Source organism: Fundulus heteroclitus, chromosome 21 (assembly GCF_011125445.2).
Source record: "Fundulus heteroclitus isolate FHET01 chromosome 21, MU-UCD_Fhet_4.1, whole genome shotgun sequence".
Lineage (NCBI taxonomy): Eukaryota > Metazoa > Chordata > Actinopteri > Cyprinodontiformes > Fundulidae > Fundulus > Fundulus heteroclitus.
Genome location: NC_046381.1, coordinates 33,746,880 through 33,818,968, shown reverse-complemented (window position 1 = coordinate 33,818,968; position 72,089 = coordinate 33,746,880). Strand labels below are relative to the sequence as shown.

The window sequence follows — 72,089 nt, the reverse complement described above, 5'->3', positions numbered from 1 at the left end:
TAGAGTCGCTTCAATGTTTCTGCGTTAGCATACGGTAAATTGAGTCAATTACACCAACAAGGAGCCTAATTTCAATGTCCAATTAAAAATGTTGGGAATTTCTCAACAGTAGCACAAAGCCATAACCAGTGTCCTGACCTACTTTTAGTGATTGCTTCTGCGATCCAAAATCCCAGTAGACTCAAAATAATCTGCTTTGTTACAGCATCAATCTGTTGAGTACCTATCATAGCTACAAATATGTGTCATTAACCATACAGCTGCAAGCCACCTCACTTTTGCTGACATTCCTTTGACTGATGATATGCCTTATCTCGCAACAGGTTGTGCAATGCATCTTTTTATTTTTATTTTTTTACACGCAGTTCAACTCTTGCTGCAGATGAATGTCTGCAATCTTCAGTGCACTCCATAATTCAGTGACTGATGCAGACAAATAAGCAGGGCAGTGACAGTGAATATTTGCTTTAGTGAGCCCTTGTCTCTTTTCACCCGGCATCTGGAGAGCTTTGCCTCATTGTCTATAAAAAGTCACTTTGTATGGTTTGTGCATATCTGCAGGCGGCACACCTTGCTCTACACATATCATTTGGTTTAGTGGCAACAGACCCAGAGGACAGAAATCACAGTCTCAGAAATGCACACACACACACACACACACACACACACACACACACACACACACACACACACACACACACACAGATACATATTTGCCTCCCGAGGTCCCCTCTCCCTTCTTTCATCTTTTATTCAGGAGCGCTGAGGAGGAGTGAAAGAATTGGACAATCCAGCGTGAGTGACGAGCAGGAGAGCAAGCCAGTGTGTGTGTTTGTGTCTGTGGGTGGCGGGGGTGGCGAAGAGGCATTTGCGTACTCATCTTTTCATTTTTCCTCCTCTCTGTCTGTCACCAGCAGGGGGGCTCTCTAATCATGTTTTTAGTAGTATTTACTAATGTTTCATTCATTAAGCTTCAGCATCCACAGGAGAGACATCATCCATCCTCTAAAGTGGAGGTTATTATCACCTTAAATCATCTTGCAGGGTACCTGTTTGCTTGGCTGTCAAGGGCCGTCGGAGGCCAGCCCCAGTTAGCCCCCGAGGGAAAGAGCTGTCACTCTGCCCCCCTCTGTTTCTCTCCCTCTGCCACTCTTATTCCCTCATATTACTCTTCACCATTTGTAGCTAGTCTTTTTTTCCTTTTTTTCTGTATATGCTTATATTTATTTACCTACTTTTAGTCCATTGGCTCTTTTGAATTAAAATTATAGCTGTTTCTCCAACTGGCTTTTCTGCTGGATAAATTAAACGCTATGCAATACCGCATTTTTAGAGATGTGCTGATCAGAGATTTTTGGCCAATAAGGATATTTTTTTCTAAGAAGCAATAGAAGATATTTTATATTATATATATATATATATATATATATATATATATATATATATATATATATATATATATATATATATATATAAATTTTTTTTCTCTAGTTTTCATAGAGGTAGAAGCGACATTGCATGGTGTGTAGTAGAAAGGAAAAAACATAAAGTTTTAATATTATTTGGAGGCAAAGAAAAAATAAAAATTTTACATTTTACACAGTTTTTAGCATATTTTAATCCACTTAGCAAAAGCTAGTGCCGTTAGCATGGCTAGCTAGCCTTACAAAAGTAGCGCTGTTTCCGTGTCCATTTGCTAGAGAATGAAGATCCTAACGTCAGCTTTGATTCCTCTGAAAGGCTGCTGCCCACGTTTCTTCATATTTCATGAAAGACAGGCCGAAAAGCTCAAAAACAAGTCCTGCTTTCTCGTAGTTTAAACGAACAGCGGACATATCTTGACATGTTGTAGATAATACCTTTTTCTTTTGAATATCCTTTTACGTCTCTGTGCTCACCACGAGTTCACTTTAAACACCTTGTGGAAACTGAAAACGACAACAGCCTCTAAGCAGAAGCGTGTTTTTATCACAGCCACCCGGCAGCTCTTTGTATGCCGTTGTTCGGTGATCGTAGAAAAACAACTAATCTCTGAATTGCACACTCGTCAGGGGCATGTCGGTCTTAAATTCAGCCTACTGTGATCACCACCTGGTTTCTCTTGTCTACTAAAAACATACAACTAGCTTTAAAGCGACTCAATATGCTTAATTAAAAGACCAAGCCACTGTTCTTTTCTTCCTCAGATCCAACCACTACCCTTGTATGCCTAAAAACATGCTTTCTCTTCACTGGCTACTGGCTCTCCTCTCCGTAGCTCCATTCACTTTTCTTGTCCTCCCTTTCCACCGTTCCTCTGTTCATCTCGCTCTTCCTCTCCCCTGCAATCTTTCACTTTTTGCTGCTCGGTGCAGCAATTATCGCCCCACCTCACTTTGCGGTGACCTCTGAGATGATTAAGTGAGATCACCTGTGCAGTAGCTGTGTGAGAAGCATGCTGTGAGACAGTGTGTGTGTGGGTGTGTGGAGGATACAGTAGCTCGAGTTGCCTTTAGCCGCGGGGCAGGTTAGCCCTACAGTGGCCACAAAAGCTGGTTGCTTGCTTAAAGTTTCCAACGTGATTTCTGGACCGCTATATAGACGCGGCACTTATTATCTCGGGCATAAAGGAATGGAGTAGAAATTCTGTATTTACCGGAGGAAAAAAAAAAGCTATGAAGTGGGTTAGAACTGTCTGCTCCGCTTAGGCATCGTTCATCACATAATTTGGATGTACAAAGATACGTTCTGCTGCGGTTCAAATGTTGTATCGTGTTAAAAGCAAGAAAGGGCCTTTCAAAACTTTCGTATAAATACTTCCTCGACAAGATCAAAACTATCTACCCGGAGACCGAATCAGAAGTCCTTCCACTCTCCCCAATTTAAAGGCCCAATGCCGCTACACAGGCGATTTTTGGTTCCCTGCTTTTGTTGCAATATGCTTCTCATTAGGTGTCCGTTGCTCATCACTTCCTCCGGGTGGAACTTACACTAATGAGGACACTACATCTAACAAACATCCTCCTCCCTCTGTCCTTAATTACAGCGGCCTGCGTCTCCCCGGGCCACCGCGGCACCCAGACTTTTTTTTTTTTTTTTCCTTTTGCAACCCCACCCCAACCGAAACACAAGAAGCACAAACCCGTTTCATCCCCGAAAGCCGAAACAGAAGACACGCGTTCCTGTCCGCTGTGCTGGCGCGCCATGTTTGGAGGGCGTAGCACTGAGGCCAAATATGCGCGTCTTTGTGTAGGGAAGTGAGTGTTTGTTCATTACACGGTGAGTTGTGCCATTATTTGATATTAGCCGAAACAAGCTGCAAGCTCGCGGGTGGATTGGCGATTAAGCATGCGGTTACGAGACCAATGCGCGAAGTGCTGTGAACTCTCTTCTTAACAAGAAATATTAGGACTGATGCGCTTAACGTTCACATACTGATGTTACCACTCAGGAAGGACCTATTTCTGTTATTTACAACAAACATTTTTTTCTTCTCAAAAGCTGTCTTTTTGGGAGGAAAAGGTTTGCTGTTTTGTATTAACATTGTGCCACAGCTACAGTCAGGGGGGGAAAAAAGCTACAATGACAGATGCTGTTGGTTCCATAAGGTTTAGGAGGGGGCTTACCAGCCGGATACTGCTAATTAAATTTAGTTTTGTGGATTTTCTGACCAGGGGCTGCAGAGTGGAGCTGTGGGTAGCAATGATGCAATGCACCAAGAAGGCCAAGGGTTCAAGTCCTACCCCTGCCCTGGGTCTGGGCGAGTTTGGATGTTCTCCATGTGCATGCGTGGGTTCTCTCTGGGTACTCCGACTTCCTCCCACAGTTTAAAAACATGACTGTTAGGTTAATTCTCTAAATTCTCCTTAGGTGTGAGTGTGTGTGTGAATGGTAGTTTGTCCTGTCTGTCTCTGAGTTGCGATAGACTGGCGACCCGTCTGGGGTGTACCCCGCCTCTCGCCCCATTCACAGCTGGAGATAGGCACCAGCACCCCTCGCGACCCCACAAGGGACAGACATGTTAGAAAATGGATGGATTTTCTATCTATAACTAACGGTGGCCACCAGTGACGGCTTGTCAATCTGGAGCATATCTTGTCATAAGAAGAACAGCATGGGAGAGATGTCCCGGAGAGGGCCTGGTCTGCCCTAACTAGACAAAACTAGACACCTTTATATCCCGTGTCATCTATGCTAGATGCCACATCGCAGTTTCTCAGGGGAAGGTCCTCGGAACAAATGCTCAAAGTCCTCAATAAAGAGAAGCAGCGTTTTGCCAAAAATGTGTCTAATGATGTGCGACTCTGAAAAAGTCAAACAGAAAGCGACTGACATAAACAATGACGGATGGTGTAATAAAAACGGTTTGTGGACAGCTGTAACTGACAACACTTCTTTGTTGTTCAGAAAAGTCTAGATGTCTCTTGACCTATATCGACCAATAGCTCCTGCAGGTACCAAGGTCCAGGACGCAGCTCAGAAGGGGTAGAGCCTTTTCTTTTGTTGTCCCTCAGCGGTGGAACAACCGCTCCTTCAATGCCTACTTTTAAAAGTCACCTTTAGACCCATTTTTATTCTTTGGCTTTTAACATCAGCCATACTTGGTTGTTTTAAAGTGGTTTTTTTTGTGTGCGTTTAATCTTTTACCACTTTTATGTCATTTTTATATATATGTTTTTCTTTTCATGTATGTTTATAATTTGCAGATATGTGCAGCACTTTGCTTCAGCTGCGGTTGTTTTAAAGCGCTTTATAAGTACAGTTTATATAGTATATGTATGGCACCATACGACGTAGCAGTTATTATGACAAATCTAGATATTTCTTTCAAAACTGGTGCGGCATTTTCTATTCGTGCCATGCTGCTTAATGATTTATTACACTGTTTGCGGCAGGAAAGCCCTTGAAAGGATGAAATGGACCTAATCCTCAGTAATACACATAAATTATGACCAGAGGATCTCCGACTGGAGCGTTAACTGTGGCCAAAATCAGGCCCTCTAATTGGTCATTTTGAGCATCAGAAGACCATAAGTATCGTTCCACACGGACACGCTTTAGGCCCTCACATTTCCCCACGAGCACCTAGGGTTATTATGTGCAAATTTGTAACAATTTCTAAAAGACTGCCCCATGGTCATAGCTCGTGGCTTCTCCTCCATCTCTGGCTCAACAAGATGTGAGGAAACTAATTAGGGCAAAGTGGAAATCCAAGTATGCCTCAAACTTTTAGAATCATTTTCATTTTCCTCCATTTCCTATCAGCGTTCATTTCTGAATTTGGTTCATCTGTCAATATGTGATCTGTATAAACTCTGTTTTTGACTTTATTGAGATGAAGAAACCTTTTTTTCTCTCCATTATTTCCCTTTATTTACTTTCTCTGACTCACTCCGCAGTGTGTAACGGCAGCATATTATAAATGGAACAGGATTTTAAATTAGAAATTAATTTGGATAATTTGTCTCCAACCTCTCCCGCCTGCTGACGCTCCTGCCAGAAATATGTTAATATATCGTATTAAGTAATATCTAGCCCCAGATACACATGCTTATAGAGAGAATGAACACGAATAACAAGAGGAGAAAAAAAATGGAGTACTCCTTTAGTTGAATCGTTAAGCTGATGACACAATACAGGCGATTGTCCACTGTCGCTTCATGCTCAGGAGTAAATGCTCCGAGTCAATGCCTTGATGCTATCTGCTCAGTTTCCTCAGATAAAAAACAACAACTTTTTGACCAACTTGAATCATAAATTGCATTGTTTGATAGCAAGGATGAATTGGAATGCTTGAACTTGTCTTGTAATCTATATTAGGTTTAAAGATAGCAAGGATGATACATTCCGCCTTTAGCAGAAATGGCAGATGCTGGGGAAGGGCTGATCAAGAACATTCTATTTTTACAGGCTTATGATCTAATTGATTGCATCACCAGGTATGATGAAATAGAGGCATTTATTTATATTTGTTTTGTATAGTATTATTAATTCTCCTTAAACTAACCTATTGAGCTGCACGGTTGTGTTATGTATTGCAAACCATGTAGATGTGTAGATGATTTATCAAATTCGATTAATAATCTTGTTCCTGTTTATGTTTAGATTGCAGTCTTTAATTTAGAATGGAGAATTACTAGAGACAAGAATGCCTCCCTTTTTTTTGCTAACAAAACTGACAGAAAATTAAAATGGCTGTTGGTGACCTCTACCCACCACCTCCATTGAAACCTCTTCTTCATCACCTCACAAGCATTAGAGAAAAGACTTATAGGTAAGCGCACTCTTTATTGATACAAACGAGCATAACACGTTCACAATAATCTATTCGCAACTAGCATCACATTTGCAGCAATTTCAAATAACGGTAATCAACAGAATAACAGAATACCATTGCTAATTTTTGGATACCCACAGTTATAACAAGCTAATGTGTTACCACCCAACCCTTTCCTACACGAAATCAAAGCATGCAAGCAAATGAATGGATGTGGACATTATTGCTCGGATGGGAACTGCTGTCCCCTTTGGATGGATTGCTGGTTAAGGTCCACCTACAGGAATCGGTCATCAATTTAAGAATCTTGTTTTCATCGTATACTGTTTTTGTCGGAGTTCATGCACACAAACTGTATTTCTCCCCTTCTTTTTTTTCCAGCCCCTTCTACTTGATATGTATCATTAAATCAAATTAAGCTGGTGCCTGTGTTTTAGCCAAAAGCCTATCATTGTATTTCTTTGCTCTAGTGAACCGAATCATTTCTCCCACTATACAAAGTAAGAAATAATAATAATAATAATAATAAAAAAAAAAAGATAATGCACTTTTTCTGCTGCTGAGAATGCTGGGAATTGAACGGGGAGGAAAAAATAAAATGTTATGCCACTGATGGGGGATGAGTGTGCCGGGTCGGGTGGGACCGGTGTGTATGTGTGTGCATATTTAAGCGACCACAACCTAAGATCAACTTCACATTAAGAGCTGCCCTGTGGGTAGTTTAAAAATGAGAGCACACGCAGGCTAGCAAGAAATATGCATGGCTGTGTGAGACGGCGGGAATACAAAGGTGATAGACGCACATGTCATGCTGTGTGTTTTCACCAAACACTGATATGGGGTTTCTTGCCCCCCCCTCCATCTCTCTCTCACTCTCTGGCCATGCAAGGATGATGCTCTTTATGACTTCTCACGGAAGCAGCATATTACAAAGCCTCATAGACTGTGAATAAACACTGTGGCGTTATTCAAACCTGATGTCAAACCCACCGAGGCTGTGCGGTGAGTTGCTGTCATCTCGAATGTTTGAGGAGGTTTAAAAAAGGCCCATGAAACGTTTTTTTTTAAGGGGCACCCAGAGGATGGCTGCCGAAGAGGTAACCTACAAGTTTCTTTGAATTAATTTAACTGTTAAGCATATTTTTCATAACAATTATGGTGTGAGATATTTTCTAAAGGGGAATGTAAAAAGATAGCTGTTAATGAATGAATACATAAAGAAAGAAAATACTAACGAAAAATAGAGGTAAGCCAACAGAAATACGACACACTGCGCATTTCACCAATGTTTCATCGGATTTCACTAATTAATGTCTTTCTTCTTCCCTTCGTTTCTCTTCAGTCTTTTCTCCCTCCTTTCTCTTCCTCTTCTCTTCCCTCTCTCTTTGTGTGATAGATCTGCAGCACCCCTCCACCCCCCAGTTAATTGAAACCCAGGAGACTCTTCTTGCATAAAATCAGATTTATCTATCCATAAAAGGATTTCGTTAAAAATAGTCTAAATCCAGTGGCTCACAACTAAAAGCCTGCAGCTACTTAGGCGAGCCTGGCTCCAACCCCTTTCGCCCTCGCTCAGTCGCCGCGGTAAAACAAGTGCTGCCTATTGCTAACTAGCTGGGGACCCATTAATTAATTGCAGAAAAACAGAGACATTATGTCTGTGGGGCACATTTTTCCTTCCAACCCCAGAAGAAAGAGACTGTATGTGTGCGTGCGTGTGTGTGCATGTGTGTTTGCGTCTGTGTTGCCCCCATGCACAGCATTTCTGAACTGTCTCCAATGTCCCCCGTGCAGTTTATAATAAGTGGGAACTGATGATAGACCGTAGTGATCATGAAAAACCAGTGGTTCAACCAAGACACAATGATTCTGGAAGACCACAGAAATTAACAATAAGTAGAGCAAAAAGATGCTCTTTGTTGTCAGTGTATTGAACTGATTATCTTAAGTAAACTTTAGGGTATAAATAATTAAACCAGCCAAGTGACGTATTTTGACCATAAAAAGGAAACAATAAAAACATATATTTATCTTCATATAAAACAATATACAAATATGCATTTGTCCTGATACTGTTTACTATTTAAGCAGACATAAGCATTGGTGTGCCATCTGCCGGCAGTACTGTCAGAAAGCAAGATGGCGACAATTGACTCAACTACTGTAAGAGCCAGCAGACCGTCCTGCAATGCTTCACAGTAACTAGCTTGACTCCATTGCATCTCCGTGTTTACTTGTTTTGAGCGTGCACAATATCGTACTTGCAGTCACGTATATACACAAAAGTGTAAAAATAAGCCAATATATGACGTATTTAATCGGAATATAACCTTTGTATGCAGCTAGAATGAGCTACTCCTGTGGAAACTCCTAAAGTCACAGTACATGATTAGGCCCCCTTAAGTGGTAAGAGCTGCCAGTTCAAACAGGATGATCTTGGAGATTAAACATCAAGACTGAAGAGAAACCTTGAGTCTCTATCAGTTTGCACAAGTTGTCAACAAATTGCAGAGGGAATCTGTCAACGTAAGAGGGCAAGAAAGGAGTCTGCCCAAAAACAGACCCAATCTGACCTCAATCATAATCGATTAAACACATTTCAAATTTTTTAGCAAAATCTAACAACTTAATGAAATTACAGAGTGGTTAAAAAGGGGAAAAAAGGAGGAAAGACAGTAAGATATATCAGTCTAAAACAAACAACAAAAGGCCTCCCAAAAAAAGGGCACAAAAATAGAACAACTGGACTTCCATTCTGAAGCTGAAGACGTTTCGCTTTTCCAACCAGGAAGCTTTCTCAATTCAAAATGTCTGAAATAGTGTGGAGTTGCAACCTTTATAGACCTGCTGGCGAGGCCTTGTTAGAGCTTAGATTGGCATGTAGATCAACCTGGAACTGATCTCTCCCCAGAAGAAATGTTGTGGTCACATGCATGGAGGTGTGAATTGGAGTGAAACTTGGGGGTTTTGTCCTTAGGATGGACCAGCCTCTGTCTGAAGGCCCTGTTTGGTTTGAAATGAACTGATATCTTGTGTTAAGAGAAAATCCGCCTGACTTTTTCAGAGACTCCAGCAACATATTGGATGACAATGTCCCTATGCTGTTTCTTCTCCCCGTTCTGTTGTGCAGCGTGTCTTTTAGATTTCCTTGCTGATTTGACAAAGGCCCAGTTAGGGTATCTGCAGGTTTGAAGAGCATCTTTGACGTATTTCTGTTCCTTGCTCTTCCCTTCTGTTCCAGTGGGGACATGTTTGGCTCAATGGTGTAAGGTTTTGATGACAGAAAGTTTGTGTTCCAGTGGGTGGTGAGAATCAAAAAGAAGATATTGGTCTGCGTAAATAGGTTTCCTGTAGACTTCAATGTTGAGGCTTCCATCTCTTTCCATACTGACCAAGCAGTCCAGAAAAGCTAGCTTGTTGTCAATGGCATCCTCTCTGGTAAACTTGACATTGTTGTCCACTGAGTTGATGTGTCTGGTGAAAGCTTCCACTTCTTTTAACTGGATTTTGACCCGTGTCATCCACATATCTGAACAAGTGGCTTTGGGGTGTTCCTCTGAAAGAGTCCAAGGCTCTCTTTTCAATTTCTTCCATGCAAAGATTGGCCACAATCGGTAACAATGGAGTTCTCATAGCAAAACCATGCTTCTATCTGTAAAAATGATCATTGAACTTGAAGTAGGTTGTAGAATGACAAAGGTCCAGTAGGGTACAAATTCGCTCCGGAGTGAAATTAGTCCTGTTGTTCAGGTTATCATCTTGTTGAAGATGTTTGCTGACTGTTTCCGCCGCCCCTGACGTAGGTATGTATGCCAGTTAAAAGTGAAGTGACATCAAAAGGTACAAGAGTTTCTTTTGAGGGTTTGACTTTGTTTGCAAAATCTGTGGAGTTCTCTATGTGATGTGTTTCCCACCAGAGGGGCTAAGATGTTTATCAATGTTATAAGTCACTGAATTAATGCTGCTGACAATGGGTCTGAGTGGTGTTCCTTCCTTGTGGATTTTGGGAAGTCCATATACGCATGGAATATCTTCTTCTGGATATAATCTGTAATACGATGAATGGTTGATTACCTTGTCTTTTTGAAGTTGTTGGAGGTAGTCTGTGATCTTCTTTTTGTAAGTGCTGGTTGGATCTCTATTCATGGCCTTTTTTGGATTGATCATGACCTGGATACCTGAGAAACTGAGAAAGAAAAAAAAACAGACCCCACTATTTAAATCCAGTTTTGATTTGAGAAATTCCCTTGTGGGATTAAATCAGTTGGTATTTTTAATCACATCTCTTTCATTTTAAAGGGGTGGGTGGGGTGGATAAAGCCTATCCAAATTCTGAGAATACCTGGTGTTCTGGTTACCAACTCGTATGTTTGTTTACCCTGTAAACTGTTGACTTCAAAGAGTTTATGCAGGAGTTATGGAGAAGTAAGACAGAGTAAAAACCTATAAATTATCATTAAATGAAATCACTGCAGGCAATGAAAGTATTTTACATGGGGAACTGATTGTCCTAAAAAAAGGCAAAAACAATACAGAATATGAATTTATAACCTATAACATGCCAGTTAGTTATAGGTAGAGAAGCTATGAGAATGCACTTTTGGTCATTAGCGACTTCTGACTTGTTAATCTAATTTATAATATAGTCGAAAATCCCAGATTTTCCCTTTAAACACCTATAAAAACCAATTACCACATTAAGTTGTCCTTAACGCTGGCCACTGCTTTCTTAGTGCCATTGCAGTGTTTGCTTTTGGGGTGGCTCACATCCAAATGGCTCTGGATTTATAGCATCCCAGTCTCCCTTATTCCTCCCTTTGTGTATACAAGGTGGTATTTGGATCAGAGCCAAACATAAGATATTGGTGCTGCCGCCACATCCACACTTATTTGGGAATCGAGGAAGGATCAGATGCTTGGTACATAATTAAGCTGGACGGGGATTTTCAGCAAACCTTGGGGGCAACCATTACTGATGCAACACCCTAAGGACAAGCTCCACATATGGGACGCTCCAACTGAGGGATTTTCTTCATTATTCTCTATCATTAGACATAAAGGGACCTTTTGCCCCCATACATTGACTGACATTGTGGGAAATGGCAAAATTATGTCATGCATGTGGGTCCATGGTATGAAAATATGTGTATGTATGAGCCTACACTTATTAGTTTGCATTTGTGTCTGGTTGTAAAGCGATACATGATGCTGCTGTGTTGCACTTCCAGTCGGCGCTTCCAGGCTCCCCCTCTCTCCTCTTGTACAGGAAATTAATAGGCAGCTGCCACTGGCGCGTTAAATTGCTTTGCGTTTTGTACTGCAGATAACTGGATTATTTATTTGTTATATGACCCATATTAGAACAATTGGCTTCTGTTTTGCAATTGTCTTTAAATGAGATCTTGTTTCCCTGCATAGCTTTTGAAGACACTCCTTTTAATTGTTTACAACCATGACATCGGTTGCAAGGTTTGGTGTTTAATTCTATTCTGTTTAATGGGATTCTCTTTTTTTGTGCCATGTGGTCTCATTGCAATAAAATCCGAATTGAAAACACAGATTAAACTCTTCTCTAACATTTTAAATAAAGAATGTTTGTGCTCAGTGAACAGATTAGCTTGCGGCTTGTTGTCGGTTAAAGCTTTAATTCGAACATAAAACTGAAGGTGCAGAGGAAATATAGTGTTGAGTGTAAATTTACAAACTACTTTTAGGTTATGGTATTAAAACAATGCTTTCCACTTTTAGAAACCATCTGTTAAATAAGTCCCACATCCAAATTTCTATATGAAGTGGAAAGTCAGAGTTTAGAGAAGTTAATATTTGTTAAAAATATCAAACAAATTAACAAACATTGTCCACTGATTGATTAGAGTAATACGGTGCAACCATTTATTATCCAGTGACAATGGCAATTACGTTTTTGCTCAGGCAGAGCAAAGCAAAACTTTTTTTTGGAGAAAGTTAGCAGAATTAAAGGTTTTCTCCTCCTTTTTTTATTCCACCAACACAGATATAATCAAACAGGAAAAGCAAAAAACAAAATTAATGGTATATCTAAAGTTTTGATGACTTGACATTTTTAACTGTATTTAAACCAGATGTCAAACACATAAATGGAAGAAGACTCTGAAGACTCTGTGTTTTATATATATATATATATATATATATATATATATATATATATATATATATATATATATATATATATATATATATATATATATAATATTTATATGTGTGTGTGTGTGTGTGATGATTGCTGGTGTAAACCAGCTATTGTGTTTTTCTCACAATGAACACTAAATGGGATGGCGCAAAAAGACATGGAGCAGAATTCACAGGAAAAGGTTTTGTTCCAGTTGTTCTGTGCTCTAAACTGCACTTTTCTAACAGCCGTGGTGTTGGCTAGGTCAGTTTATAGCCATTCAGTCTTATAAGCTAATAAATGACTAGGAAAAGTATTCTGTTTCAGCACATACTGTTATGATTTAGGTTTCTGTTTGTTTTGGACTTTTCCAGACTTTTTCTAGTATCATTTCTGTTACCTCTCAGCCACCATCCTATCAGCTCTGTCTCCTTCCAGCCACCACTCTGCTCTTGATCAGCTCCAACTGCTGCACCTATTAGAGTCTACTCTGCTCACCTGTTCACCCGCCTACTTATACCTGCCTCAGTTGTCCGCTCTCTGCCAGAACGTCTCGCCTTGCCTCATGTGCACTGCTGCCCTGCCACTACCAGTCCCTGTTTGCCCTGCCAACTGGACTCTAATACCCTGGTTGTGTTCAGCCCTCACTGATGTGTGTTTCCAATGTCTGTGCGCTGTCCGAAGTCTGCCTTTTTCCCCGTGAGTTCCAGTTGCTTGCTCTGCCCGTCCGGGTCGTTCCTCGTCCTGCGTCGTCTATTCTGGTCAGCTCCTACTTTCATCTGGTTTCTCGTGTCACTGCCTGCAACCCCGGTCAGTCTGGTTCTGCCTGCCTGTTTTGTCTACCACTACTCATCTTTTTATTCAACTTTTTAAAACGTAACTCTGTTTTCTAAGCTATCAGGTTCTCCTGTATTACTCATAACATATACCTTTTTATATTTGTAGTTATAAGGGTCAGAGTTAAGGAGCACGCTGTAATCATCTGTTAAAATTATAATGTGTCAGGGTTCAGTTTTTGCCCTGTATCACCATGGACAGCTCCAGATCCTTCCACCATCCACTCAGCCCAGTTCCACTCCACTCTAATCACCTCCACCTGCCGTCAGTAATGAAGCCAAGCCTCATTCCACCTGTCCAACCTCCTATATAAGCTCACTTCAGTCTGCTCTTCCCCGCCGGTTCGTCTTCACCCAAACCTCGTCTGCCAGGCAGAGCTTCCCACGTCTTCTAGTGAGAGCTTTTCTACGTCTGCCAGACAGATGTTCTCCCACGTCTGCCAGTCAGAGCTTTCCCACGTCTGCCTGACAGACGTGGTTTCCCATAATCTGACAGACAGATTTCCCATAATCTGCCTGCCAGAGTTCCCTTGGTCTACGCCTGCCTGCCCACCTGCAAATACTCTCTCTGCTATGCTGCTGGTTCTGCTGCTTCTCCAGCCCCAGGGCTCCAAGAACTCTCTCTGCTATGCTGCTAGCTCTGCCTCCACCCACCCCAGCGCTCTCCCACCTGCTCTGGAGGCTTCCTGGCCCCACAGCGCAGCACCCGCAGTCCTCCAGCTCTCTCACCATCCACCTGCTCCATCCCGGTAAAGATTCTCGTCCTCCACAACTCATCATCTTCAATAAAAGCTCTTAAAACAGGCCTCAGTGTGTGGCTGAATTCGGGTTCAAACCCACAAATCTTGACATAATGAAGTTCCAAAAAATAAAGCTACCACAGAAAATAAATGTATCTGTTCAGAACCTAAAACACACTCATCCAATCTTAAATACTAACCAAAACTACAACAATTGACAGCATAAAATTGAGCATCCAGCTCAATTCTCCTGTTTTTGTGGCTCATACATGTACCCCTGCACCCCCTCATGGGTCCTGACAACAGTATCAGAAACCATATTCTGGTTTTAGTTCTCCTTCTTGCTGCCTTCATCGTAGGAAGTCATGATGCTGGCACATCGAGCCCTGGAGCCGTCGTCTCCTAGCGACACTGGCCCTCCTTGGTGATCTCTTTTCTATCTGTGTAAATCTTGTTCTTTATTTTTGGAAAACCAGTGAACTATGTGTCAAAATGTTATTGTAGGGCCAAAACTACACAAAACATTGAAGAAAAGAACAAAGCAACGAGACAAGACCTATAAGGACTCCAAACACAAACAGATGTTTTGTGAACACCATGTTTGAAACTCTTGAGTTTGATTGTCTATTTGTCTGTTTAGTTGAAGACTGATAAAAGCAAAATGTGAATGTAAAAAGTATTCTAATAGAGTTTATTTGACAGATATTATCAGGTAGCAGAACAGGTTTTAGCAAAATTTTAAATTGTGATTTTTAGACCATAAACTATTTGCATTATTATTACTTAGTTCTTCCTTAGTTTTTTGTCTTATTCTGTAAGAAATACAGTTTCTGATTTCAGTGAAACAGTATTAAAGACATGAAAAATATGACATGAAAATATGGGAACTCTGTTAATGGCTCAAAACATACAATGTTGCCAGTAAAGGTAAGGCAAAGGATTAAAGACTGATTAAAGCATTTTCAAATATTTTAGTGTTCACATTAAAATTAACGTAAATAAACACATTTGTAAATTGTACACAATGCCTGCGATAGACCAACAAAACACCGTACATAAAGCAGGAGAAGAACTATAAAGTTTTCAACCTCTCATCAACTCTGACCAGCAGCCCTACAGCATCATGTTGATACCAGCAGGTTTCATGGTGGTTGATGTGGGGCGTTAGTTTTTTTTTTTTTTGTCACATATAGGGTTTTGTGTGTTGGCCAGAAATTTAATAACTGGTCTGATCAGAGCATCTTCCTCCACTAGTTTGTTGGCTTACTGGCAAACTTTGAACAGGATAGCTCATCTTTTCCGTCTAGCTACTCTTCTATAAAGGCCTTTTTTTATTTTCCAGTATAGAGTACAAGAGGCTGAATAGAGTCTTCTGATTTTTATTTGTAAAAAAAAAAAAAGTTCAAACAATATATATTTTTGTACTACATTTTGCAACACAGGGATACTTTGTCTTAATCTATCACATGGGCTCCCAATGAAATACATTAATGTCTGTGGTTGGAATGAGTCGAAATAGGAATAAGGTAAAGGAAAATAAAGTATTTTGTAAGACTCTGTATATTTATGACCAAACATTATTAACAGTTTGGTCATCTCTTTGTTTTTCTTACACCCACCAAGTTCTCTTTCTTTCTGTGTCTTCCTATTGTGCCGTGAAGAATGCTTGCTGTTTTTCCTCTGCAGTGGGGGAAACACACACATACATACACACATACACACGGGACCACTGTCAGTGGGAATCTCCCTCAAACCCCTGCTGCTGCCTGGCCTGGCATCGTCTCACGCTGCCTCCGCACATATGCATGTCATGTGGTGTCAGTGCCAAGGTGCTCTTTGATGTTATGGGGCCTGATGGCAGCATATTCCCCGCTGATAGCGGTGATTGCTACACTCAGGTGCAGCTCTGAGTTTGTGTGTGTGTGTGCGTGCCCTTTAAGCCGGCCCTCGCCGTTATTGGTCAGCGCCTGAGCCGACCGGTTAGCCCTCTGTAAGAATTGAGCTTGGCAGCTTCAGGTTTATGAGGCCTCGCTATGCTCTGTTTCACCAGGTTCAACATCTTCTTGCCCCCCATTTTCTCCCCCATTGTACACTGACCCTCCTGTTTTTCCATGTGGCTGAGCTTTCAACCGAAGGGTCTGACTCACGTATTCTGGTTGAAGTACAGAGGATCATTGCCCCACTGATCTGTTTCGCAAACCTCCAGCTGCATCTAAATGGATTTCTTGAAAGTAAAAGGATTCAAAATGTTTGATGATATTCCCGAATCGGTCTTGTGTCAATGTTGTAGTGTGTGCCGAGTCCCCATAAAGGATATACATGCTAGATGACTTTCCTGTCTAATTCTTGAATTTATAGAGTGCAAAAAAAAAATACATAATTTAATAAAGATATAAGGAAAATGTAGAGCATTAAAAAACCGACATGAAAACTTTACTAAATGTATTCAGATACGACTGCAAAGAAGTTTTCCCACTTGCATTAAACACGGGTATGAGTAATATGCAAGTTAGCTGCGATTTACTATGACGTTTAGTAGATTTTGCATTAGCTCACACACCATGCAGCACCCGTGGGAATCTCCTCTCCCGCTCTGCAGTTAACATTCTGCGTTTGTCCGGCGCTCTGTAATTTATTGGATCTCATCTGTCCGGGCTTTGATTTATATATTGATTTGAAAAATAAATAAAAGTGATAGGAACCTGCATTGGAGTGTAATGATGGACTGTGTCGACATGCAGGAGTAAGGATATGAAACATTGGGAGGAAATTAGATATTATGCCCCCAAGACAACTGCAGCCAGCAGCACATTCATTATTGGCTGGATATTTATTATTAAGAATTTCTCCTCATGAGTGACTGCTGCAGAATATTTCTTCTCAGCTCCAGCGAGCTAAATGGTGTGTGCGCGCGTCCGGGGGCGTGGGTGTCTATGCGGCGCGGCGTTTGTTTTTGCGTGTGTTTGCAGAAATGTTTGCAGCCATGTTGTCGGTAGGTGATGACAAGGGAGCTTGGTTTGTCACATTCTAGGCTTCACAGGGATACACCCACGGAGAAACCACGCAACCTCCCCGGGTTCAGTTGAAAAACGACGGTATAAGGGGGTTTATACGTACAAAGCTGGGATCTCGGTTACACAATCCACATTTCTAGCTGAGAGGACTCCATTCACAGAAACGGCAGGGCAGGAAACACTTGACAGCTGCTGAAAACCAAAGAGTCCTTGCCACAACTTCTGCACAAATTCTAATTACAGCCCAGTGAATTTCAAACAGCAGCACAGAAAAGGGCTGCTGTCCAAACCTCTCAGATTTTATTATTTCACCCCCCCCCCCCCCCCCCCACTTCTCCATTCTAATCCACTTCAATTATGTTTCCTCCCATTTCTCCTGATCACTTTACAGGCTCAGCAGCACCTGTGCTAATTGTAGCTGTGATGATTGCTGATATGTTTCGCATCCTTAAAGGAGTTTTACAGGAGGGGGACGACAAATAAACATCTAGCCCCGGGGCTTTTTGGGTAGCGCGGCTCAGCCTAGCAGATGGCCATCATATTATATGAGCGCAGCTTCTCGCAGAGGCTGAGGTATAGGTGGGTGGGGTGTAATGAGTCTGGGGTGGGAGGTGGATGGAGGAGGAGGCCGCGAGGAGTGAGAAGTAAGAGGGGAGACGAAGTGGAGGAAGGAGACAGGAGATGACGCGGGAGACTGACAGAAGGACAGGAGATTGGACAATACACTAGAAGAGGAGATGGGATTTAATTATGGGGGGTTTACTGGGATGTTTTCTCAGTGTCGTAAAAGTTGTTAGAAGTCATCAAATTGGCTAAATCAAGCTTAACTTTCAACATCTTTGTTTTGGCTACTTTTGGACAGGCAGTCGTCGCAAAAAAAGTCAGCCTTAGCATATCTTTGGGGATTAAATAGAGACGAAACCTGGCTGAACTGGGATAACCACTAAAAAAGATTTCCATATGCTTCCAGTGGCTGGAGGGTGTTAGCCAGTTAGCTCAGGACATACTGAATCATGCTGAAAGCAATTTGTGACATCAAGAAAACTTCAAATGAGTTTCACAAAGCGATGAGGCAAATCACTGCTGAACAGTTCCTACAAAAAAACAATCATTGTATAGGACGTTAGTCAACGTCCAAACCCAGTCTTTTAGGTATCTTTTTGGTGAAATGATTGCAATTCTCAACGGTTTTGTTTTTCACACAAGGCAAGAAAGAATTTGGGAATCCGGACAGGGCTCATATGGCACCGATGTCTGCAGGACCTAAAACTATGGGTTAGTGATTTCATGCCAAGCTATTTTCACTGTGGCAATAACATGACACCCTGGTATAGCCTTCTTTTCATCGCACTTTGGATATTAAAACTACTTACTACTTATCAGTACAGAAGCCAAGAGGGGCCAGCTTCATAAACAGATTTTCCCAACAGTATCTTGAGTTGGCCAACCCATTTTTGTTTGAATAGCTTTATACTTATGTCCTGAGATAACAAAGGCCTTAATCTCAAATTAATGGTTTGTACATTGATTTTTTTCTCACCCCTTTGGATGGAACAGCTTCACCATTTCTAACTAAATGAAAATAAAACAATGGAGCTCCTTTTTTTTTAGAATCAGTATTGTCTTTCTGGCAGCTGATTAAAAATATCCAGCAACAACGGTTAAATATGCAGGACTTCACCTTTGCTGATCATCCCCCAGTTTCATGACAGGGACAGTGAACAGGAAACTGGATACAAGACGAGATGCAATGCCCCTGGTAACAAAGATTCTCAGAGTCCTCAGAGAGCTCCTGTCTTAGCCTAAAAATTCCTAACTGGGAGACTTATCTTAAAAGTGATTCAGATTGCTGCTGAGGGTGATTCGGCAAGGCAAGTTTATTTATAAAGCACTTTTCATTGACAAGCCTATTCAAAGTGCTGAGTAAGGAAACAACAGAAAGCTTTATCTTAGTGAGGAGGTGTGGTTGTCAAGACTTGATGCAATCAACTGGGTTCCCTCAGATAGGACAATTTTATGACCAATCTGTATAATCTGACCTAATTTGTATAATCTGACTGAATTTGACCTTTGAAAGTGCCTTGAGATGACCTGTTTCATGAATTGGCGCTATATAAATAAAACTGAATTGAATTGGTTGCCCCCATTGCTATGTATGATGCTGTCTTTTAAGAGCTGTGATTGGCTGATAGTACAACAAAAACAACAATTAAACCAAACACAAAGTGATCAAAAAGAGAAGTTAACCGATTAGACTGGATTAAGGAATGTGTGACACGATGATTGGCAGATTGTCATGCAGCATTAAAATGTTTGAGCGCACCTTTACATCTTCATCATCATTTTAAATTGTTTGTCATGTTTATTCACCATCTTGGTCATTTTACTACGTCGTCAATTTTGATTTCGATGTGCACTCAGCTGTTAGCATTTTATTGTGATTGCCTGCTTATATAAAGTGGCTGTATTTGGCAAAATGCCCGACATGAAATGGAGAAAAAAAGTGGAAAAACCGCACGGAACAGCAGCATCTGTCCACACTGCTCTGGGAGGAGAATTGTGTTGGAAGGTAAATCGGTTCTTGAATCATGGTGGAAATAGGCGGACTTTGAAGCACAGATCAATGTGCCTTTTTCTCTCCTCATCTTGGTGCTTTTACGCACCAGTCTGGAAACTGAGAAGCGTGCCATGCAAGCAAACTTCATATTAACATTTAGGTTACTGACGTCATCATGTTCAACAGAGAAAATACTTTCTCATCTCTTTTACCTTGTCTGGAGTGTGTATGTATGTATATATTTTTCTGTGACTTTTTCTGTTTTATCTAAAATGTTTATTATTAAGAGCATTTTCTATAAATTATATAAAAATGTCTCTTCTTTGTACATTTCACCAATTTTTATTCATGATCATTCAATGTTTCTTCTGTTATTTATATAAAATTACATTACTAGAGCTGTGTATTTAACTCAACAGACCACTGAAACTAATTCATTTCCCCCCATTCGGGATGATAGAGTTGATCTTATCTACGAATTAATAATTGTATGATTGTTGAAGAAGTTTTTGTGCTCATTTCCTCCTCCGTTTAGGTGATGGATCAGCCAATCAGCTCTCTCTGTTTCCACCATCTTCTTAGGCTGAAGGTCCTGCTCACTACTCCATGTTTTCACTTCAGGAGCTCTCTTAAGGCCTAGGAAGCTTTGTGAATAACTTTTATCTTACCGAGGTAAAGTTTTAAGAAAAATCTGGGAAATTCCAAGATTTGTACTAAAATGACATCACTGAGAGCTACTTTTAGTCTTAGGTTTCTCTGTCAATTTCATCACTTAATCTCAAGAAAAACAAAGGTTGTTTTCTCACCCAATGTTTTCCGAAGATGAATTTGTCTATGTTTAAGGACATCTCTGTTACTACAAGAAAACAGAGTACTCCGCTCTTGAACTTGAGAAAACCCCATCAAAATGTATTATTTCATGAAAGACGGGTGTCAACTTCTCTAGCTATTTTCCTGTATGTCTCCATAACAACTCAGCAAAAAGGTAGTGACAACAATATGTTGTTATGCTTACAGTTTTTTCACTTTCGGGTGAGTTTTAGGCCAAACAAACAAACAAACAAGTCCCAAAGGTCAGGGGGTGGGTGGTTCAGCCCACACGTCACCAAAGCAAAATTACACATAAATGCATCATCATGCAAGATCATCTGACAAATTTCTATATTGAAGATAACTTGAATAAATACAAAATGGAGTTGTCAAATAATGACTTTACTAAGGGGGGAAAAAGCTATTCAAACCGACCTGACCGTTTGCCCTTGGAAGCAACAACATGAAACCCTTACAGTAACTGGAAATAAGTGATTTACATCACACTTTTTTTTTTTTGTAGAATCGTTTTAAAGCATGACTGGCCTTTTTCAGGTCATGTCAAAGCCTCTCAACCAGATTTAAGTCCAAACTTTCACAATGCCGCTCCAAAACGTTAATTGTAGTTTTCTAGCCAATCAAAGGTAGTCTTGCTGGTGTGCTTCCAATCCCCTCCTCTGCATAAACCAATTGTGTTTGGGTTTCAGGTCACAAACTGATCAGAGGGCTTTTCTCCTTCAAAGTTTTTCTGTTGGAGAGCAGAGTCCATGTTTCCATCAGTTACAACATTAACGCCATGTTTGACTGTCAGCATGTTGGTCTTATTTTGAAACGCTGTTTAGGCTTAGGCCTGATGTAAGGGAACCATCATCTTCCAAAATGTCTAGCCTTTGTCTTGTCCGTCCACAAAACATTTTCCCAAAAGTCTTGGATGCTTTTCTGAAAATGTCAGACTGATCCTTTTGCACTATTTGGCCAGCAGTGCTTTTTGCCTTGAAAGTCTTGTTGTTGCATCCATCCATCCATCCATCCATCCATCCATCCATCCATCCATCCATCCATCCATCCATTTTCAGTCATGCTTGTCCCTTGTGGGGTCGTGAGGGGTTGCTGGTGCCTATCTCTAGCATTCAATGGGCAAGAGGCGGGGTTCACCCTGGACAGGTCGCCAGTCTGTCGCAGACTTGTTGGTGCAGTGTCCTGTAATGTTTGAATGTGTCTCAGCTTTAACACGTTTGTTGAAATAATTACAGCAGCTCCAGAAATGTACCACACGCTGATGCAGTAGTTCAGCTGCGATGGACCAGGGCCACATCTATAAGTTTTAGGACAACTTGAGGAGCAGAGTTGGACACCTCTGCTCTACTGAATGTCATTTCTGCCCAGTCTCTTTGTTATTGCTGAATCATGACAACTTACATTAACATAGAAAAGTGAGTGTTGCAGTGCTTTAGTACAGTAAATGTTCTGTCTTTTTGTTTTATCCTTGACAACCAGATAACTCATAATCGGAGTCATTTTGCTAAGCATGCCACACCTTGAAGTGCTGTTAATTTTCACTGTGAATATTGTCATTTGGTATGAACTGTATACCAAATCCACCTGCCTCGTGTACATAACACCATATATAATACTCATTTATCCCAGCATTCCCATTCTCTGCACACATCACGCTGTGTACATGTGTTTGCAGGTGTGTGTGCACCTGTACATCACTTCTACCTCCGACATGTACACAGTAACATCAATGTTTGCATTGCATCCTTCGCACTCTGCCCATTGCATAATTGTCTCAATTTATCCGCTTGTTTACAGTGTGTTAATATGAGTTTCTATACTGCATACTCTGTTTGATTTTTATTACTGCATTATTGTGTTGTTGTATAACTAAGCACGTTGTGTGCATTGTACAATTCAGAGTCAAATTCCTTGCATGTCTATATATACTTGGCAAATAAAGCTGAATATGATTAGAGAAAACTACTATGTTTTCTCTATTTGAGGGTGAAAGATGTGACTGTCGTTCGCTGGAGTCCCAAAGCCTGAGTAATTTTTACATGCCGACTTGGTTTCTCAAATGTTCCCAAATTTCTTCTGGTTTAGGCATGATACATGCTTTTTGATTTTTTTTTTACCCTGCTTCATGTTGTCAGATGTTTAATTGATTTCCTGATTCTACAGGTCTGACCTGTATCAGCCCTGGGTGTGGCTGGTAAAACTGAATGGTTTATACAGTTTTACACGATGGCAGCTACACTGATTTAGTTTTATTTTTGCCTTACACTACTAGCAGTAGTCAGCCAACGGTATAGCTACTTGAAATTGAACGTTGCTTTCCAAAAATAATGTTCCATTATGTTTTCATTTGTTTTTTTTGTTTTTTCTTTACCTCAGTTTATCTTTCTCTGATACTAATATTTGCTTGATGATCTGGAACAAACAAAACATGTTTTAGAAATGATTTTCTAATTCCTATTTATGGTCTACAAAGTCCAACAACTGTATTTTCTTTAAAAGAGCCAGATGTGGCCGCATATCTCTCACCTCTTCACCTAGCTGCCCCCCACCGCACCCACTGCCGCCATAATAAATGTGCTGCCAGTTCTCCCCGCTGCGGCTGTCGGAGGTCTGACCACATATTATATGGCAACCTATCCGAAGTGGACTGCATATTATATAGCAGCCTATTTGCTGGGATGATGAGCTCCGGACTCCTCCACCATTATTTATTAGGTGAGATCACAGCAGTATGAGACCGGGTGGCCTCGGCAGGCAGGTGTGAATGCGAAGGAGGGAAGAAAAGGGAGGAGGTGAAACTGAAACAGAAAATCTAGAAGGAGAGACAAAATAAAACAAATTTACCCAAGCAAACACCCATCAATTCCTGAAATGAAAAGAGGAAAAAAATAAGTCATTTATTTAATTCTAACACAGCTTTCTGAATGGAAAAGAGCTTCCTTTGAACATTCAGCGAAGCATTTGTCATCTCACAGCCTTACTGATGACAAAGCGCTAGAAAACAGAAGGAGAAAAAAAAAATGTTTGTCTAAATAAAAAATAGCCGACTACAGTTTATGGCAAATTGCTTTGCCGCTTTGAAAAATGGCCAAAATCCTCTGTGTTCTAACAGGGGTCAGCCTGCTTTGTTAGGTGTGTTCTCCTGGTGCAAAAGACAAATGATGTACTTTGCCTTGGGTCAACTGGGCTTTCCCATCCCATAATGACCTTTCAGGGAGCTGGAAGAGAATAGGTGTTCCCATAGCGATGAAGTACGCCGCACATCAAATGTGTGCAATGGCAAACTAATGTTTTTAGTACAGCAGTATGACCTCCCAACCTCTAATGGACTGGTCCGCTGTTCATAAATCATACAAAAACAGCAGTAGAGCGGTGTACAAAAGGGGAAAAAAAAAAGGTGTGTTGCACTATTTTTCTTTTTGGTTCTTGTTTGAAATGCTGCCCTATGATAAACAAAGAAGGATCCAAAGTTGGTTTAGGTTAAGATACATACTCATATTCTTTGGAGAAGTTGTCACTTTGCTGCCAAAGAAGAAAAAAAACCTTCAACAGTCCTCAGTGTGTGTGTGTGTGTGTGTGTGTGTGCAAAGGCTCCCTGGAGGAGAGAAGATCTCTGTCAGTTTGTCATCACACACCAGCTGCCAAATTTTATGAAATACCAAATTACTAAGTAGCCCAGCGTTAGGTTTCCTGCCTGGAAGTGGAACTGTAATATCTAGGCCTCTATTAGGATCACATAGAGAAGCGCTCCCCCACTGTGCTGGCAAGCCTCTGCCATTTCTCAGCGTGGCGATGGAAATGAAGGACAAAAAGACCTCTCAAACACAAGCAAAGACTCCGATTTCAACATCATCTTCAAAGTTTTCAAGCATGCACTTTCTTCATAAAACTAAACACTTTGAGAATCTATGCAAAAAAATTGTTTTTCCTATATAGACGCCTCACGTTGGAAGTTAAACAAATCTGGCAGCACAAAGGCTTCTAAGACCCTTTTCCTATCTATTCACCCAATTTAACTGCGTAAAATCAGAGATCAGACCACAAACGCGCTCGTACCACGATTAACATAAAATAAAGGCAGCGTTTCTTAAGTGTTTAGAAGCCTCCTGTTGTTTTACAGGCATAAATCGTGCAGTTCTGGCCACATTCATTGGCACCCCTGCTAAAAAAAAAAAAAACGTGTAAAACGCACGCTTTAATTCATATATCATGTGAATTCAGTGAGGGAATCAAATCAAAATGTTTTGGATCATTATCTAGCTAAAAGACTCAATAATGAGCCATGTTCTGTTTAATTGGTCCTGCAGATTTGTCAGCAGATGTCTTGGTATTTCAATGAGTTTATGATGCTTTGGACTCTTAACAGGGCCCCTGAAAGAGAAACAGAGCCACGGCATCACATCTCCTCCACCATGCTTAACAGTAACATGATGCATTACATTGTCTTATATGCCAAACACAGTTCTTTTCACAACACCTTAATTTCTAATATATGTATACATATAAAAACACACACACACACATATATATATACATATATACAAAAATGGGAAAAAATAAGCAGCAAACATTATTTCAGAGCATCGCTGGGAGGATATTTGGAGATCTCAGTGCTCTTACACTATAGCCGCATTCTGGAGAGAATACTACTGGAAAAACATAATAAGGTACTTTAAGACTCTAGCCCGGTATTATTATAAAAAAACAACAACCCAACATTGACAGACATTGAGAGACAATGTGGTTCAGCAGAATCCAACTGTTACCACGTGTTCTGGGAGTGTCCTAAATTGACTACTTAATGGAGACATCAAACCTTAAACTTTGGTTTTGGAGATGGAGTACCATTTAATTTTGTGGCTATTTGGCATTTGTGTCTACGTTGAAACAGAAAATTGATAGGAAACTATAGCACGCCTTTCTAGAGGTGAGCAAGAAAAATATTACTAGAAAATGTCTCAATCCAACCGCCCCATAGTAGATGGTTGGTATGATACCGCCTTAGAAATATTCCCATTCTGGAACTTCTCTGTCATGGCTTCTGCTCTTGACTTTTGAAAGTTTTAATACGTTTTATTTATTTAATTGTAAGCCCCCTAGATGTACAAAGTTGATATCTTCAGTACTTGGAGTTATGGAGACATGGTGACACATCCTAGGAATATTTGCAGGGTGAGGGAAAACTAAAAGAATGCTGCTGACTGCTCCGATTGTGCGGCTTTGTAGGGTTTGAAAATGACCGCAATTTCCAAAATTGAAAAAACAAAAAAACAAAATGTGTTTTTAATATGGAATACATAATTTCATGTAAATCTAATTTTTCTAACAAATAAATAGTCTTGAGTCCCATCTGGCCAAAGCATACAGTTGCAGTGGCATCCTCCTCAGCCGTTCTGCTTGTAGGTAGAGTTTAATGGTTATGTCCCAAACCTTTTAGCTCTTTAACAGTAAGATTGAGATTTTCTAGTGTCTCATTTAGCATTCTGCTTACTTTGCTGATGGCAAAATAAATATGAAGAAATGGAACCTGCAGTCATGTCACATTTATATCCCAAGGAAACAGAAAATTGTGGATTACAAAGTGAAGTTCTTAAAAATTCAGATAAAAATAAATCATAAACTTTAAAATAAAAATGCTAGGAATTATTAGGGGTACCAACCCTATTGCCAGCATTTTTGGTACAATGCATTTCTTTCCCTCAAACAAAAAGAATGTACGCAAATGAAAAGCAGAGTTTTACATTTTTCACTGAGAGATTATGGCGGCGCATTAACAGATGAATTAATTTTAAGGCTTTTTACACATCCTCACCAGGGGGTGCCAATAAATGTGGCCGGCGCTATAAATAGGACTCTCTAAGGTAATGAATATTCAAAGCAAAAGAAAAGGATTTGGTTGAAGGGGAGTTTGCACAAAAGACAGCGGGACTGCAAATCAGCATGTAATCACATGCTGTAACAAAATTAATGCTAATGTATCACATAAAACATTTTAATCACCAGTTTAAATTGTTGAGGGGGGAGAAAAAAAAAATCTCTGGCGCAACACAAAACATATTAATTGTCTAGTCGGATCTTAAATGCATCTTCAATTTACAGACTTTAAATTAGCGAATGTGTGACTGACACCACTTTAAAAAAAGAAAAAAAAAGATGTCAGCAAATTAATGGAATAGCTCTCTCTCTCTCACACACACACAAACACACACCAAAAACCATTGCTGTTAATTTTCTGTTTAGCAGCACTATCCCTTTTTTCAGGACTCCTAATCAAACACGCCTTAGGCCACTAGATGGATAAACACACACACTAAGATTTTGGCAACATTTCAACTCCTCTCTGAAGCGCTGCAACGGGAGAGAGAAAGGGTTGGCTGACAAACCACACAAACACCAATCACGGTAATTACTAAATACATAGTTTATTGTAAAAAGAGATGTACCCTTTCATCCACAAGTTTGATTAACCAATTATGGCAGTTGACAGTGTTTCTATATAGCGGTACAAATAATGATGTGGAACTTCAAATGCTTATCACATGACCACACACTTGCTTTCGAATTTTACCCAGAAAGTATGAAAACCACTTTTAGAAAGACATTATGCAAAAACACAATTTCTGTCCGTTTCTCCTGGCACGTGCGAGGGCAAATAGGATTTTTATCAAAACGTTTCAGGGGTTTTCTTTTTTTTTTTTTTGTGTCGTACATGGTGGGCGACAATCGTTTTAGACATGACGCGCGTCAACGCGTCTATTTATTGTTTATTCCTTCCGAGAGTTCGTTTCTCTTCCAACCACTCAAGGGTTTGAGTTGATTCCAGTGCAAAACTGTGCAATTTGGTTAACTAAAGAGCTGGCTTCCCTTTAGAGAGTCTAATAAGTCCTCGCTGTTTCACTCAATGTAGGGAATGTTTCTGTGGAGCTCTAAAGCTTGCTTTACAAGACCCCACCAGGCACTGATCCCTTTAAAAAAAAAAAAAAAAAAAAAAAAAAAAACAACACATTTTCACACGTCCTTCAGTTCGCTGCCATACAGTGCTTCCAGCTAACCAGCACTGTTCTGGTATTAGATATTAACGGCATCCAGCAACTCCCTGAACCGCAGTTTAATCATGTCAGCTGCTTGTAAGGCTGATTGGAGGTCAAACCCTGTATACCCATCCTTGGTTCAGTATTGATGGTGGTGTAGCACCGTTGCTCAGGCACATGCTTCAGCTCATCCCCTGGAAAAAGAACGTGGGCCGAAGCAAGATGTGGTGCGGTCAGAAGCAGCCTGCCTGTGCACGATTTCAACCGAACTGCTAGGGAGGCCCTCCTAAACGTTTTGAGAGAGAAATCGGACTTTCTTTCTTGTCAGCAGCCAGCTCCTGACGTCCTTGACGGAGGGGAGTTTCATTTTCTCTTTGTTTTTACTGTAAACATTCAAGAAGATGCCAAAGACCACCAGGAGGCCGCCCCAGATGTACCTGTTAAAGGCGAGACAAATTGAATTGTAAAGATGCTAAGCAGTGAATTTTGACAGGATAATTTTCAATACTTTTTTTTTTTTTAAGCGCCTGCTTAAAAATGCCCCTTAATGAGGCGGGTCAGTTTTCCTTCAAGGAGCGACTGGTCAAAAATTTAAATACAGTCATTTACAACAAATTTAGGTTGTTCTTAGTGGAATGATGATACAAGAAGTAAGTTTAAATAGTTTCAACAAGACTTATATGAAGTCTTTACAATTCATACAGGGTCATAATTATATAGCCGGAATGAAATATATACATATTTAGAGAAATGTCCCTTAGTGGGTGGGGTTTGGTTTGGGTGGGACTTATGGGTCATAAATGAATCAATCAAACTTTAAAAGAAGCTGTCTGTTTTACTTTTAGTCGTCGTTTTTTTTGTCCTCTCTGATGAAAGGAAATTAGCTTGAATGTTTTATAAAAACCCAGGCACTGCTAACGCTAAAGCTCATCCTAAACTGGAAGATGGTGGACCAGAGTCACTGTTGGGGTGTTTTGCTTCCACTGAGACTGGTGCATTGCACAAAGTGGGTGAAGGTTGACGACTACCTTCTAATTCTTCAACGTCACCACAAATTGCTTAAAAATAAAATCTCTGATTTTATTACTCCAAATTCGAGTAATCCATTTTTTCTCCTCTTCATTTCACAAAAACAAATTAAAGAAATTGTTTTTAAAACTTGCTTTTATGTCAAGCATTTAATCTGGGAGTTGGCCTGAATTCATACTGTAACTAATTATAAGTTACAGTATGTGTAACTTATAAATCTGTGAAACATGATGGTAAAACAAGATGGCGGCCCTGCCATTGTAAACAATGTTTGCTGCTAGTGGTTTTACACAATGAGCTAAGAATAGGCTTCACTTCACTTGTGGAACTTCAAACTAAAAAAAAAGTAAATTTATAAATTAAAGCGTCTCATTTTATGGTTAAAAAAGTTTCCTCTTTACACTTTTTTGAAAATCTATTTTCCTAAACATATATTAAGCATTACGTGCTAGTCTCTTAACACCAAATGAGTGCGTTTGCAAAATAAAATCTCATTATTCCAAAAAAATCGTAATAAATTGTAAATTTGAATTAATCAATAAAGTTGATTTATCGCCCAGCCCTACCACAAATCAACATCTAGTTGGTTAAAACTTGGAAACAATTTGATATTCCAATAGGACAATCATCACAAACACAATGATAAAGCAGGCTGACCCTAAGCTTCTCTAATAGTCTGAGCCCAAAAGCCAAGCAGCTTAGAGGAGATCCACTACTTCTTGTTAGAAGACTTATTTTATGTGCAACTCGAATGCAACTAAGTAGTGTAATTTATCCAAATATTGGTGGGGTGAGTGCATGCAAACTCCTGACTGCTACTATATCTTCTGCTGGTGAGCCGGCAGACAGGAAGCTGCAAGAAATGCAACACTTTCCCAGTAAAGGAAGCAGAAAACCACAACATAAAGTTAGAAGAGAAAGAACTTGAAGCATGAATCTGGCCAGGTTACACACATTTTTTTTTATTAAGAGACCTAAACATGCATGTCAAAATTCATAACAAAGAAGCAGCGCCAGAGGTATGAAGAAAATGAGTCCCCTCTGACAGCACCAGAGTAGAGAAGATAGGTCAGAGAGTAAAGGGTGAAGGACAAGGATAAGGAGCTGAGGAAAAGGAGGAGTCCAATTGTGAAATGAGGGGATGAAAGTCAAGGAGGCCAAAACAAGCAAAGAAGAGATTAGTGGCAACACCGTGCGCTGCGGAGTTTAAACAAAGAAGAAGGGCCAAAAGTGAAAAGGTGACGGTACTTACTGAAAAGTGAACGGTTTGGTGAAGAACATGAAGGAAAGTACGATAGTCATGGCCTTTCTTCCAGTGGTCACTGTAAAAGAACCAACCAACAGCAGGGCTGCTTTTTATTTCTGTAGTAAATCACAAAAGGACGTAAAAAGCTCAACACTAGGGACTTTCAGACCTGACTTTCACTTGTCTATATAAGCATTTATTTATACTCAGTGAAAGTGTACAAAGCTGTGTAAAAGGAGGATTCGTGGTGTAAAAATAAGTGTAAGAGTGTAATAAATCATTTTAAACTTTTTTCACCTTTAACGTACAATTCAGAAAATCAGGACTACTGACAGGTACTGTTGTATAATCACATCCTTCCTATCCTTTCTGGAAAGGAGGTTGCAAATGGGAAATCCTACAGTGTCAGTTTTGTTTCGGGTTAATCCGATTCACTATAACTGAAGGCAGGTGTGAACACAACAATGAGGAAATTGAATCAAAATCTAATTAAGATCAAGACAGATCTCAAAGGTGTGCATGCTTCTACAGAAAAGGTCGTTGGACCTTTTGGTCTATTCTCCCCGTAAATTATTCATTTTTCAGTTGAAAAACCCATCAACATCATCATGATCTTACTTTTTAAGTCGTAAAACTGGTACTTGACCAGCTGTGTGAGTCTACGTCTGATAGCCGCTGTAATTATGTGGCTTTTTATTACCATATTTTTTGGACTATAAGATGCACCGGATTATAAGGCGCACTAAATATTCTTCCAAGTGTGTAATATCACTCCGCCTCTCCATGTACACACCTCTCTCCTGAAAGGGAGAGCTATCTGCGTCTATGTCGAGAGGACAGAGTAGTTGGACTACACTGCCCTCTTTCTAACATAAGGCCAAAGTAAATGTAACTTTTATTATGAATTAACCAGCTAGGTTTATTGTTGCTAGCACGTGCTGCAGGCGCGGACTGCCAAAAGGCTCCAACAGACTCACGATTACTGTGTGCGTACTGTGAGCTGCGTGGACTATACGCTGACTCTCCGCGGACGTTTTACCCTTCATAGTCGGGCGTACTGTTGCCTACATTTCTTGTAGCAAATTCCTACAATTCCCACACTTTCTGCCAGCAGGATGAAGCAGTGCAACGGATAGTAAAATGTTTGATTAGCTAGCTGAGCACCTAGCGCTGTTTCTGTTTCACCTGTCAGTGAGAACAGAGAGGGACTTGTGACTGCCTGCTTGGAGCAGCTCACTGTACGAGGGCGACTGTGGCTTGAGTAGTCGTCTGGCAATCAGAAGGTTGTAGGTTCGATTCCAGCTTCCCCTTGCCACATGTCGATGTGCCCCTGGGCAAGGCCAAATTGCCTACCATACACTGAGCTGCGTCTCGGTGTATGCTAGGCAATTTGTCGCCAGTGTTGACCTAATGGTTAGAGCAGCGCGCTTGCACTCAGAGAAGGATGCAAGTACCCGGTTCGATCCCCACAGCCTGTACTCTGGGTCCCTGAGCAAGACCCTTAACCCCAGACTGCTCCCCGGGCGCCGCACGTGGCAGCCCACTGCTCCCCAAGGGTGATGGGTTAAAAGCAGAGAACAGATTTTGTTGTAATGTTGGTGTCATTGGTGTCAAATATAAAACATTTTGATGTAAAGACTTCTTGCCACTGAGAAGTTGTAAAAATTTACCTTTGCGGAGTTAACTAGGCCCAAGTATGTGTTTTTTTTTTTTTACATGAATGCACTTCTAATTTCGACATTACAGTAAGGCATTCTTGTAGACAGCTGAGGGGTCCTACCAGGTAGTGACACAGTGAACCGTAATACTCCAAATATCCATTGAGCGGAGCAGCTTTGGGCTTACCAAAGTCGTACTTACACATTTTAACAGATTTATGAGCGCATTGTACCACATAAAATTGGTCAGTAAACACAATAAGTACGGTAATCCTATAGAAAATGTACCGGATTTTAAGAAAATTATAAGATTTTAGGTGCGCCTTATAGTCCGAAAAATATGGTATGTAATGAGAAAATTTGTCAATATTATATTGAGGGGGAAAAAAGCGTGACACTGTAGAACAAATATTTCCTTTTTTCTCTGACCTGTTACTGCAACCAGGGCTCCAAACAGCTTGATTAAGGCTAGCACAAAGGAGATCCCGAAATAACCCGTAAGTGAGAAGAAGAAGGCATAGCCGTAGGTCTTAACAGGATGCTGCGGGAGAGAACATTATTAGCGTATTAAAAATCAGAGGCTTTTACAGATTCCAAAAGGATAAATCTAAAGACAACCAAGACACAAACTTAGGATCTGAATAAACAAACGTGACTTTTTTGTTGGACAATACAAAAAAAAATACATTCAGTAAACATATTCAACCACATTAACAGTCGGGGATGCAGGGGATCTTCCAGGATATTCACCTCTGAGCAGAAAGCCACAGCTGGTCCCAGCCCACCCACACAGAGCAAGCCTCCCAGTATGTAGATGAAGCCGATCGAGTATGAGTACAGCACCTGTGAACACAGACGAATCAGCGCTGTCTCACTTGGAGTTAGTGTCTTCTTTCAGTTCAAAAAGTACAAACAAATGTCAGCAGGGCTACATTTCCTGTATTTATCTCTAACCTGCCAACAGCTCTAACGGTCAATAGGTAAATAGCATAACCTTTAATTTAACCACATTTCTTGCGTAGGAAAAAAAAAAAGCTAGAATAAATCATTGTTTTTAGATCAAAATTCACTAGCTTCAAAAGTGTTTGTACCCCTGTATTCAATATTGGTATAAGGCCTACTGCAAAAAGAACCGCTCCTTAGCAAGGTTGGAGCACATAAGGAGAAGGCTCTTTGACCATAACCATTTGTACAATCTGTTGTTCCATTTCTGTGGTAATGTGGTCTTATGATTTAGACCTCATTAGCCTGTCGAAAGACCCCATGGACACCTGTTTTCAGTTTAAGGGCAAACGCCAGCAAATTCTCATTCATAATGGTCTGGTATTTCAAAGAGCTCACAACGCCATGCCCTCAGACAACATCCCAGAGTTTACGAGTAACAAAGAATGGCCCGCAGCATCACAGATCCTCATGTTCATTCCTTGTTTCATCCCAAACCAACCTAAGAGTGTTTTGGCACCTTGTCTTTACCGCAGTACTTTAACAGAATCGATTAAAAGTTCCTAAAAACTCCGGTCAACACAAAAAGTGAAGTATGAATTTAAATAAATGCGGCCGTTACATTAATTTTAAAGGGATTGTTCTTGACAACCTTGCCACCGGTATTTCTGCTAAGTTTCTACACTAAATGAATAAGATTTTCTGTATGAGATAGCGCTGCAGCTTTTCACTCATCTTTTTTGTGTGCCAACAACTTTATCTGTGTGGATTATTTTCTGGTAATTAAAATAAAAAAAATATATATATATAACCATTTCAGAGTTGGAGCCGTTGTGGAGCTTCATGGCTTTCTCCTGCACATTTCCAATCACAGCGTCTGCACACAGAGCCAGTGAGATGAGCAGAACACCTGCAGGACAAGCAAAAACACATTTAGTGCAAACGTGTTCAGTCAAAGTATTAAAAACTCAATTCATACTTTATAGATAAAAAGGAGAATGAAAAACAGATCCTAACAACTGGGCCACACTTGCATATAGAGTAAAGCAAAGAATGGAACAGAAAAAAATCAATTATTTCAAATTCTTCAAAAGAAGCTGCATATTAGATTTAAATGTGATCTGTATGACACAGATTGCTACTAAAAGCTAGTATTGTTGTTCTGGCACAGTAGATTTCAACCCTGGTCGTCAGGACACACTGCCCTCCTTGTTTTCATCAAAAACTAGAGTTCTCTACATCGCCACTTTATTTAAGTCAAGTATGTGGTGGGAAGGAAACACCTAAAAACATGCAGGACAGGGGTCTCGAGGACCAGGATGGAAAACCACAGCTCTAGTGTCAACAACATGAAGACAACCTAAAGAACCCTTAAAGAAGCATTTTTGTTTTCGACCATCCAGAAGGGGACAGCTCTAGCAGCCATGGGCAGAAACCAGCTTACCTACTGTAAGTGTTGAATCGTTAATCAAAAAGCTAGTGCTGTGGAGGCAGATCTGAGGCATCGCAGCACCACTGTGTCCGCTCCATCTAGGCTAAAGCGATGGCATTCGGGGCTTTCTGTGAAAACCACTGAGGTTGTTTGCAGGTGGATGCTGGAGGAATTACCTGTCACGTTGAAGTTCGGAGCTACTTTGCTGTCAGCTAGGGTAAACCAGATGAGTCCCAGACTCATGCAGAGAGCAGCAGACACATCAGTCAAGTTATAACGTTTACCTAGACGCAAACATAAAAAAAAACAACTAATTATTCTCATTGACATTATACACAATGTGTGGTAAGACTGTTATGAAGTATAAATTAGACACTTTGAAACTATTTATAGTTTCATAAACTGGGCAAAAACACAAGTAATAAAAGTTTTTCTGTAAGTATTTCATACAGTTCAAAGTTTCTGAGGGTATGCAAAAAACAATGCAAAAAAAAAAAGAGGCATTAAAACAGGAAAGCAAGGGAGAAAAACAACAAGATGAAAACAGACTGACGGACGGGTGCCTTAAGGTTGACAAGAGGACGTAGCATCAGGTTAGCCGTGGTCGGCTTTGATTCCCCGCACTTGCCTTTGAAGGGCCTCACATCAGATGCGAGCCCAAAAACCCCTCCCATCCTTCACCCACATCCTTCTCTTCCACTCCCTTTCCTCCTCGCATTCCAAGTGAACAAATGTTTTTCGCTCTACCCCTTGAGCGACCGTGGTCCTCACATCTACTCATCGAAATGAGAAACGGGGGGAGCAGAGAGAGGAGCACTAAACTCATCTGACGTTCAGGACACAGAACCTTGAGACGGCCAGTGCTGGAACCGCCGACTGAGCTCTGATGACCGAAAACAACAGAGGTGGATGAAAAGGGTGGACTGAGAAGTTGAAAGGTGATCGACGCTTCAAACGATGCCTGTGATCACTGGAACGAGGTGGAAAGTGTCCCCCTGTTAAAGTCAACCCGTGGTTACAGTTAAACTGTTTTTATGTCAAGTAAAGGCTTTTAAAATTTTGCTATTTACTTTTATGCTTATTTATGTTCTGGTTCTTAGGATGAAAAAGCAAAAAAAAAAAAAAAAAAAAAATGCCATTAATGTGTTCTTGTCTAACATCTGATTTTCTATGATTTCATATTTTTAAAAGTCTTGTTCATCTAAAGACAAACAGGGGAAAAATTAATCCATTAAAATATTGTGTGATTTACATTGGAGCTCTTCTGTGACAGCAAATCGTACAAGATGAAAAACATCACCAAGATTAACTAACCTTGTATAAAAACTCCCCCGATCATGACTGGGATGAGTTTACAGCACTTGAAGATGACCTGGGTAGGATAGTTCAAGTAGCCTAGAGAGGTATTGGATAGTCCCATAGTTCCTACTGTTAGGAATGCAATCATCATATAGGTCTTCCCTGGTATCCTGGAGAAGAAGAATGAAAAAGACAATGAAAAAGATAAAAAAAAAAACCCCAAAAAACATGGAATTAAACAGAGACTGATTAAGAATAGAGATCGACCGATACATATTTTTTTAAGGCCAATACCGATACCGATTATTCTGACACCAGTCTGACCGATACCCGATATATGCTGCCAATTTTTTTGGGCCGATTCTTGAGGCTGATATTGTTTTTTTTCTTCTTCCATTTACATGATAAAAATGACACAATGATAAATGTTACACGAGTCTCAAAACTTGCCTTTAAGCAAGCTAATATCAAACAACTTCAGACTGCAGTTTGAAAGATAGACAGAAAAACATGTGTCACGACTCTTGTGGCGGCGCTTTGCTCGCACTTAACGAACGTGTGACAGCGAGAAAGGAGCTTCTTGAGTTCAATGAGGAGGAGGAGGAAAAGAAACGCTGACCACCACTGCAGTGTATGGACATTATTTTATATACCGTAACGTTAGATGCTGTACGTGTAGTGATACATGATACACCGTACATGTGGACACTTGACCGAGCACACGCACAGCAGGGGCAGCTTGCCAGCTGGAGATCAGATGTGGGCTTTGATACACAGAAACATTCACACGCTGCTGTTCCCTACTGCCTAACAGTAAATCAGAGACAGACTTTTGAAGGCCAGATACAGCTAAATTAGACAGTTAAAACGTACCCTTGTTGTCGCCACCCAATGTTACATTACTAGCCACTCTGCCAGGGAGTAAGTGACAATGCACGCGCTTCACGTGATCTCAAGGCATGACTGCTGAAAGTGCTAATGGATCGGTGAACGCATGCCGGCCGGCCAATGTATCAGTCAACCTCTAATTATGGCCCGAGCTATAATACCAGAGAACTTTTTCTAAACTTTTTTTTTAGGTTCCCCCCATTTAAAGAATCCTATTCTTAGGGGTCCAACAGAAAACGCTGTAATACCCATCATGCACCAGTAGAAGGCGATAAAAGTTAAAAAAAAACACAAAATTCAAAAGACAAAGAAGATTCAGACGATTCGTAAGGCTGGGCTAGTGTGCCGAATCTCCCAGCATATTTGTGGGTTGTGTTTCCTCTGACAGTGTTCAACTCATCAGCCGATACGTTATACAGTTTCCATTTGAAGATAAATGGCAACAGAAGAATCGTGCAAGATAGTATAAAAATACCCCCATTTCTGTGGTCTCTCGCCTAGAAAGCAATGGTGGACTTACAACATGTTCCACATCCAGCTCATCGGACTTGACGATATAGGTTGGATTTTAACAATATATTGGGCAAAACTAAGAATCCTTTTTTTTTTTGGTTTCGACAAATTCAAAGGATTTACTATCACAATCTGTGCTTTAAAGACTGTAATCAGTGTAGAACAATTCAGTCCATGTTTGATGAGTGATTAAATAGCATATTTAATGCTTTTAGAATCAAAGCTTGTAATGACAAACAAACTGCATCATCTTGTGTTAATTTCACCAATATAATTAAGAGTGCATCAAGCTCAAACTGTGTTTTAACAAATCTCTGTGTATAACAAGTTCTAGTTATATTAGTCAATCAGGTGGATTCGATTTTAAAACAGGAGATCATCAAATGCAGTTTGGATGGGGTTTAGTATCAGGAGGAAATTGCAAAGAAAACACTAACTTCATCATCATGGTTGTCCAGTCGTGGTACAGTCTTACTTACAGTGCTTTCAAATCATTCATATCTTGCCTATCCCTCTGTCAACATTTATTTTCTTTTACCCAACAGGCAGCATCTAAAAAACATTTTAAAGCGGAGACTTCCTTAGTGGTTATGTCCCCAGATGTCAGCCTGCCAACAAGAAGTCAATCTACTCTGTGAATGTAACAGGGCAACGACTCGAGACGCACGTCCTTTCACTTCCAAGTAGAAACACGGCCATATCTGCAGCTCATAACAGTAGCGTAGATCAATATAATCAGTATATAACAGTTTGAGAGACAAAGATTAGTCTGACCTTAAATATGGTGGTGTTTTAATAGGTGCCAAGACATACGAACGTATTACAGAACCACTGTACTGAAAGCATGTTTACAATTATTTGTTCCCTTGCCTAAAATCCCCTCTTGCATGTGGGCAGGAGGTGCAAATGCAGCAGAAAATCTTAGTTTTAATACATATCTGTTTGTGTGGATGGGGCCAATAGAGTGTTAATTCAATAACCACGTAGGTGATGCTGAAACTTGCACTTCATTGGTCACTGTTAACAAGACCAACTGAACTGCTGCCCGATACCAAGACCACTCCCTTTCCAACCATGCAACTTAATCTCCTCTCTTTCTTTAAAGAACACAAAACATATCAGAACAAACTGTAACAACTTTTCGAATTAACATGTTAGGAATATTTAACTAGTGTCCCTTTTTGTTCTTGGTCTTTCAGTCACCCTCCACCTTCACCAAGGGGCTCTCAACAGTCCAAGTGCAGACGTCCCCACTTTTGTTAAGCAGTTAGCAAGTTCGTTTTGTAGATGTCCATATTATTTCTTGAATCGTCCCCGAGTCCATCAGTTGTTTGATGATGCTGATCTGCAGCCAATCGCTTTTTTCAGTTACAGATTTTGTAGACTTGACAGCGTCAAGAAGGGAGAGGTTGTCGGTTACACAGATAATAGGCAGGATGTTGAGTGTGCCATCACCAGTGGTGAACTCTGAATAGAGTGTCGCCACAAAAACAGCACTATCAATCCCATCTGCAAGTGCTCAAGTCTCTCCAGCTAGCGTACTCTGCACCACTCCTCTGATTCCTTTTGACTGCCAACAAATGGGTGAGAATTCCCATATTCGTCCATTAGCATGATAAAATGTCCACATTGTGTACCTCCATCCTGGAGGTCTCCCATTGAGGCATCACTGAACACCACTAATTTGAGGCGTTTGTTGCCTCCCAGGTGTCGAAACTTCAGGGTAACTTCCTCAGATTTAACCTTTCTGATCAGCTTGTTTGCACAGAGCAATGTTTGAAGTGAGGCATGTTTTTGTGTTAGATGCCAGGATAGATACGTCACACATGATGTCAGGTCCGCTCTGTTTTGCTACCCACAGTATCTGTCCAATCTTTGACTTTAACATGTCCATCTCTGTCTGTTGAAGGAGCCCCCCTTTGTGGTCCTCTGGTGGGATCCATTGTAATGGGCTGTAGCTTCTGTATGTATGCATGCTATTGTACTTTTATTTCATCCTGCAGAGAGTGAACCTCCATCCCGATGTAGTTGAAGCTGTTATGTTCTTCTCGTCCAATTTGAAAAGCAGCTTTAAGTTTGGGGATGACTGCTGAAGAGAACAGTTCTGAACCACCCCATACAAAGTCATCTACATGATAGGCATGGACTTCTGTCTCCTCAGTGAAGTCATCAAGACAGTAGAAGACAGCTGGATCAACTTTTGACACAGTGCCCCCCCAAGTTCTGCATAGTCTCTTTCACCTTGTTGTAGCAGAACAATGATGCATCTGCCAAGCCATAAACACATTTCTTGGACGCCCATACAATTCCTTCGCTCTCTGATTGGTGAGGTGGACGGATATCCACATCTAGGGTTAAATCTTTAGCTTGCAAAAATGCTACTTTAATGTCCATAGAGCTCATTTGCCATTTAATTTGACATACAATTGGAAAGACAATCTTCAGGGATTCAGGGAAACATGTGGGCGAGTCCTTAAGAAGTTAATTTCTTCAAAGCCTCGTGCAACAACTCTAGCTTTGGGTACACTGCCTACCTGTGTTTTCTTAAGTGTGCACACCCACCTCGTTTATATGCATTTCTGACCCTCATCTTTCTTTTCTTCAAATATACTGTTCCTTTTCCAGTTGTCAAGTTTTGTTCGTTTGGCTTGTGAGAAAATCTCATCTTCCGTCGCTAGTATTTAATCTCTGTTGTGGTTAGTGTGTGACTTGTCATTGTCAGATGGTGAAACTTCAAGGTTGGTTACTTGTCCCATATCAGCTGATCCTGTGGATACAGGCATTTCCTCTGGATCACTGTATTCTAAGTTGTACCAGTTTCTGTTTCCCAGTGGCCTTTCCTGCTCCGCTGGTTAATTTGCCAGTGTATTTCTGACCTATTCCTCTGTCCATGTATTTAACCACCTGTCCTGCTTTCAGTTTCAGTCGTTCGCTGCCTACTGTTGAGTGTGCCAGTGGGAGATCACCCTCTCCAAGATGAATAGAATCACAGGACCCACTGTTTTCTGCAGCACCAACTGGTTCATGAGTTCTCGACACAATTTCCTCGTCTTCCTCATCAAAAGTCACTGCTGGAGTCTTAAAAAAGATTTTCATCTATTTTAATAGGATTTTCTTTTTTTTAATCTCTTCCAGTGTCTCTAGTAGCTCATTCACGCTGCTCAGCCTGGACTGGTGTACTCTGACGTAGGTTCCTCCATTTGCCTGACAAATATCACTACACCATCTTGCCCAATGACCACACCTGGTCCTTTCCACTCATGACAGTCTTTAAAATAGACGTTGTCTCCTGTTTCATATTTGTCATCAACAGGTCGCAGCTTTTTACCAAGAGCTCTTCGGATTCTCTCAGAACATTCAGCCTCAGTAAAAGCTTTTCTCATGTCATGTAATGTTACAGTGTGCTGAGTTATCCATGTACTGACATCTGTTTTTAATGCTGGGGGTCTGTCAGTGAGGTCTGAAGGCAGATTTGGGTTTTGTCCAAAAGCAAGTTGGTAGATACTGCAGCCATGTACATTGTGCATGCGGTTCTTTGCCAACAAAGCCCCTTCCAGAGCCATTTTCCAGTCACATTGGTTGTCTTTCTTTACTCTAAGTAATATTTCAGTGAGGATCTGATTGTGTCTTTCTACAAGGACTGTATCCTGCAGTAGTTTTAACTTCAATGTTAAAGTGTTCAGCCATCTCTCTGATTTCTTCATTGTTAAATTCACCTCCATTATCACTGAACAATCTGCGCGGCAGACCACAAACACTTATCTTATCCAGCAGTGAATAAAGTGCTTCACTAAACCCACTACAGGCTTATGTTTTGGTTTGATGTATCAGATGCAAGTTTCACAGTTTTTAACAGTATTCTTCTAAATTGCAATGGTCTCATCATCACCGTTACCTACGCAAGAAAGTATTTTTTCCCCCCAAATTGTCTATGTAACTTCAATAGGACTGCCTTTTTTCATTTGCTGTCATATATTTCATCTTCCTCATTTGGTGTCTCCCCTTTTTTTTGCTGGCTTTCACTTAAGTTCCTGTCATTTCTCAGGTTTGCACAATAATGTCCAGAATATGTCAGTTCAAGTTTTACAGGTTAGTCAAACATTGTTGCCTTGTCTTGAGCAATGGCCAAAAATGTGCTTGTTCTATTCAATGAAGTTTTGCTTAAAAGCATCGGTATATCTGCTGGAACCACTTTTGTTTCTATTCTGCATCGTTTCTCCTATTTTTGCCGGAATGCTAACTTTTCTTGTGGACTGTACAATTTTTCCATTACCAAAACATAAAGGTTTTGCACTCTTTTCATCTCTCATTTTTAGCATCTCTCTTTGAGGTAATCCACCTGCATAATCTGCAAGCCATTTCTCACCAAACAAAGTTCTGGTACAGGCAGTGTTGAGCACAGCTGAACGTAAAGCTTCCACCATGAAAATGTGTGTATCAGAGGGAGATCCCTTTAAAAAAAAATAATAATATTGCATTCTTAACCATCATCTTTTGATCCCTCTACATTAGTTGCCCTGAGTTTGAACTCCTGGTAAAGCAGGCGGACCCGCCCTCTCATGGCAGATAGACGTTATCACCAAAAAAAATCCTTTTGAAGGCTGATGTCATGTTAACGAAAGAGACGGTCGATCATGCGGTAAGCCCTAGCTGTTTGTCTGTAACATTTAGTCCTGTGGTGTCTAGTAGATTGAATGCTAACACTGCATATGGTAGTTCCATTTTGAACTTACGTAATTTGTTATATCACCATTGAAATTTGATAATATAATCCACCATAGAGATATCACACTGTCTGTTGATCCAATTGAACTCCGTCTAAGCTTCGTACTGTTGATCCTTTTCTTCTTTTAAAAACATCTTCCTATCTTCCTGATAGCGACAAGGTTACTGCCAGAGCTCGTTTCGTTTTGTCCAAACCTGTACCGAGTCTCCAGATTTCAATCTCATTTTTCCAACTTTCGTAAGACATCTTCTCATCGAAAGGTGGAGGAACTTTGTAATTCCCAGCTGTGGCCATCCTCTGCTACCAACGTTAATTCAATAACCACATCGGTGGTGATGAAACTTGCACTCTATTGGTCTCCATTAACAAGACCAACCGAACTGCTACCCAATAACAAGGACACTCTCTTCCCAACCTTTCCCGCATGCACATCCTCTTCTCCACCGAACACATGTGCAGTAGGTTACATGCAGCTTAACAGGAAGACTAGTCTTAAACCAAATGATGAAGTGTATGGGTACCTTCTGCGCTTGTCTTGCGTGAACTGAAGCTCGACGAGTCCAAACATGGAATAAAAGCCAAATTGCACCAGAGTGAGGTACCAGCCGAAAGGCTTGAATCCTTCCACAGAAAATATTAACTCCTGTGGGGAAGGACGAACACAGAAATGAATGCAGAATAATACCAGAACAAACAAGAACACACACACTAAAAAAGATCAACAACGAGTGAGCTACCTGCAAATATCCATAGATAAGATAAAAGACGAAGACCCCAGCCACACAGATGAAGAACTGCGTTGGGGTACTGAAGCTGCTGAGGTTGATTCCCAGAACCCTCAGCTCCTCCACAGACTTTATGTGAGGCGACATCACCTCCGTAGACGATGGAATGGAGATTGAGATGTGCTTCCGTGAACTGTTGTAACCCACCAGGCCATATTTGGCGCTCATGGTGTCCGTGGCAGCTGGAATCTGTGGGAACATAACGACACAGGAAGGTTCTGAACAGTCAGGCACAGAATAAAGCTTTAAACAGCAAGAGACTGATGTCAGAGAGGTACATCTTCGCAACGTCAGTGTAGGAAAATCTCTTTCTGTGAATTTATTGATGTGCTAAATAATACTTGAAAGTGGATATGAAAGTGTCCCTGATATTGATCTGAATGATTTAAGAACAGACATTTAAGCACAGCAAGTGGCCACCCGATCAATGCTATGCATCTGCAGTAAAGTAACACATGACGATCTGATCTACATTTGTATTGTGATTGTGCAGCAACGAACAAATGACGTTCAGGATGCAGCAGTACGGGTTTTTCTTGACTGCGACATATTTTTGTTCTCAACAGGAGTATCTGCCGGTCAGCCCATATATGCATGAGTTGATCAGGTTAGGAAACCCAGTGCAATGTTTTGATAACATGTCACTTGAAATCCTCATGTTTCTAAAGATATACACATAGAGCAAAAACCTACTCCTGCGCTCGGCAAAAGGCGGCATGTTTGCTCTGCTTTTTGATTTGAGTTACTGATAATCTAGGTCATATTTCGGTGATGTTTTACTTAAATGTCTGATCAAAAACCATTCTTCTCCTGCTGGATAAACCTCTCAGAACAGCTGTCTGAGAATATCTGAACACTGCGCAGAGCAGGTCACATGGCACAGACAAACCAGCAGCTGCAGCAGCCAATACAGTCTCTATCAAAGTCACTTTAAAAGTGCAAAAGCATTTAAATCGTTGGGGATTTAATCCAAAGTTTTTGCAAGCCGCGCACAGTGAATGCAAGTTGTACAAAGTTGCACAGCCTGCTGAGGGTGTAGCTGATATAACAATACGCACAGTACTGCAACAGGTAGCAGGAGCGGAGACATGGACTCTATTGCCAAATAGGGATGAGTGATATGAACTTAACACTATAATGTTATTTTGCTATGAATATTGCAATAAAGAAAAAAAGGACAACAAAAAGTAGTTACAATCCCATTAGAGAATATTTTTGGAAATAAAATGCATGACTGGGACTGCATGCTGATGCAGTCAGATCTCTAAACAGAACAGCTCTTATTGGGCTGGACAATATTTAAATAACAATATATAATCGATCGAAAGGAAAAATAAAAAGTGTCAATAAAAAGTTCAATGGAAGAACAGTTTTCCTTCCTTTAGCATTCTAGCCTATAATGTAGGTTAATACTACAGTCATTACATCCTTCCAACCAATCACAAACACAGACCCAGGAATGCTCCTTCACCAAGCTCCGCCCCTTCAAAGAGTTCAGAGTGCATGTGTTCTTTTCTTCTTTTTAAAAAACTTGTAGTTTTGGTATAACGTTGGTTGAATAAAGGGTAAAGTTTGAATTCAGCGTTTGTGTTCTGTATATAAAAACAAGTCATTAAGTGACAAGTAATGAAAAATGGCCAGGGCTGCACTTAAAAGATGTTTTGAATGATATGATAATTATCGATATTGTTAAGTATGATTTCTATTTTACTGACATGACTTTTTTTCTGTATCGTCCAGGCCTAAGCTCCTAATGAAAAAAAAAAAAAATTGAAAAGTGACCAAATAAGCTACTTAAAGGTATAGTGGATGATATCAGAATCAGACAGACAGACATACTTTAATAATCGCAGAGTGAAATTACTTTTCTGTAACTATAACTAAGAAACCTTCACTTTTTGGATATCTGCACAGGTGCAAGCCCGTCCAGGCTGCCCTTCTGCTCCTGAGGAGGATCACATGAAAGAATCTCCCGAATACACTCTGGTCTACTTCTGAGGCCTTGAGCTTCTTTTCATTAACGTTTAAGACAGTTTGCGTCTCGTGACTCTCATTTTCAAAGTATACAGTGAGAGCAGCAGAGCTACAATGAACGTCTGAAACCGAAGCTAACTGGAAACATAAACACTAGAAGTTCGCAGCCAACATGAGGAGACTAAGAAGGAGCGTGGATGCCCATTTGCGTTACGTGAGCGCGTCACAATGATTGCCATGTGGGACAACACAACAAAGAAGATCCCCCCAGAACATAGAGCCAAAAAAAGATTGTCCACTATACCTCGAAGGATGCCAGTTAGATCACGTAGTGCAGTTTTACCACCATGGGCTAGACTGGAGTAAATTATAGTCCAAAAAGTTATGTTTTTAGAGATATTAAGATTCACAGTTGCTCTCATGATACCAGCAATGAAAAACCAGTAAATGTAACAATCTCAGCAATGTAATTACTCTTTGGGTGTAATGCAAACATCATACTGTAAAAAGTATTATTGCAATATATCAAAATCCTTATGACAATAAAAACAAACAAAAATAGAATTACAACAGGCAGTAAAACTACTGCTCATCCTATTACCAATCCCTTAAACAAGCCCAGATCAACAATTTCATAGCTAAATGTTTTTTTTTAAATGAACTATGTTAATAGAAAGACACATTTAAACCCCCAATTCATGCAGCACAATGTACAGAGAGAAATCAAGACACAAATCGATAACGGAAGGATTGAAAGCATGCTTGTTGCTGCAGAAACAGTTATGCTCATTACTGGATGTTTCATTTATCAGTGAGTCATTTTCCTATCAACAGAGATACTGTGCAAAGCAACCAAAGTTTAGAACCAGATTATATTATCCAGAATATTACATAAGATGTAACCCTGTGTAGTTTTAGCCACAACTCTTAGAAGTTTAGTTAAGTCACCTTACAGTTTTGTTACTGTACATTTGTCTTCCGATGGACCTCTCTTGCACAAATCACTCAAGCATGATCGATTCTTTCTCCTAAACGTGATCTTGTAGTTTCATTTTCTTATAATAAATAGATTTTTTTAAACACATTGCTTTCTAAGTTACAGCCATAAAAATGTGCTTATAGCTGTAGTCATTTTATAAAACTGGTAAATCACTCATCGCCTTGAGTGATCCGAACTATCATTCAAAACAACTGACCAGGTTGTTTACAGACACATAACCAGTACGTGTTCTTAATAAAGGTATCTCTGCAGACGATGCTGGATGGGCAGCAACATACCTGCCTGTCCAAAATAAAAAAAAGGATGACAACTGACTACATACAATAAATGATGGATTTAACGATCGGCGGTATTTGAAGCTTTCCGTGCTATCACTTGTATAACGATCAAATAATTACTTGAATTGTTTAGCTTCTCGTTGCCGGCTGGGTTAGCTTTCAAAGCAAGCTGGTTACCTTCAGTGACACTTCCGGGAATCTTTAAGCGTGTTTTTCCTCCTCTTCAGAGGCAACGTTTATGAAAATCATTTCCCTGGACGTGCCGTCTTCATCTTGTCTGTAGCCTAGACCGTTTCATGGCTCGTTTTTTCCTCGGGCACGCAGTCAAAACACGAAGGCAGAGCTGTTAGCCAGCTACAGGCTACAAGCGCTGGCTGCAGTGGCAGGAGCAGCCAACAACTTCCGCCGAACTCTGAACTCCAACGCCATTGGTCGACGGCGACACGGAGACGCAGGTGCAGAAAACGCGTCTACTCGTTTATGGTTTTAAAATGACGGTTGTTTAGAGGACTAGAACAGAAGTTGTTGAATACACGTATTTTTAGATACAGTTGAAACAACTTGCATAACTTGAACGCACCTTTTCAGCAGAGTCCATGAACCTGGTGAGTGTCGCTCCTGTTTCACCATGTAAATACTGGAAAATAAACATACCAGCGTGTCCTGTAAATCCGGTTAGCTGCACCAACAATTTCCTGTTGCGATATACCTCCGTCATATATGGCACCTAAATCTGTAAAAGAAATAGATGCATTCAAAAAGTGATATATATATATATATATATATATATATATATATATATATATATATATATATATATATGAGAGAGAGAGGACACTAAAATGCATGCTAGATCTGAATGGATTAAATATTCTTATTAAATACTTTGTTGACAACAAAATCACACAAAAATGATCAATGGAAATCAAATTATTTAACCTATGGAGATGTGGTTTTGGAGCCACACTCAAACTTAAAGTGGAAAAACACACTACAGTCGGATACAACTTTGATGTAATGTCCTTAAAACAAGTCAAAATGAAGCTCAGTAGTGTGTGTGGCCTCCATATGCCTGTATGACCTCCCTACAACGCCTGGGCATGCTCCGGATGAGGTGGTGGATGGTCTCCTGAGGGATCTCCTCCTAGACTAATGCATCTGCCAACTCCTGGACAGTCTGTGGTGCAACATAGCGTTGGTAGATGGAGCGAAACATGATGTCCCAGCTCAATTGGATTCAGATCTGGGGAACGGGCGGTTCAGTCCATAGCATCAATGCCTTCGTCTTGCAGGAATTGGTGATACTCTCCAGCCACATGAGGTCTAGCATTGTTATGCATTAGGAGGAGCCCAGGGCCAACCACACTAGCATATGGTCTCACAATGGGTCTGAGGATCTCTTCTCATTTCTATAATATATATATATATATATATATATATATATATATATATATATATATATATATTTATATTATATAATATATAGATATATATAGATATATAGAGATATATATATATATATATATATATATAGATTATATAGTATATAGAGTATATATATATATATATATCATATCTATATATCTATAGATATATATCGATATATCGCTAGATATCTATATCTATATATATATCTATATCTCTTATATATATTCTTCTTTCTCTATCTATATATCTTCTATTATATCTCTTCTTCTTTTCGTCTCTCGGATCTCCTGCTCTATCTATCTCTCTATATCTATCTCTCTCTTATATCTATTCTCTCTTCTCTCTCTTATATCTATCTATATAGATATTGTCCAAGTAAATACATATAAATGTTTGAATTACAGTATATCACTCGATCTGTGAACAGTCAATAACACACGGATTAAAAAAAAATAACCCCTGGATCCAGCGGCACACGGAGGGTCTGGAAGCAGGGGTGCTGCCAAATATTTAGGGTCCCATGACAAAAAATCTAAATCTTCACAAAAGCTCACAAATCTATACGTAAATTCTCTTTTGGGGAACCTGTCAGTCAGGGGCCCTTGAAATTGTCCTAACCTTTCCCCCCTACATGGCGCCCCTGTATGGAAGTACATGAATTTGCTGTCAGAGTGTCACCAATTTAAGAGCAAAATCATAATTCTTAACACCATTGAGCCAAAATTGCCACCAAGTTTTCTTATTTTGACTGACACCCGTTTATTGGTTTTACAGGCAGTTTAGTAAGTAAGTAAACTTTATTTATAAAGCAACTTTCACAGGAGGAAAAACACAAATTGCTTCACAATAAAAGCAACCATAAAACAACACAAGATAAAAACATCAAAAGATAAATGGAGACATTGTTTCAGGCTTCTGTAAATATTTATTTTTGAAAAAAAATTAATGACCTTTTATAAATAAGTTGTAAAAAACACAACAAAGTATCCTAAAAAAAAAAAAAACAGTTTTAAACTTAATGTTTGCATGTTATGGTCATTAGGCAGCAGCCTTGACCTGCTTCTGGTGTGCTGGTGGTCCTTGGTGTCCTGTGCTGAGTGCTCGGGTGTGTGCTGACTCACTCCTGGGAGCTGCTCAAAGGGGCCTGGGCCCCATGGCTCTGTTGGGGTGCCCCTGGGCAGCTATCCTGGTGTTGCTTCCTCTGGGGGCCCTTTGCTCTGGGGGCCCTTTTTGGGCATCTGGGATTCTGGTTCCCCCGGTGTTTGCCTCAACGCTCTGTGGGGGAGATGGGGTAGGGGGTGTTTCGTTGGCTCCTCACAACCACTATTGAGCATTTTTCGTATTGATAAACCTTACATACACCAGTGCACTTTTACAAACACCTACAGGTGCTTGGATCCAGATGCTTACAGATTCACGTCTATAAAGAAAACCCTTATGATTAGCTTTCAGTGATGTTATCAAGGTGTTGGTTGTTTGTACCTGTAATATTTTATCAGTTGCTTTTGCTGCTTTTTTTTATCTCTCTCTCTGCAGGTGTAGAAGCAGACTTCGAGGATCTTGTTCTCTCCTTTTTCTCTAATCTGTTTTTGTCACATTATTTCCCTTTTAGCATTTTGTCCCATCTTTTTCTCTTTATTTTTTTCTCTTCTACCTTCCCGTTTTCTGTGTCTGTTGAACGTTAACTAGTCCCAGAACAAAATCTCATAATGCTTTTTGCATATATATCAAATGGAGCACTACGGCGAAAACAGTAATGCTCCACTTGTGAAAGTAAAACCTGTTGGGCTCTCTTTGGCATTAAGATGCCAATTCTTAATGCTACTCTCCTAGACAGGACACGTTAAAAAGTTTTTCTTATGCAATGCCGCAATTATTATTGGAACTACACTCTGTTCAGTTCAATAAAAAAGACAAAAAACATTTATAATTAGATGGAAATTAGATGTTGAATGAGCTAACTTTATCCAAGTCTCCTAAACTATTAGGGATGCCAGTTATCGATTAATGAGTTAATCTAAAGCTGACTGATCTTAGCCATTGACTAATGGGTAGTTGATAAGGGCTGATTTGTACGATGTGCTGCATTTTAAAAGAGGCACATCATTATATTTTAACAGTTTATTGGCCCATCTGCATTAAATACTGACTGAAAAAACAAAAATAGGGGACCCCAAAAAGCTTTACACTACAATCAGTCATTCACACATTTATACCCTGATGGTGGTGAGCTATGTTAACAGCCACAGCTGCCCTGGGGCAGACTGACAGATGCGAGGCTGCCATATATTGGCACCACTGGACCCTCTGACCGCTGCCGGTGAAGTGTCTTGCCCAAGGACACAACAACTGAGATGGTCGAAGCAGGTGTTTAAAACTGGCAACCCGTCAATTGCAGGACAAACTCCCTAACTCCTGCATCACTGTTGCCCCAAATAAGTTGAATAGAATAAAATTTTTGAAACACTAATAATTCCCACAAAAGCCTCCACCATCAACCGTGGTGTTGGCATCATGTCTTTTTCTATCATGTTACAATTTTTTTTGCGCAATGCCTTCTGCTTTTCCGTCATCACATTCTTGCCTTCTGAGGTCTTGAGTGAGTTCTGGTTCAGAAGCTGATGCTGCTCTGCCAGGCAGCCTGGCTGAACGAGAGTTACTTAACTGACAACTGAAGGAGCTTGATGAGTGTTCATATTAAAAAAGAAGAAACGCATAAAGGGCATTTTGCTTCTTCTGGAAGCTACCACACCAAAAAAAGGTCAGTCTAAGTGGATGTCATCAGTTAATCGGATCAAACAAAGTTTAATCTAATCAGCCATTTTTGACAATTGTAGGTAGAATATTTAGATTAGATTAGATTAGATTTAACTTTATTGTCATTACACAGGTACAGGTACAAGGCAACAAAATGCAGTTTAGGTCTAACCAGAAGTGCAATAGCAGCAAGTGCAGGATAAACAATGGTTCCATAAGTACAGGACATGGATATGTACTGAATAAATATAGAGATGAATACTATTATAAACAGAATTTTACTGATAGATTTGTCCTATGAATATAATATATAGGTAACTAGTATTGTGAACAAAATCTACAGCTGGATATGTACTGAATATAATATACAGGTAGATATTACTATAAATAGAGCTCTACAGATATGTACAGATATGTATGATTAGTATTGTGAACTAAATTTACAGCTGGATATGTACCGAATATAATATACAGGTGGATAGTACTATAAGTAGAGTTTTATAGATATGTACAATAGCATAATATACAGATGATTGTTATTATAACAGTTTACATGTACTATGAATATATGTACAGATGGCTATTACTATAGGCAGAATTGTGAGCATAATATACAGGTAGCTATTACTATAAAATGAATAAATAAAGTTTGGACAGAAGCTATTTAAATTAAAGTGCAGTGGAAGGTAATTGCATATTACAGTTAAAGTGCGGTATTGCAAATGTATATACACAATTGGTACTGTGAATAAACAGTCAGCAGTGCAAATCAATATTCAGTCATGGTGAGTAGTGAATATTTGTTTCCGTCCCTAGTCATTATAGATGGTGATGGCTGTGGGCCGGAAGTATCTCCTGTAGCGGTCTGTGTTGCAGCAGATCAGAAGAACTCTGATTCTGTGTTTGTAGTTTTTGTGTCAATATTGCTGAACTTTCACAAAATATCAGAGTCATTGTAGTGTTAATTGTTAGGGGTGGGTGATATAGACCTAAATATTTCTCACAATGTTTTATAGAATTGTAGATGTAATACATGTCCTTTTTGTATTTATTGCTTTAAAGTGAGAGTAAAAGTCTTGCGATGCTTCTTTACGTGACCAGTTTCTTTATGTAGCACAGCTGATATGCTTTATAAGATGCATTCATTGGGTTCAATCACATTTTGAAACCAAAACATTATTTTTCTAGCCTATATAGGACAGGCAAATTAGTCAAGCAACCAAAGTAGCAAATTATTGCTTCGTTTAATGCACCCTAGTACATTTCAGTATTGGAATGCTCTCAAGCCACTATCAGGATTTGCAAAAAAAAAACAAAAAAGGCTTCTCACTCTCGTGTGAGTTGTGTAATAAACTTTCCTGCAGGGTGCCCACAACTTTTGCGAAGCCTTTCTATTGCCCAAAACATGTTGTTTCTGTCTCGTTTCAACCTTGACTGCTGTCTTCTTTTCATTCCCACAATCCTTCAAGGCTTCCTTGTTGTTTCACCTTAAGTCTCCTATTTTTTTTCCCCTGCCAGCTTTGCTCTATCTTCACCTGGCTTTCACATGCTTTTGAGCTTTCCTTCCCATTACGCTTTCTCTCTCCCCCCCCTCCCCTTATTACATTAATTCTTTCTCAGCATTCTCCGTTGCTTCTCTGTCTCTTGGCCATCTCATATCCCTGCCGCTCCCACTGTAAGGCATGAAACCCTGTCTGGCCCATTCGTTTCCCTCCTCCCTCCACCAGTCACCCCCTCTCCACGCCGTCCGGTCTCAAATCGCTCCCTCGGCCTGCCTCCGTTTTTCGCTCACTCTCACGCTCCCCCTGTCCTCTCTCCCCTGCCAGAGGTTAATACACTCCAGGATGGCATTATTTCCTCCCTGGCCCTCCGACAATATAAAAATTCAGAATGGACAGCTCAATCCCTCTTCCATCTCAGATTTGATTGTAATGGTATTGCCTCCTGTCCCTGGGAGGCCCCTGCTGCCTCGCCAACCCAGCCTTTATGACACTAAATGGCCCGGCTACAATTTTTCCATCTATTCAAAAAATTCTGTTAATAACTCATTTGGAATGAGCCGTCCAGAGTGCGCGGACTGACTGCAGCCAGGGCTCTCACCTCTCGGCTCGCAGGGGTCGCAATATACAAAAAAGGATGCAGGGCTGAATGGCAAATGCATTGGTTAATTAATCTCTCTGAATTTACAGCCCTCCTTTTCCCCAAATGCCCCGTGCACTCCAACTGACAGTCCCAAAGAGACAACATTTTCATATTTACAACCTTTCCTGGAGAAAGTGCTCGGCAGTGCACAGTCGAGGCTCGGGCTTGTCGGACCACTTTTCCTTCCGCCTCGTCCAACTTTACAAGTGTGCCCTTTCATCATGCATGATTGATTTATGTAATAAAACCCATTTTCCCGTTTCCATGCCCCCCTATTAAATAATAAAATAATTATTTATTGATTATTCAAAAAGGTACATATGTGTGGGTAATGACTTTTGAGCGCGCTACCGGACCTTCAATAAATAAAGCAGACAGGGGGGAAAGGGGAAATAAAGCAAAGCAAGAGGGATAGAGGAAATAGGAGATGAAGGGAGATGACTTTTGAACCAGTAAAATCTGGATCCAATTCTGGCCTCTTGGAGAACAGATCAGGAGGGACATTACTGCATTTTCAAAAGCCTTGTATGGGAATGGGACTTATAATTGGTTTTTACGCTGTAAGTGGACAACTAGGTAAAAGCCCTGAACACATTCAAGATTTAGTTTTCAACACTTCTATTGATGACATGCTAACAGTTGTCATCACGTTACTTTTCTCTGTCTTTCAAGACTAACATCTTTTTAAACTTTATTTTGAAACTGACATGCACAGAACAATCAGCAGGTGATCTGAACTGACCAATTTATTTATTTTTAGCCTGCCTTCTTTGACTCGTATGTAGCTAATCGGAAATTCAAAAATCTGATGTTTTTTTTCTGATCATTTAGCACAGCTTACCAAGGTGCTACTGAGTCACGCTAACTGCAACACTCTTCAGTGTGGAAGTTGTCACTATAGACCAGCGGTCTCAAACTCCAGTCCTCGAGGGGTCATGCAACCTTTGGATGCATCTCTGTTTCGACAGACCTGACTCCACTATGAGCTCCTCAGCAGAGCTCCAGAGTTTGACTGCAAGCTAGTGAGGTAGCTTAGCTATTTGATTTAGGCGTGTAGGGCAAGGGACACATCTACAATTAGCAGGACACCAGCCCTTGAGGATTTTTGTTTGAAACCACTGCTATAGATCTCAAAGTTAAGTATTTTCAGTAATCATGAGGTTTTCTAAAAATTATGTCAGAGGAAGTAGGAAAGATGTATCTGTTTAAAAAAGAGGCCTTTTTATGTAGGTATGTTGCCTGTCCACTACAGAAAGCTAGCTGTTAGTCAAGCAGCGTCTTCACTTTTTTTTAACTATTGCAGTTTTGGTACTTGTCGCCCCCTGAAGAACAGTCCGGTACGAAAAGGATCTTTCTGCCATAGAAAGTCAGTACCCTCCTTGGGGTTGTTTTAAGGAATCAGTGAAGGGGCAAATGGATCTGCAGCAGATTTCAGCAGATAACAGCAGCGCTGAACATATTACTGCAAAGTTACTCTGTTCTTCTGAGCCTTCAACTTCTGGCTGTTATGAAAACTGTTGGATATGGGAATTGTGGCCATGTTCTCTAGCGAGTAGTTAGTAATTCTAACCATGTGTCCTGACCTGATCTACTAAAGGGGACATATCAAGCTTTTCAGTCATTTTTTCACATGGAAATGATGGAGTTGTGGTCTATAAAAAGTGGAACTGTATTGCTTTGGTCTGAATTCCTCATTCATTTACCCCTACTTCCTCCCATTTTACCCTTGTCCTTTTACCCATCCTCTCGTACGCACCTGTCAGCTTGTACTACAAAGTATTCCTAGAAAGAAAAATGGTGGATTCACAAAACTGGTAAGCTGAAAGTTCACGACATTGTTTAACAGCTCTGCAGTAAATACTGACGTAACAGTTTAAAATATGTAACAGGAAACGGAGAAAACTAAAAAAAATATATATAGGCAGCTCCTGGATAAGACTATTCTAAGTTTCTGCATTCCTAGAGACTCCAGTCCACGTACACAACAATATGTATTTAAGGGCCAAAAAAGGGGATTTTGCAAATGCCCTCTTTAACATGGTTTTAATGGCAAAATGCTTAAGACAGTTTGAAATATCAACTTCACAGTCAGTTTGTCTTTATAGGTGAGGTAGCCCATATACACGGTGGGACATTGCCTTCTCTGCCCTTTATAGATAATGGCTTCTCAAGACAGGATGGCTAGGAAATAAATATTTTTTACTTTAATTACTGTTCTCAAAAAATAAGTCTTTAAGACAGTTTATTGATCAGCAGCCTTTGAAAGCAGAATAAAACACCTCATTCTGAGGTGTTTTCCTCCAAAACTGGTGTCACCGGAAAAAAAAAACGTTCTAGAGCTTGTATAAGCTCTCCGGCCATGTGACAATAATACAATTTTGTTTATCCTTTCCTTAATCTCCCTTCCAAGAAAATACACTTCCACTCCTGTAATCATGCTGCCCTTAAATTCATTCCTCCTAATATCGGCTAATCACCGTCTGTATCGTAGAAAGCTCCAGCCGTGGATCATTTCAAAAGAGACACTTTAATGTCAGCCAGATATTACACTGAGGGCTTCTTAATAACCCATTTGTGTTTGGTCTTATCCTCGGCTAAAGTGCACTCGCTCTCCGTTGTCTTCCCCCCGTCTTGTCTCAAGCCTCCTGCATGCTACAGAAAACAGATGTTATCTCAGCTATATTACTTCTCAAAGCACTCATATCCTCTCCCATGTTATTTTCTTTGATCTGCTAGGCTTGCTGCCCTTACATTTTTCTTTCTCCCTCTCCTCCTCTCAGACCCCCCCCCCCCCCCCCCGACACACACACACACACAAGCACACACACATGAACCCCCTCCCACCTTCACTTTGCTCTTCTTCATTTTCACCTCCATACTATATCCTCTTTTCCTGAGAGCAGGGACGCAACAGCCACACTGGTTTATGGTGGATGTTTGAAATTTGCACTGCAATTTGCTTCTTGTGCATCTAATATGCTTGAACGATCAGAGTTTGTCATTGCAATTGTACATTCTAGCGAAATGGTCCTCTGCAGTTAAACCCATCCCTCAGGGAGCAGTGGGCTGCCACTGTGCAGCACCCGGGGAGCATTCTGGGGCCAAGGGTCTTGCTCAGGGACCCAGAGTGACTGTGTGCGGGAGTCGAACTTCCAGCCTCTGCAGGATGCAAGCACCCTGCTGTAACCGATGGGCCACCACTCCCTCTAAAACTAGTTAGTTCTCTTGCTTGAAACTCATTCATTTCCTTTTCTTTTACTGAAACTCATCTCTCTCAGTCCTGGTTATCCAGATTATTGTCATTATCACTATAACAGGGCACTTCCTAAAAACACGTGAATCCTTGTAGCACAGCTATAATTGATTTTAAACTTTAATAAAGCACAGGTCGTCAAATCTGAAACTTTCCAGAAGGACTTTCCCCCCCTGCCCCCCCCCCCCTCAGTGATTCCCCTTTGAGTTACAGTTGCTAAAAACTTGGTGAAAGAAATACCAAAGTGATGTGCATTCCCTGCTAACAACCTACAATCAAATGATTGCCTTTATGTTTTGACAATATTTCAATTTAGGGACCATAGACGTTGCACAAATTGTAGCTGTGCAAAGATGAAATAATATTAACAAAAATAACATAAAATCGTACGAATGTAAAACAAAATAACATTGTCTAATTTAAATAAGAAATACTAATAAAAAGTTATGTTAAAAGTGCTTTTCGTAGGCGTTTTTTTTTTTTTTAAAGGTACTATTGAGTTGGCATCCATACATATCAGTGTGGGTTGTAGGGCTGGACAATATGGCTAGAAAATAAAATCTCAGATTTTACTATACCACATCCGAGTAATCTATTTTTCCCCTTTCCTTTTCATTTCACAAAAAGAAATTAAAGAAAACATCTGAGAGTTGACCAGAATTCAAAGCGCAACTAAATCCAAGCTGTGAAACATGCTTGTAAAATAAGATGGCGGCCCTGTCGTTGTAAACAGTGAAAATATAACAAAATGTTTGCTGCTAGGGGTGTTACACAATGATCTAAGAACAGGCTTCACTTCACTTGTGTAACTTCAAATTAACTTAAAAAAAGTAAATGAATAAAAGAAAGTGCCTTATGTTAAAAAAGGTCCTCTTTTTGACAATATATTTTCCTAAACATATATTCAGCATTGCAAGCGATTCCCTTCATGGAAGCCCAACGAGTGCATTTGCAAAACAAAATCCTAGTTTTTTCAAAAAAAATTAAAATTGGGCTGCACATTGGGGCGCAGTGGGTAGCGCTGTTGCCTTGCAGCAAGAAGGTCCTGGGTTTCAGTCCAACCCTGGGTCTTTCTGCATGGAGTTTGCATGTTCTCCCTGTACATGCATGACTCTGGCTTCCTCCCACAGTCCAAAAACATGACTGTTAATTAGGTTAATTGGCCTCTCTAAATTCTCCTTAGGTGTGAGTGTGTGTGAGAATGGTTGTTTGTCCTGTCTATCTCTCTGCTGCCCTGCGATAGACTGGCGACCTGTCCAGGTTGTACCCCGCCTCTCGGCCAGTGATAGCTGGAGAAAGGCACCAGGACCCATCGCGACCCCATGAGGGATAGACGTGTTCGAAAATGGATGGATAAATTGAATATTCAAATTAATAGATTAAATCGATTAATTGCCCTGCCCTTGTGGGTAGTGTGTTCTACAAAATTGAGGGCACAGATGGCAAAAGCTTCCAACAACCGTTGAAGGAAACTTAATAAATTGGCTGTAGACGACAGACATGTTGTAGGGCAGGGGTTCCCAAAGTGGGGGTCGGGGGGTCATGAGATTATTTGATACTGATGTGCTAATGCGATACCAAAGTGTATCTTTACAAGATGTTCAACATTCCTCAATTTAAAGCAGGAGGTAGGCTGCACTTCTCATAAAAATATTACTTTATTCTTGTAATTTTACACTTTATTCTCAAAAATCCCCCCCAACAAACAGGAAAAAAAAAATCTCACTCAAGAGGGGGGTCAACAGTCTGTGCCACTGTGATTGTTGGCGGTCGCAGGCTGAAAAGTTTGGGAACCCCTGTTCTCTGGGGCATAATCCCAAACAAAGATTTCGATGTAACTTGGTCCTAGATCATTAAGAGCTTTGAATGCAGATTTTGACATCGCTGGGTGAAAGTAGCAGGAAGCCAGTCCGCATGAGCTGAACCTGAGCTAATATGTTCCCTCATGTTGTGGCTCTGCGCAGCATAGCTGCAGAACTTTGCAAATGGTTTGACTGGCAAGTGCTGACAAGGGATCAGATGAGCACAACCAACGCCAACGTCGCCGTGAACAGAAGCTCAGCCAGTCAGATGTGATACCTTACATGAAAAGACAGGCGCACTGACTATGGTGGTTGTGTCTATTCACAGAAGTCATAGGAAGTGAGAGCAGAGGTGGAGGGGGAGGGGGGGGGGGGTAGGGGCGTGCGAGCAGACGCTGGAGACCAGGCAATCTTTGACTTTCTTACGAGCAGCCAGGAGGGGGAAGCATCCGTCTTTGCAAGCAAGCCTAGAATAAAAGGAAAGTAATTAAGCAAACAATTTCTCAGGAGTTGTGTCTGTGCTTATCCAATCTCCCATGCTCAGCCGTGCTCTAAGACACACAGGCAGAAAACACAGGGTGGTTGGTGGCGCTGGGGGTTGTGGGGGGGTTGTTTTTGGTCTCCTCAGAATGATGGTAAATGACACACATGTTTCATTGCCCATTCATTTAACCTGCAATGTGCTTATGGAGGGAAAGAGATTTAGAAACAAATTATGTAGTGTCATTTAATTAGGAGTTTAGCTGTGAGCAGTAATCCTGCCCCCCCCCCCCTCCCCCTCATAACCTTTAACTACTTAATGGATTTGAGAAGCTATTACCTTTCAAGATATCTGTTTTATAATTATTTGGACTATTGTCACCGATATGAGATGTCAATCACACACCGGGATTAGTGCTGCAGTTTATGACTAAATATTATTTACTCACAATGCTGGATAATTCGGTTTGCATGTAAGCAAGAAAACAAAAACAAAAAAAAAAAAAAAAAAAAAAGAAAAAAAGAAATGAAGTTGGTGGCCTACTTGGAGTTTCATGTTCTTTAATCTCTATCCATCCTTTTTACTAATATAGCCAAATTCTAATTCCATGAGAGGCCATTATTTACATAGATATTATAACGGGAAGCCATGGTAAATCTCACAGTAATATTAGTAATGCGCCTTTGTGAATCTCAGATTGGATTATAATAATGACTCAGTTTTAATATGCACAAACTCAATTTATAGTTTACCTCTTTTACTGTTTATACTGTAGGTGTGCAGGTGTAAAAATATAATTTGTGCCGCGCATATGTGTGTGTGTGCGCGCGCGTGGGGATAGAGTCAGCTCTCGCCCTCATCATTTTTTTGGCTTTGCTGTGAAAGTAGCAAGGCAGAGTTTGTTTAGTTCCCCCCGGAGGACATTGCAGCTCCCCTGCCAACAGACAGCCCGCGACTCTAGCCCTGACTGCGTGCATGAATATCACCTTAAATACACGCGCCTCGCAAGGAAGGCGTGATTTATTTTGCCAGGCGCTCGCGCACTGCGAGGGCATGTGTCCAGATCTAAATCACGGCTGCTCCCCGTGACAGCGCGCGGCGTGCCCCCGTAAAATACGCACGCATTTGGAATTCCTAAGTAGATCAAAAATATATCTATTAGGAGACCCTGATATAGCTACCCCGAAAGTAGATAGTTTCACTTTTGTTAATGTCTAGGAACACACCTCGAGCGCTTTAAATATTCACCGATTTATTCAAATTGCTGTTTTCACCCAGGTTTGACACGGCTCTCCTGCTGCCGCGCTGGCTCCTCTGAGCCCCCCCCCTGCCCTGCACCCCAACCCCCCTTCCCCCCCCATGGCACGGGGCATGTAATCATCCTGAAAGTCTCTCTGGGTGTCTGCACTCTCATAAAGCAGGAAAATGGATTGTGTGGCCCAGGAAGGTAAAATGAAAGAAAAGGAGAATGAAATTACAGACCTGGCTGACTGCACAAATCATGCATATCATGTTTTATGGCTTGCCAGAAGAATTCAACACCTGTGGATCACCGTAGCCGTAATTGTACGTGAACGCACACGGGGATGAAGGTGGGAGGAGAGCTTGCGGTTTGGTGAAGGGTGGGTGCGCGCGAGTGTTTGTGCGATCCGCAGGTATGTTTTTGCTGGCAGCGGCCGGGTTTCCACAGACAAGAGGTCGGGCGATAAAAGGAAAGCCATGGGAACGGCTGTTGTTCCCTTCTCCGGCACATCCTGGGTGAGCCACCCGCAGCACACATGGCTCGCTCACAGAGGCTTCATTTACCATTGTAATTACCCTGTTTATTTACCCTACATGCTTTTGGTGGTAAAACGGGGGCCAATCCATCAGATCAGGACAATTTGGCTCGGCTTAGGCTTTGCCATTTACTTTAATTAAATGAGGCAATCAGTGTATCATAAATCACAGCCGGTGTGACCACTGACTCTGTTTGAACCTGGTCTTCTTTAAAGCTGACACAGCTTGTGATAAAGCTTAAGGTTGACACCCAGCCTTAACCTTAGAGCGAGTTTTAGGGCTTGGGCTGGTTCCTGGTGTCAACATATCCTCTGTGGCACCCTCGCTATGGTTTAAGTCCTTTTAACGAGGCGGCCGAGGAAGCCATATAGTCGATGTGTTCCCCCTCCCCCACCTGTAGCTGTAACCTGCCGGTCAGCTGTCTGAGGAAAGCTGTTACACCTTTTCCCCACTTGCAAGAAGGACAACTTTAGCTGTTTGAAAATCTTTCTGGTCCCGAAAAGCATAACTGTACTATAAAAGCTTCTAAAAATTACAACTTTTATGGTAAGCATATGTATGAATAAAAATGTTACAAATAACATTATCATAAGAGTGAAAAAAAAATCATTGTTTCAGAAGCAGTAGGATAATTGTAGCGTTTAAGTTTTAAATATTGTTCTTTTTTTAGGTTTTTTTTTACATCTTTGAGTTGGTATTTTTGAGTTGGTATTTTTACTCAGGTTATCACGGCCTCACACCGGGACTAGGCCTGTTTCACTTTATAAAACCCTTTTGCTGCCCAGAGAAATAAATAAAGACTCCTCCAAACATCTTAAGGGTAAACTTCTCCTTAAGCTCTTCTCTAAGAGCTCGACAAAGTTCCAGCAGATCTATAGGTGGGACATAAAGAAATCTGAAATCTCAAAATAAGATGACAGTACTGCAGATTGAAGTGTCGCCCCTGCTCTCCTCCTCTTCCTCCTCCTCCTCTCTCCCCTCCTCTCCTCTCCTCTCCTCTCTGCTGTGGATGCTTGAGTCAAATTGATTACACCACTCCATCTGCATCATGACTGGCCTCCTCCTGTGTTTGCCGCCTCTGCCTACAGCACAGAGTTAGTGTACAATTACATATAGTTTAATATATCTGCCTGAGCACCTTTAAATAAGCATCACAAGTCCACAAGGTGATTTGTCTTGCAGCCCCATTACTCCATTGTACATCTTGATAGCCAAGGATCGCTCCTAGCTATGTTTAAGCATTAAATAGTGTATTATTATTTCACATAAATCAAGCTGAGATGTGAGGGGGGTATTCATAAATTTTGCATTTCTCACAGACAGTGTTTTAAAGTCTCTCTCTCTCTCTCTCCCTCCCTCACCTTGCTGAATTCGGAGACTAAAGCAATTCTGCTCCCTCCGCGTGATAGTACATTAAAGATGGGCACACCATGGAGGTATATTCAAAACAACACGTAATGCAGGCAGATTAAGTTTGAGTTGCTACAACACATTCATCATTGCGCCGTTTCCATAATAAGTAGCCTTGTTTTTTTTTTTTTGCGTCGCTTTTTGTCACTCCGATTGCACACGTGAACACTGTATCGTTATTGTCTTGCATAATTTGAGAAAATACTAATAAAACCCATTAATCATAATATCTTTCCAGTTAACCGCGGCCACTGAATCTTTTATCTGTGCTCGACAACAAGAGGATGGAATTGAATTTAAAGGTGAATGTTTTGCCGTCAGCCGCTCCCTTTTTTTTTGCCAAACTACTGGTTATTAGTCGCGTGTTTGTGCGAAACGTCTATTCAGGAAATGACTTCACTCAGGAAGCTGGATGTAAGCCCCGCACGCCAGCGGAGGCAGCGGCAGCAGTACAGTCAGGCCGACGATCCGGCGTTCCTCTCCCGGCTCAGCCGCCCGCTTCAGCGTAAAAGTTTGCAAAAAGCCACCAAGGAGGAAACTGTAGCCGAGGCTGCTTTGGTTACTCCAAGGACACCTTGTACATTCGCTCCGGTTTCCTCTCTTTGTTCTGGAGTTCTGATTGGTTCTGGCACTCAGTGAGGGGATTACAGGATGTGAGGGGAAACCTGTGGATTTATTTTAAGTAAATGTCACATAGGCGTTTCAGGACATTTTTTTTAAATAGATTTTTTTTTTTTTAATAGTGTATTGGTTATTTCACCTTTTATTGTACTCAGCATATTTTTCCAGCAAATTCCTTTTTAAACATCAAAACTGCACAAAAACAAACAAACAAACAAACCATTTATTCATCACCCACAATAGAAAAAATATAACATTAAAGTTCAAATATAAAAATACATAGAATTATATTAATAAAAACAAAACGATGAAAAAAAAATTGTAAAACATTTACATTAAAGAAAGCCCCAATCACCCACTGATTGCTGGGTGGTTCAAATTTGTAATTACGTTGCATACTCATTTATCTTCAAAGCTGATGTAAATATGTTTTTTTTTAGAGTTATATGGTAGATGTATTTATTTTTATGTAATAATAACTTTTTTTGGTCATTGGAACTCTTTGTACATTCTAATGAAATTTGTTCTCTGCGTCTAACCCTTCCCTCTGGGAGCAGTGGGCTGCCACTGTGCGGCGCCCGGGGAGCATTCTGTGGCTCAGGGTCTTACTCAGGGACCCAGAGAGGCAGTCTGTGGAAACTTACAGCCATCTCAAGATGTAATAAGAATTAGGCTACCACTCCCCCCAATTTCAGAAAACCGTAGCAATCATAATGCAATCAAAATTACTTTTAATTTATGCTTTATTTTATTTAATCAGTCTTTCACATTTGGGTAAAACATGCATAAAACAAACATACACAACATATAAACACGATTAGGCATGGCCCAGTGTGAGATTACCAGTGTGATAACCTCGAGTTTGAAATGTTGCAGCTTTACTGTATAGATGTATTAACACAGAAAAAGTAAAAATGTCTAACATCGTTTCAATACTACTACTGCAAAAAGCTTCCCCACTGCTGTTTAAGTAATAAAGCATTTCATTTTAGTTATAATATTATAATCAGCATTTATCCATATTATTATTTTTATTTTTGATGCATCAATCAAGCAAAATATAAAATAACAACATGTGGCATTTAGTAGCAGATTCCAAAGAGTTACTGTGCAAATGGTGGGCCCTTTTTAAAAAAAAGCCGTAGCTTTCCTAAAGTGGTTGTAAATCAGCCTGAACCAACAACCAGCAATTGGAAATATATTTTTAGGCTGTCAAATATGCTTTTATTTTTTGTTAGGGATATTTTTAGTAGCTTCCTGTCAGCCAGCTTTTAGGCAGTGCCCAGCAAAAGGTGGGGGAGGGGTAGCACAGCACTTTTCTCTGTACCGTCCAACAGGGAAACTCTAGTCACTCTGGCCCTTCTTTGAAAAATTGTTGATGCTATAACATTTTGGAACCTCCAGTCCCCAGTTAGCTGGTTCCATATACGATTCAGAGAAAACAACAACAACCCTCTACTGTTAAAGGCTGCTGACACAACACAATTCACTGATAACCAAGCTAAATATAAATAACATTGCTTAAACTGTTGAAATAACCCAAACATGCCATCAGTTTAGTATTTGGGACTTCATGCCGACATAGCAGCAATATGCTATAATTAAAGCTAATTTGCACTTTTAAAACATGCTTATCATATTCGGCACATGATAATTATATGACCTCTTGGCCTGGGGGCTTCACAGCTACAAAAAAGGAAAAGTCTTGTAAAAGTCACTGCAAGTTGGAATTTGACTCAATGCCAGGACAGTAAGTTGAGGACTTTGGTGGGAGCGAAGGGGGGAAAAAAAAAAATCTTTGAACTAGTTTTTGCTTGCAAAAAAATATCGCTCCTGGGTTGATATTCTTTCTGAAGCATTTGACGGCGATGAGAATTAAGAAATGAATCTGCAGAGCCAAAGTATTCAGTGAAAGCACGGCCCGTACCCACAGGTATCCAGTTCCTATGACATCACCGCCTGCAAAAATGTACAACTCCGTGTTGATTTGAACCGTTTTTGAACCTTGCGTGTTTATAAAACTTTCACCGACTGTGCGTTTTCGTCCCATCGGAAGCGATTCATCGTTCGCTTGGTCGGATCTGCACGACGTCCGTCCTCCGAAGCCAACGCGCGAAGGCGGTCGGCGTGTTTCCTGTTGTCTTGTCCCCATGGACGCTCGGCTCGCCCTGGCTCCCCGCGTGCACACAGCGAACGCTAGAAACAATACCTGGGAGGATAAATGCTCAGTTAAAGCGAATAAACATAATCCAGACACGCTCCATTCCTGCTCGTCTGTCACGGCGAACTCACACAGGGATCCGCCATTGCGCCAGGGCAGATTAGATGTCCTTTCGTCATATTAAACACGATCCGCAGCTGCTGAGATAAACAGTTTAATCAAACATCAGATAATCAGGACCGGTTTCGCTGCCTCTTTTGTTCTCAAATGAATAAAGGAAACATAATGATCGTCACAGATTCAATTCAGATTTTTTTTAATTTATTTTTTGCAAACATCAGCAGATCTGCCTTTCGTTAATTATCACTCTGTCATAATCAGGTTCATCATGAATTGAACATTCTTTCAAGAAGGAGTTAAGAGCATACCGACCCCACCTCTTCTACAATAACTACCCCCCCCCCCCCCCCCCCCCCCTCACACCACCACCACCTGTCGATCACCCAACCATAGGTGCTCTGGGTGGGGCCTGGTTCCCATCTTTTGAAGTGAACTTGTCATGTGAGATCTCCATCATAACGCAAGATTAATTGTTTGAGGTGAACCACTTCAAACATTTCTATTTTTTTTTAAGACAGCCCCGTTACAGGACGAGCTCTTCCAAGGCCCATCTTCATCATCATCATCTGTACACACACCTGCACATGATGACACTGACGTTTTTGTGTGGCAGGAAAAACAAAAAGCAAAAAGGAAAGCACGCTGTCGGACGGATGGAGATGCGAACGTCCTCCACCTTCCAGATAAAATAAATAAACATAAAATGTGTTGCATTCGAAGAAGAAACTGCACGCGTCCTGAAACCTAAGCGATAAGTCTGCAGACGTGCGAGCCACCTCTCTCGCACACGCACGGCTCCAAACAGACTGCGGCAACACAACATCGGGCGCCCTTTTTCTCTCGTCTTTGTTATCTCCAGCTTCCGTTTTGCCCTTTGGTTAAACACTCTCTTGGCATGCATGATCCCGTTTAACTTTGATTTCCTGCTTTTCCAGGACGCCGTCCTAGATGGTTCCAATTTCCAGCCCATTCCCGAATCTGCAACCCCAGTGACAGACAACACACCCTGGAACGGCTGTTTGACCAGGGAAGGGACTCGGTGAGTGATGATTTTAAATCCTGTTTGAGATTCAACAAAATCAAAATAAAAGGCGAGTTTGCAGCAGATAAGGACTTGCCCGAGTGGAGAGCTGGAAGGTGGTAGATAGTTTAATGTGCCATTAACCGCGGCTGGACACATGTGACCTAGGTGACAGGTTTGGAAAACAATGCAGCAGAGGAGGATAAAAATCAAAATGTAAATAGTTAGTATTCACTTAACAATGTATATGCTTTTTAAACTTATTAATTTTAAAATTCTGAGATTTGTATTGGATTTTATATATATATATGTGTGTGTATGTATATATATATATATATATATATATATATATATATATATATATATATATATATATATATATATATATATATATATATTAGAAATAATATGGCATAACTTTTCCCTGAGACAAAAGTTCTGCAAAGTCTAAAAAAATTCAATACCTATGTTTCAGGGTTAAATCTTTTTTTATATTAAATTTTATAAGTGTTTTTCTAAAGGGCGTTTCAGTTGCTGAGATTGTGTCTCATGTAAATAAGCAGCTCGTAGCAGAACAGAACGTTTAGGGGTCTGTGTTATTCTCTATAACCTACATCATGAAGCCATATGGACCCTGACAAGCGCTTTTCAGCACGAGCTAACTAGGAGCGAACCTGCAAATTCATTCTTTCTGTCTCTCTCTCTGCGACTCCGTCATAAAGCAGAGCACCCCATTTCCATATCAATCGGATTAGTTCCGAGACCAGGGAAGTAGGAGTAATGTAAGTAAGCGTACAAATTTAAATATAGGACATCAAAAACATTGTTAGGGATTCATTTATTTTTGAAACAGCCCTGGCTCCCGGTGCCTCTCTCTGAAGATGAGATGAAAATGCATCTTCTTAGTTTTAGTCCCATTTTATTTTGAAAAGCGCCGTAGTGCATGCGCTACGTGGACATCACTGCCTCCCGACGCTCTTGTATGCTTAACCTCTTTTGTAAAACGAGCGCGGCGTGTCACATCAAGCAGCCGAAACGCGGTGCACTTGTTTTTAACGTTGTTTCAATCTGATTCAAAAGTTTGAGCTCGCTGGTAAACAAACTACTCCGACCCCAGCAGGCGTTTTATCTACTGGCCTGCTGACACAAATTCAAAAAGGAAATGGCAATGTTCACAATGTATTGAAGAGGTTTGTGTATTTTTAAATTGTGCAATCAAACGGTTGGCTTTACCTGAGGAAAATAAGTAACACAAATAAGTCTTTATTTTTTTTCTCTAATTTACTAGTCAACACCTTTACATTTTCTCTAATGCATAAGTTTTTTAAGAAGACGCGTTAGGCCTGTTTAGCTCAGGAGAGACTGTGAGGTCAGCGTGTGCGACTGAGTCACAAAGAGATTATTCAGCAGTCTGGCTGTTGACGGATCAGCGCAGGCAGAACCTCCCTGTCTGGACGGAGAAATAGATGGATGTTTGCCTGTTGCCTCTTCAACCCTTTATGACTTAGTCTGTCTGTCTGTAATTGAAAAACTAGCTTGGCTCTGTTGTCTTGGGATTTGTCCTTTTATAATGCAGCTTCAAAACAGGAAAACCAATAGTGGGAATAGACCCCCAAATGTAATTAATTTTGCGGGGGCGGCGAGGGTAAGAAGGCGGGGGGTTGAGGTGGGGGGTATTATTGCAGGAGGAAGAATTCTAATCAGTTGCAGATTCCTTCCTGTTTGGTTAGCGTGACCGTGGCCAATTACCAGTGAACTCTGTGTTACAGTTTCACTTCCTGCGCAACCCAAAAGACGGGACGGAGGCCGGCGATGCAGAGCCGGCTCGGACGGGGGGCATTAGAGACGTAGAGGTAGATGAAGAAACACGAAACAAGACACAACGGGATGGAGCTGCAGAAAAGCAAACAAACCGGTGGAACTCGGGAGGGAAAAAAAAAAAAGAAAAAAGAAAAATTGGATGGTTGAAATCTCCAGCTCGATCTGAGGTGCAGAGAGATGAAGGCACACGAGTCCTTTATCCAGCTAATATAAGACACAACATGTGGTTTCACAGAGGAAATGAAAGGATTTCTGAGCTGACGTTGTCGTGCCGGCTGAGCTGTTCTCAGGTAAACTGCGGCACAAGCAGACTGAAGTCGAGTCACAAAATGCAATAACGCATAACTTAATCACTGCAGCGATGTTATCAAAAGACACAACTTGGCAATGCTGGTTCCCCTTAAATCAAATCAAAGTGCAGGACTCAACAACTGAATTAACAATTGCCAAGACACACCTCGCTTCGCATGAAATGTTCTTTTTCTTTTATTTGTTTTTTTTTTGCTTGTTTTTTAGTTTCATCAATGCAGAGACGTCATTCACTGTGCTGTAACTGTACTCCCCTGGAGATTGCCCGTCATTTTTCTTAACGTTCGTGGCCAGTGGTTTATATGCTATAACAACAAGAACACTAGAGATGGTCTGGCAACCTGGATTAGCTGATTTTCAGTTTTCTAGGCCATGACAGGTGTCCGGTTGGTCGGAAACTTTCAAATCTGAATCTGTTTTTTTGCCAATCAGTGAACAAAACACACCTAAGCACCAACAGGTGGCACTAAAAACAACAATCTTCGGTGTGGAAGTCTTGACCGAAGGAAAAAGAGGAAAATTTGGTAATTCTTCTTTATCAGTGATGTTTATTATTAAAATAGAAATAAAGGAGTTGTACGTCAACCAAAGAACAGTGGAAGAAGCTATTTAAAATGAATAAAGTGCCATGTGAGCTATTAATTCAGGTTGCAGCGTTTCTTTTAAACACACAGTAAAGCTACACCAGAAAGGCTTAAAGAGTACAAAAGAGTTTCTCTGATTTATCTTTGTGAGTTTTTAACTTGTTTGTCATTTGGAAATGACAGTAGCCTCTTAGAAATCCTGCACTCATGGTCAGATCTACAATCTCTTGGGAATGCGCTCAGAAATGGTGCTAGTAATGCTAATGATACTAATCATACAGACATCATATGATTATAAAGATAGGTTGAAATATCAGCTCTGTAATAACTCTGTTGCTATTTTAGAATGATGATGATGATGATATTAAAAACATCCAAAATAAATGGAAATTACCACAACCAGTTCATAGATTCTTAAAATAAAATCATTCATATTATTTTCTTCAGGCTATTTTTCCAGGTGCACTGTGATTGGGTGAACGTTCACTGACTTCAACGTTAGAGATTTTTTAAATAATAAGAAATGGTTGGTTTTAGCTGAACAACTGAGACCTCAAGTCAAATTCTGTAACAACCCGACACTGAATGCTTCTCTTTAGCTGGATCCCACTCCTCTGTTGTCTCTACTGTGTCTGTTTCCACTCATCGTTTTTGACATCATTCTGTCTGATCCTCTGCAAAAATTCACTTGTGCTATTATTGTTTAGATTTAGATTTACTGTAGGATGCATACTGGGAATCTGTCTGCATTCCCATTGGGATACTAACAGTTTAGCGGTTGGTTCAGATTTATATTGCCGAAAATTATATTATGTACCCCATAACAGAAGGATCTGTTAGCTTATTTTTTTTTTTTTTTAAGATAAGATCCTTGCTATAATGAACCACAGTATCCAGGAGTGTCTTTGATCCCACTGTTGATAATGGAAAAACATACATGGAGTCATACAGACATATAAATGCCACGAGTGATAAGATCAAATTCCCTTTTCTAGTAAAATCAAAGAAATCTGTTTTGTGTTAGCCGACGGATGACATGACATTTATTACCATTTTCCAGCACAGTTGCAAACATCTCATGAGGCCCGCTGCTGAAGCAGTTACATGCACAGTAAACTGCTTAGAGGATGTTCAAGGGAATGATGCACAGAACTGGCAATATGAATGTGAATTCCCTCGGAAGCCAACTTTGCGCGCACACACACACACAAATAGAGAAGAACATGAGAAATGGGCAAAGAGCCACACTATTCAAAGTGAACTGGAGGGTCCAAGTCGCTAAACTAATCCTGGTACCACAAGATCCCACTTTCAGCCAAGTCTTTTGCTGCAGCTGCCTGGGATCATTTCACAAACACAAGGTATTCCTGGAAGAATTGATTCTGTTAGATAGTACATTGATCACACACATCGCCTGCGGACAGAAGATGGCTTTACAAGCAATAAGATGGGAGACAATTATATTATTTTAGTGAAATAAGACAGAGTACAAGCAGCGAGTGCCAATAGCCCAGGCAGGGGAGGGGAGGTACGGGTGGGCCCCCCCTGTGTGGCTGCCTCGGTGTGTTTGTGCTCCATCCTCAAGTGGCACGATAATCCACTAAACTTTCCCGCGCCCGCTCCTCTCAATGCAATCAGGATGCGAAGGCTCACCAGTGATTGCGTTCATTTGTAAAAGCATCCAAGCCAAAATTGAACCCCAAGGCTGATAAACTATAAAGATGCTGATCAGATCGCGGCTAAGGAGTCCACACTTGAGGGCACAAGTGTCAGGGCTGGAGCCAAAAGAGCAATGACTCTGTATACCTCACTCAGAGCCGGGCGACTGCCTCGGAATACAAACAAGAGGAGAGAAAACACGGGGAAACGGCGGCAGAAGCAGCGGGGGTTTTTCACCTAGCTGGATCTTTCAGAGGGGGAGCGTTATCTGCTCAGCGGATTAGCACTTATTAAATGCTGTTTTAGGCACTCTTCAGGAATATTGGTTGCATTTATGTTGCCTCGCAAAAGTATTCCACCCCATGAACCTTTTCTTTCTTACTCGCTTTGCAACCACAAACTTCTATGTGTTTTTTTTTTCCACTGCAAAAAAGGCAACTAAAAGTAAGTAACATTTTCTTCAAATGATTGTATTATTCCAGGACTTCAGCAGGTAAATAAGAGCATTTGCCGTTGGAATGAGTAATTTGACCCCTAAAATAAGATAATTAGATATACTGCACTTGAAATGAGATGATGAAGATGAGTTGATCCTATTGTAAGTGCAAACATCTTATTCCATTGGCAGATCATTTAAACTTGCCTGCTCAAATCAAGGACAAATGATTTCAAGAAAATTTTTACTTGGTTTAAGTTTCCCTTTTGCAGTGAGGAATTTGATGTGATAAACCAGCACAAAGTAAAGCATTTAATTGTGTAAAAAGTGAAAGGAAAATTAATCATTGTTTTCAAATAAAAGGGAATCCCCTGAACAGAATTGCCTTTGAAAATCAACTCATTAATAAATCACTTCCACCATAGTGCACCGACATAAAGGCCAACAAACACAGGAGATAGGCCAGAGGTAAAGTTGTGGAAAAGATTAAAGCAGACAAGATAACAATTGTTAAAAGGAAAATCTATTTGAAGTTCCTTTTACAGGTTTGCCACGTGCCATATAGGGGACACAGCAAACGTGGGGAGACAGTGAACTCCTCAGGTAGGACCAAAATCTTCACTTTTCCTTACTTGCACAGAACACGCATATCTGATGGAAAAAATGGAACTGAACATTACCCAGAATACCACATTCCCACGGTGAAACATGGTGGTGGGAGCATCGTCCTGTGGGGGGTGCTGTTCAACGGGAACAGCAGTTAAACAGAGGTTCAACTTCCAGTAAGACGATGACCCTAAACATTAGATTAGATTAGATTCAATTTATTGTCATTACACAGGTACAGGTACAAGGCAACGAAATGCAGTTTAGGTCTCACCTGCATACAGACTCATACAGGTCTAAACATACAGCCAGAGCTACAAATCCCAAACTATACCCATGGAATAAGCAGACAAAAAGTCCAAATCGAAGTCCAACTGAGAATCTGTGGCTAGACTTAAAGATACGGGTTCACGCATGTTCCCTCTCCAACTCACCTGAATCTGTTTTACAAAGAAGAATCTGCAACAATTTGAGTCTCTCCTGCAAAGCTAGTAGAAACATACCCCAAAAGGCTCGCAGCTGTAGCTGCAGCGGAAGGTGATTCTATAGGGGGATTGAATGAAGGATTGAATAGGGGGGTTGGGTTTTAAATGTACAACAAACTTTTTCAGATTTATGAAAAATGTTGAAAACCAGTTTGATTGTTTTTGCTTTTTGAATTTGTGTCAGTAGTTTGCGTTGCTCTATCACATAACCCCCAAAACACATTGAGGTTTGAGACAATTTGAAAAAACAGTAAACCACAACTTCTGAAATCTTGCTAAGCAATGCGGTCCTTGAGCTTTGGCAAATGCACTCTGTTGTTAAATTGCGAAATAAGTCACTTCAAATGTAGAAACCTGAAATGGATTTTAAAAGCAGTTGTGTGGTTTAAATATAGGAGCGGAATATCAGGCGATCAGAATGAAAACAACGCGTAATTCTACTTTCCCAGCCCAATACACCCATTTAGGTTTCAGCATAGAGCTTATTGTCACCACAGCACAAGAATTAGTGCAACACCCCCCCTCCTCTCTGCTTTACAGTTATCTCTTACAGCTATTGTAGCATCTCGCACTAAATGAACAGTGTCATTACTTTAAACACACATATCTGCCTCCGCCGAAGCACAAAGAGTGAAGACAGACTGACAGAGAGAAGAGAAAGAAAGGGAAGATCTGAGGATGCCCCCCTCCTCCTCCTCCATCCTTGTGGCCCCAGCGCGTTAAATGTCAAAGAGCAGTCAGCGGGAGAGACTGATTCCAGGAGGCGATGTGAATGGGACGATTGAAGACCCGCTTTGATTGACAGCTCTTCCTCGCTCGCTCTGCCCCGAGGCTGATTGACAATGTGGTTCATCTCGCATTTTGTGACTGAGCTAATCCAGTAAATTCCTACCAGACGCTGCTCAGCTCAGCGGAGACGCGGCGCTCCTTTCCCAGGTGGAGGCTTCGTTTTATTCCTTCTTCCCCCAAAATAAATATGTTTTTCCATCTGCGGCACCAAAAACAAACCCGGTGAGGGGGGGGGGGGTCGAGGTGGTTGAGAGCGAGGTGCTATAATTAAGTGCGAGTGCATAATTAAGGGAGTATAGAAAAGTGGTAGTTTTTTTTTTTTTCTATGAATTAAAATGTGGACTAATTACGTATGGGAATTATCCTGCTGTTGTGCTGGCGATTAACATTGTCACAGGTTAGTGTCTCAATATGCCGCCTGTTGGAAATGGGATCACCTCACTGGAACGATTGATCTCTTGCCAAGTTCAGTAATTAATTGACTCAACAATCACTGACAAGCAACTATCTTCACGCGTCGTCCCTCGTGCCCACAAGGTGTGCCGCTCGTCCTCTCGACCTTGCACCTGTATTTTGATGTGTGCCGGTTCCCACAATTGGCTTCAGCCGCACTGCAGCTGGCTTTTCAAAGACGAAAAAAAAGAAAAAAAAGAAAAACACAGAAAGGGGGGTGGGGGGGGAGAAAACTACAGAAGAAAGAATCTATTTAAAAGAACTTTACCTCAATTTCAGAGTGCCTCTCTGACACCCGGTGACACACGTTAATGTGGTTTCCCAGTAAGGGTAGGGCGTGTGCAATACGTTTGACGCCTTCATTAATCATCATTCCTAAATGATCACTCTGTAAGGGGATTCATTTTAGCATGATTAATTGCGGAGCGAGTCTAATCAGCCGATGAATTACCTGCCTAACCTTTTGAGGGGGGTTGTTGTTAACCTCGAGTCAAACCACTGAAACCCAGAGTAGTTAACTGTGTCAAGGAAAATTAAAATGCAACAGTAATGAGAATTAGTGAGAGCCTGTGCGTCACACAAATAGTGTACAAATGTTGGCATTCTTAATTAAAAAAAAAAAGCTTTTTAAATAATTTAACATTGCAGTGACATGATAACAAGCCAAGGACTTGTTATCCAAGGAAAAAACGTTAAATGTTAGTGCATTTATTTATCGGGAGATAATCTCACATGAAGAAATTCCCATTAAATACATTTAACGGAAACATTTTTTTTTTCCATTTATCTTAC

General features: G+C 40.6%; 1 protein-coding gene and 1 long non-coding RNA gene across 3 annotated transcripts; one reads left to right on the top strand and one right to left on the bottom strand.

Moving 5' to 3' along the window:
* Positions 1–26,776: 26,776 nt before the first annotated feature.
* Positions 26,777–45,793, bottom strand: slc35b3 (solute carrier family 35 member B3). Of its 2 annotated transcripts, none has more exons than XM_036125428.1 (10): positions 45,761–45,793; positions 41,881–42,117; positions 41,665–41,786; positions 35,032–35,186; positions 33,894–34,001; positions 33,098–33,195; positions 32,094–32,186; positions 31,773–31,884; positions 29,692–29,761; positions 26,777–27,847 (listed from the first exon to the last, which is right to left on the bottom strand). In XM_036125428.1, exons 1-10 carry the CDS (start codon positions 45,776–45,778, stop codon positions 27,697–27,699), a joined length of 1,164 nt encoding a protein of 387 aa, XP_035981321.1. In that variant the 5' UTR covers positions 45,779–45,793; the 3' UTR covers positions 26,777–27,696. The 2 variants fall into 2 exon arrangements, with proteins under 2 accessions (XP_035981321.1, XP_035981322.1); XM_036125429.1 differs by lacking the exon at positions 45,761–45,793 and adding an exon at positions 45,358–45,572.
* LOC118556884 lies at positions 45,621–67,348 on the top strand. The gene is made up of 3 exons (XR_004927449.1): positions 45,621–45,785; positions 64,070–64,173; positions 65,925–67,348. It is a non-coding gene; the product is annotated as an uncharacterized LOC118556884 (long non-coding RNA).
* The last annotated feature ends 4,741 nt before the right edge of the window (positions 67,349–72,089 follow it).

Bases quoted from the DNA above. Each gene is read 5' to 3' on its own strand.
- slc35b3 (XM_036125428.1), bottom strand. The intron at 34,002-35,031 runs GTTAGTTAATCT...GTTTGCGTCTAG, and splicing joins CGGGGGAGTTTTTATACAAG to GTAAACGTTATAACTTGACT. The intron at 27,848-29,691 runs GTAAGTACCGTC...CGCCTTTAACAG, and splicing joins ACCAAACCGTTCACTTTTCA to GTACATCTGGGGCGGCCTCC.